This window comes from Silene latifolia, chromosome 2 (genome assembly GCF_048544455.1).
Source record: "Silene latifolia isolate original U9 population chromosome 2, ASM4854445v1, whole genome shotgun sequence".
NCBI classification, from domain to species: Eukaryota; Viridiplantae; Streptophyta; class Magnoliopsida; order Caryophyllales; family Caryophyllaceae; genus Silene; species Silene latifolia.
In genome coordinates, this window is record NC_133527.1 from 117,878,793 (window position 1) to 117,950,881 (window position 72,089).

The following is a 72,089-nucleotide window of genomic DNA, read 5'->3' on the forward strand; positions in this document are numbered from 1 at the left end:
GACGGTGGTGATCATTTGACCCCTAGGTCATACCTAAAGGGCAATACACTTAATTGATTATTTAATTAATCGTATAATGTTACGAGTTAATTAAATTTCTTGAAAAATTGACGGACAATTTTGGTAGTAAAATTTACGTATCAAATTGAAATATGATTAAATGAGATACGGTCTGAGTAATCGAATTGTATCATTACTCGGATGAAATTATTGTTTAAAGAAACGATTGGATTTGAATGAATTATTATAAATACAATCTGTTGTGATTTATAAATGGTAAAAATATTTTGGCACAAGTAATTATGAAATTACTAAGTCAATTTTTGTATATGACGTATTTTTGATAATACGTTGAATTTTTAATATATTAAAAATTACATAACAAATATATGTGACATGTGACATGTAACATGTAGACAATTGACAAAAATAATATGGACTCCATATTATGTAAATGCCGAAATAATGGAGGGGATTAGGCTTAAATTGTGTTTATATTTTAAATAAGAAAGCATAATGATTATAAAGTAATCTAGCCATGCAAGCCTATGAACATTGTTAAGAGCAACAATTTCATGCATTGGCTCTTTCCTTTCCTCCACTCCCACCGGTTTTTGGGAAGAAAAACACTTGAGATTTTTCTCATTTTTTGCCTAATATTCACTAAGAGGTAGTGGATGTTCATTCATTCTTTTACTCATCAAAATATAAGATTTCTAGAGAGACAAAACTCTCTCTTCTTCTTCTCTCCCATTTAGCCGAAATTATTAAGTGTATATAATAATTTTGGGTCATTTTTCTACTAGATTAATATTATACTAGTATTCATAATATTAATTAGATTAAGTGAAAGCCTTGGGTATAAAGCATAGGGAGAGATCTTACACTTAGATCTTTGTTCTTCCATTGGAAAAGCTCAAGAACAAGAAGAGAAAGGTGATCTCTCTTGTGCCCTAATAGCCGAAATATACAATGTAAGGACATGATTTCTCCTCTATTTATATTATTGTTTGCATGCATAAAATCCGTTTTAATTTTATGACAAATTAGTTTAGCATATATGAGTATGTTATTTATGTATATGAATCTACATTTCCTTCAATCGGTATCAAGAGCCACGGTTGTTTGCATGCAAATTGGTTAAAAGTTTTTCCGAGTTATATGAATAACAAAATAAAACTTGTAAAATTTGTGTTATTATGATATATCACGAAATTATTACATGCATGTTAATATTTCTGGTCCTAAAGTGTTTTAGGATTTTTGGTTAATTTTTCGGATTTTTATTGTTCATATTTAACAATAATGGCATTTAAATGTGATTTTATGAGTAAAAATGTCATTTTTGGTCTAAAATTAGCTATACTTCGAATTTTAAGTTGATTTTTGGATATGTTATCACATATATTATTTTGAGATAACCTGTAAATTTTCATAATTTTTGCACTTGTTATGCTCGAAAAATGAATTTTTCATTATTAAATTCGGATTTAAGAGAATAATAGGTTAATATGAGTTAAATTTCGAATCTGGTCATAGAAAATTTATATGTTGTCACATGCAATTTTACAAGGTGTGTGTAAAATAATTGGCTATAAAGAAGTCTTTTAGCATGATTTATGAATTTTTGAAGAAAAATGGCATAAATAGTGACATTATTAGTGAAAATTAATAAAATATAATCTATGACTTAGGAAAAACGTATAATGTTGCATTTTATTATATTTTTCCAGATCTAAAATTGAAAAGTTAGTGAAAATAATTTTTCCATGTTTTTATGATTATTTTATTATAAATCGATAAACCGCAACATTGTTTTTCCGGAAAAATTTCGAAATTTTTAACCTAAGATTTTGAACATTATGAGTGTCATGGAATTTTTCCAGAATGTTCATGAATTTAAATTTCAAATTTTGAATTTATTTGAAATTTTTGGATTTAATTGAAGTTTAATAGCTTATTTTTGTAATTTTGGTCCATTTATGAACAATTTTGTAAATAAAAGTTAATTATGGTCAAAATTATTAGTGAAGACTATATTTTGAGTCCTAAGAGGTTAGGATAATTAACTTATGCATAAATATGAGTTTATGTATTTTTGTGATTATAAAATGTTGAAATCACGCAAATCCGTAAAAACCGAGTAATATATGATATTGGCTAATTAAAGGCGATTTAGCATAAAAAATTGAGCATGTTCATACATATTATAATGCTGCATTTTTCTTTATGATTGTCATAATTTTAATTTATGTAATTTTGAATTATGTAATTTTACTTAGTATGGCCTTAGATTTTAATTGGTATTTCCCGAAATGTATGGGAATATCGATTCGGTTGTAATTTTTATTGTGATCTCGTATCACCGTTTTGTAATTTAATAGATTTATTTTATTTTAGTTACAAATGTATAATAGGAAATTATGTAATTTATTATGTAATTTTATTCATTCCGGAGTTCCTAAAGACGGATTTCTTCAAGAATGGCGATACATAAAGACGGTGTTACCTCGAGATGCGTGCCACAACCGAAGTTCAAGGGACCAATGGAGTTGGTTTCCGAATATGTAATAGATTAATAGTTTTTCTATTTTAGGAAAGGCCATACTAGGATTTATTTATCTTTATGCTTGCATTTTATTTTATGTCACATGCATCGCTAAATCGCCATAACTAAACATGCATTGTCTTTTATCGAGTTTATCGACCGTGTCAAATATAATTATCGTAGTTCACCGTTTTAGTTCACTTAAAACGTGATAGATAATAATTTGACATGACCTCTCGCTAAAACTATCAATTGAGACATAGCCTTACCAAATAGTAGAAACCATGAAAACCTATTTCGCGAGGGAGTGCGCTCGGCCCCACCGGGGTACAAACCTTGTTACGTAGGGGAAGTGGGTGATGAATGTTAATCCACCGAATTCATGTTGATGAGGGATGCATCGGCCCCACCGTGCCCAAGTTAATGTGGGTTTGGATCATGGACACATTTATTCGAAATTTGGATTGAACTCAACAAAAGTATTTGATAAGGGATGTATCGGCCCCACCGTGCCCTTGTCGATGTGTTTTGGGCTATAGATAATTGTTAATGTAATATTATCGACCAAGAGTTCTAAAAGTAGAATCGATTAAACGTTAATCCACCGAGTTATATTGATAAAGGATGTATCGGCCCCACCGTGCCTAAGTCGATATGAATTTGGGTCTTGGAATCATTTATTATAGTTGGGTAGAGGTCACTATATAAATGTTCATATCTTGTTAAATTTGCAAGTATGATTTAAAAAGACAAATGTTAATATTTCCTTTCCTCCATATTTGTAGTGCATTACAATGAATCCAAATAAATGCTACCGCACCAATTACTATTGAGTCATATCACCATGTTCTTGACGACGTATGCTCCAACAATAATTTCGATACAACTAGAGAACTTCATTTCGGGATAGGTTCGGATGGAAACCTAAATTTCATCACTTCTTCTAAACCACCCACTACTACTAGACCTCGTGTGAGTCCGTCTCAGGAAGACTACCTCATACGATCTATAGGGTCTTTGTCTCTGGAAGATAAAGATGCCAAAGCTAGTGGGAGCTCTAGCAATCAAGTTCTTGCTTCAAAGGGCAAGAGGTTCAGGAAGAAAGCAAAGAAAGACAAAAACTTCAAGCAAGTTAATGATGAGTGCCATTATTGCTATGGCATGGGACATTGGCTTAGGAATTGCCCTATGTATTTGCGAAATATAAGGGAAGGACTCATTACTCCAAAAGGTACAATTCCTAAAGAAATTTATGTTATTGATATAAATTATACTTCCACTACGACATGGGTACTAGATACCGGTTGTGGTTCTCACCTTTGTAATCATTTACAGGGTTTAAGAGATGTGGAGAAGCTTAGCAAGGGAGATGTGGATCTTCGACTTGGAAATGGAGCTCGGGTAGCGGCCGAATCCAAAGGAACTTATGTTCTAGCTTTGCCAAACGGTTTTGAGTTGTATTTGCATAATTGTTTTTATGTTCCTACGCTCTCTAAAAACATTATCTCAATCGCCATGCTAGACATGGACGGTTTTTGTTTTGTCATTAAGAACAATCGTTGCTCTATTTCTAGGAATGATTTGGTTATTGGCCAAGCTACTTCCATCAATGGCATTTACATTTTAGAGACCTCAAATCCGACAAATGATATCTATAACATTCAATCAAAGAAACTCAAAACAAGTGACCCAAGTGAAGCGTTCATTTGGCATTGTCGATTAGGTCACATAAACGAGAATCGCATCAAAAGATTAATTTCGACTAATGTGATTACACCATTTGATTATCAATCATATGGCACATGCGAATATTGCCTAATTGGCAAAATGACTCGTAATCCTTTTAGTGGTAAAGGGACACGAGCTAATGAGCTATTGGGACTCATACACACCGATGTGTGTGGACCATTGTCTATCACCGCTCGTGGTAATTATGACTACTTCATAACCTTCACCGATGACTTAAGTAGATATGGGTATATCTATTTAATGAAACATAAGAGTGAAGCATTTGAGAAATTCAAGGAATTCCAAAACGAAGTAGAGAACCAATTGAACAAAAGGATTAAGGCACTACGATCCGATCGTGGTGGTGAATACCTTAGCCTTGAATTTGATTCACACTTGAAAAGTCGTGGTATTATATCACAACTTTCTCCACCCGGAACACCTCAACTTAATGGTGTTGCCGAAAGGAGAAATCGAACCTTACTAGATATGGTTCGATCCATGATGAGTCAAACCGAGTTACCGAACTCGTTTTAGGGATTTGCGATACAAACCGCAATTCGATCTTTGAATAATAGTCCCACAAAGTCCACCGAAAAGACTCCATGTGAGATGTGGACGGGTAAGATCCCAAATATATCCTATATGAAGATTTGGGGATGTGATGCTTACGTCAAAACTAAGAACGACAACAAGCTAGCCCCAAGATCCGAAAAATGCATCTTTGTAGGTTATCCCTCGACCTCTCGAGGGTATTACTTCTACAAACCTCAAGATCATAAAGTGTTTGTGTCTTGCGAGGCTGTCTTCTTAGAAAGAGAATTTATTTCTAAGAGACATAGTGGGAGAAATTTTGAACTTGATGAAGTTCAAGAGCCACAAACCGAGATAGAGACGCAAGAAGATGTTCCTTCTTCGTCTAACGCGGTTGTACCTCCTCCACTAAGAAGGACGGGCCGAGTAATTCGCCATCCCGATCGATATGTGGGACTTATCGAAGAAGATGGAACACTCGATGTGTTACTTATGGAAAGTGACGAGCCCGCCACCTACAAGGCCGCAATCTCTAGTCCTAATTCCACCTTATGGCTTGAAGCCATGAAATCCGAAATGGATTCTATGCTTGAAAACCAAGTTTGGGACTTGGTAGATTTGCCTAAAGGGGCAAGACCCCTCCAATGCAAATGGATATTCAAGGTCAAAAATGGCATAGAAGGACATGACGATGTCTACAAAGCTAGGCTAGTGGCAAAAGGATTTACCCAAGTCCAAGGTCTCCATTATGATGAGACCTTCGCCCCCGTAGCCATGCTAAGATCCATACGGATTTTGTTAGCGATCGCCGCATTTCATGATTATGAAATATGGCAAATGGATGTCAAAACCGCTTTTCTAAATGGGCATTTAGAGGAGGAGGTGTACATGATACAACCCGAAGGTTTTGTTGATTCTAAAAATCCTAACAAAGTGTGCAAGCTTAAGAGATCCATTTATGGTCTTAAGCAAGCATCTAGAAGTTGGAATCATCGATTCAATCATGTTATAAAAGAAAATGGTTTCACTCGAAATGTTGAGGAACCATGTTTATACATGAAATTCAGTGGGAGCAATGTTGTGTTCCTAATCTTGTATGTCGATGACATACTACTCATTGGAAATGATATTCCAATGTTGTCTTCTGTTAAGAAGTGGTTAGGTAACCACTTCCAAATGAAGGATTTACGAGAGGCACAACGCATATTAGGTATCCGGATCTATAGAGATAGACCCAAGAGGATATTGGCACTAAGTCAAGAGTCTTATGTTGATAAGATTCTTCGACGATTCAGCATGGACAAATCCAAAAGGGGTTTGGTATCAATGGTAACCGGAACAATATTGAGCCAGACTCAATGTCCCTCCGAACCCCATGATGTTGAACGCATGAAGTTGATCCCTTACGCTTCCGCTGTTGGATCAATCATGTATGCCATGATATGCACACGTCCTGATGTCTCGTATGCCTTGAGTATGACGATTAGATATCAAGGAAATCCAGGTGAGAGTCACTGGATTGTTGTCAAGAATATCCTTAAGTACTTAAGAAGAACTAAGGACTCTATCCTTGTGTTTGGAGGAGACACTGAGTTGCGTGTTACAGGATACACGGACTCAAGTTTTCAAACAGATAGAGATGACATGAAATCACAAGTGGTTTTGTTTTCATGCTCAATGGTGGTGCCGTAAGTGGAGAAGCTTCAAGGAAGTCAGAATCATGGATTCGACAACGGAGGCTGAGTACATAGCAGCATCAGAGGCTGCCAAGGAAGCTATGTGGATCAAGCAATTCACGGAAGGTCTAAAAGTAGTACCTACCGCCGATGATCCCATCACTCTCTATTGTGATAATAGTGGGACGATCTTCCAAGCTAAGGAGCCGAAGTCTAGTAATAGATCTAGACATGTACTTAGAAAATATCATGTAATAAGAGATTTCATTGAAAGAAAGGAAATTGCGATTTGTAAGGTTGGGACGGATGACAACATAGCCGATCCGCTCACCAAGCCTTTATCGCAGGCTAAGCATGATGGGCATGTTACGTCCATGGGACTTAAACGTGTACTAAATTTCTGTTAGATTTTGAAATGAAATAAAAGTGTTGTTTTTGTTCATGTTCATAATCACATTTGTCTTTTATCTTTAATTATATACTTTGTTACATCCATACGGGTTGTAGAGACAATTGAACCCCGTTAAAGTGAACACGGATTAACATAGTATTTGCCCATAGTCACTTGTATGAGGTGACGTCTCGAAGTGACTAGAGTGTGAGGCGATTGATGGCAAGTTCAAGTGCCATAGAGTCATGTGAGATGACTAGTCGATCACATAGGCAGACTGTTAAGAACATTTTATCGGGCCTAATGACCGCTTATAGAGTTCTGGCAAATTTATATAGCCTGGTCGTGGCGAGAGCTACTATAGTATTCAAATGAGTCGATTCTTTTGACTAAAGACTATTCGCCTAAGATGGCACAGTTTCAGATTAACTTTGATTTGTGTTACTACGACCTTCGTAAATGGGGTCAAATGGGCATATTTTGGGTTATGATGGCTGTGGCTAGTCGAAGGGAATGAGTGCGATAGGAATTGTCCACCCCTAGTCAGGGTTATAACAATATCTCAGGGCCACTCGAGGAGTAATGAACTGGAAATGCGTGGCCACGCTCGGAAGGTATCCAGAGTGGATAAATCCGGTCAATCAGTTATTCTCCAGATCGAGGAAACCACTCTCGATATGATCACTTGCAAGTACGACCTGAAAGACACCTTGCATTGAGTGGGAGATAGTAATAGGACAAGAGAATTGGTGACGCACACTTGTCGAGGACAAGTGGGAGATTGTTGGAAAATGTGTCCTCAACAATAGTGCGATCACGTGATTTAAATATCGTTATTAAATCTCATTTTAAAGAATACAATTGGGAAGTAATATTGTTACTGTCAACTGGTCAACATATATCGGTAATGATTGGTGACTAGAGTTTGACATTATCTTGTCGTGTGACGGTGGTGATCGATTGACCCCTAGGTCATACCTAAAGGGCAATACACTTAATTGATTATTTAATTAATCGTATAATGTTACGAGTTAATTAAATTTCTTGAAAAATTGACGGACAATTTTGGTAGTAAAATTTACGTATCAAATTGAAATATGATTAAATGAGATACGGTCTGAGTAATCGAATTGTATCATTACTCGGATGAAATTATTGTTTAAAGAAACGATTGGATTTGAATGAATTATTATAAATACAATCTGTTGTGATTTATAAATGGTAAAAATATTTTGGCACAAGTAATTATGAAATTACTAAGTCAATTTTTGTATATGACGTATTTTTGATAATACGTTGAATTTTTAATATATTAAAAATTACATAACAAATATATGTGACATGTGACATGTAACATGTAGACAATTGACAAAAATAATATGGACTCCATATTATGTAAATGCCGAAATAATGGAGGGGATTAGGCTTAAATTGTGCTTATATTTTAAATAAGAAAGCATAATGATTATAAAGTAATCTAGCCATGCAAGCCTATGAACATTGTTAAGAGCAACAATTTCATGCATTGGCTCTTTCCTTTCCTCCACTCCCACCGGTTTTTGGGAAGAAAAACACGTGAGATTTTTCTCATTTTTTGCCTAATATTCACTAAGAGGTAGTGGATGTTCATTCATTCTTTTACTCATCAAAATATAAGATTTCTAGAGAGACAAAACTCTCTCTTCTTCTTCTCTCCCATTTAGCCGAAATTATTAAGTGTATATAATAATTTTGGGTCATTTTTCTACTAGATTAATATTATACTAGTATTCATAATATTAATTAGATTAAGTGAAAGCCTTGGGTATAAAGCATAGGGAGAGATCTTACACTTAGATCTTTGTTCTTCCATTGGAAAAGCTCAAGAACAAGAAGAGAAAGGTGATCTCTCTTGTGCCCTAATAGCCGAAATATACAATGTAAGGACATGATTTCTCCTCTATTTATATTATTGTTTGCATGCATAAAATCCGTTTTAATTTTATGACAAATTAGTTTAGCATATATGAGTATGTTATTTATGTATATGAATCTACATTTCCTTCAGGCAGGCCCCTCCAGGGTGGACCCACTCCTCAACGTGATGGCGTTTAGGGTCTCCTTTTGGTCGGTTTGAGTCGGTAAGTGTCCCGGAGCTCGAGAGGTACTCTTACTAGCCAATTGAGCAATTTGGCTCTCTAGTAGCTTCATCCCGGCCTCTCTTGCTTGGGACTCCTTCAAAAACAAGTTCTTGAACTCGAAAAATCGAACTATGGGATTGTTGTTGTTCTGCGCGGCACATAAGGAGGTTTTTGATATTGTTGTTGCTTTTTCTTTGAGGGGGCACATAGGGTTCTTCTGCGGGAGGTGGAGTTGGATTTAGGACATTCTGGCTACTCCACCTCGGGTTGGGATGAACATTAGGCTCATAGTAGGTGTTCGTCGCCTATAATGTTGAAAGGCGACCTGAGACTCAAAGGGACTAGGACAATTCTTGAAACGTGTCCCTCGGCTCCGCACCTTTCACGAGACGAAAGGACCGTCGACACAAAGATTTACTTGGTAAATACCCCTCTTTGAAGCTCCTTCTAGTTCATACTTGTCAAATCTCGCAGTGAGAGCTTCAAGTGCAAAGAACAGAGGAAGATTCAGCGACTCTCCTCCGGTTCCCTCCGGAATTCCCATACTCGGCCTTGTGGGTGGCTAGATCGTCGATGATCTTCCACCCCTTGGTCTCTCTCGGGTTCTCAAAAATCGGCCATTGGTCGTGTAGCATCCAAAATAGCCCTCGATCGTCATACACCCATTATAGAAATGATTGCACAAGCTCCATTTTTCGAAACCATGGTGCGGTATGGTTCGCACCAGCTTCTTAAATCGGACCCATGCCTCGTGGAAGTTCTCATCCGGCCCTTGTTTGAAACTCGTGATTTGAGCTCTAATAGCAATCGTCTTTGAAGCAGAAAAGTACTTCTTGTAGAATGCCAATGCCAAGGAATTCCAGTCGGTGATCCCATGAGCAGCTCGATCCAGATCTCTATACCACTCCCTTGCAGCATCACGAAGGGAGAAGATAAACATGGTCTCCTTGATCTGGTCTTCGGTCACGCCGGCTGGTGGGGGTATGGAATAGCAGTAGTCAATAAACGTCTCCATATGCTTAGCTGCATCTTCATTTGCAGCTCCCCCGAACTGGTTTCTCTCAACCATATTAATGTATGAAGGCTTTGGTTCGAACTTCCTGGCATCTCCTGGTAATTCGAACCCCTTATATAAATTTGCAGCTGTCGGCTTAGAATGACTAGCTATACTCGCTTCCTCAGCCATGACTGGAATTTCTGGAGAAGTAACTGTCTCGGCTGAAGAGGTGGAAACGGGTGAAGACTGTGGGTCTTCCTCGAACAGCTCGTTCTCGTGATAGCTTGACAGAGTACTCAGCTCTTCCTCTGTCGGTAATACCCTTTGTGATCGTCTCAACTCGCGCAAAGATTTCTCTATCTCAGGATTGAATGGTACTAGTTCACCACCCTGTGACCTGCGCATAAGAAGAAACTACAAAAAGAGTATAAGAAAAGTTTAAGGAACAGAAGTCCCTTAAACTAAGAAAGACTAAAAATAAAACAACTAAAAATTAAAACTATTGCCTCCCCGGCAATGGCGCCAAAATTTGATACCCGTCGTTGTGAGTACCAAAAATAAGATTTATAACTTCCTATTAAGACTAACCTAGGCTAGTGGTAACAGGGTCGAACCACAAGGAGGCAGACGTAATTTCTAGCTGTCTAATTCTAGTCTAAAGTAACGAGTTTGGGGGTTGAGTTGAATTGGTCTATAGCTAAGAATAAATAAAGACAGTAAACTAAAAAGACAGATTAAACAGATAAAGAAGGGGCACTAGGATGGTCGGTTCATTACAGCTTCGGCGGCAGCATACTAAGTCGGTCTGAATCAAACACAGGTGAGGCGGGAAAACAAGAGGTCCTCTCGGTCCACTCTTAACAGATAGCATCTTTCGATCTCGCTATAAGTCCCTAATATCACTAATACTGACTCTCGTCCTGAAAAGTGACTAACGGTCTAAACTATTCCTATCTTTCGATCTCAGCACAGTTTAGTCATTTTAATTGATGGTCTAACAGTTGTCCCTATCTTTCGATCTAATGGGTCAGTCATAAATTAAGCATCTAACTGGTCGCATGCATTCGATTCGTTAAATACATCATTAAAATAAATTAAAACGAAAGGTAACCTCACGTGGTCAGTCGATCGACCAGGTATGGCGGTCGATCGACTGACACGCGAATTCAGTCCAATTTAATACTACGCCGCCTACGCCATAGTTCGCCTACATCCTAGCACAATTGATTTAGCTACTCATGGCTATGGCTAAAATAACAATAATATTGAAGGTAAAGACTACTGAATTCATGCTAAAAGTAGTAAAACAAACAATTAACATAAACGATAATTGGCTTGGGTTCTAACTAACAATTCTATAACTAATAACGCAATAAAGATGAACTGGAAGTAGAATGGAAGGAATACCGAAAATTGCAGAAGAGTAGTAACGGAATGATTAGAAGTATGAATGAAAATCCAATGCAACTAATATTCCAAAACTCTAACTATGATATTCTAAAAACTGAATGTGAAACTTTAGATAAAAACTGGATACTAAACTGATGTTTCTAGGTTACGTTATATAGCAACTAACGTAACCTTATTTCCTAAACCTAACATAACTTTGGGCTTCAAGATTCACGGTCTTTTAATTCTCGTCTGGAATAGCAATTTGGTCGATCGACTGCTAGGACTGGTCGATCGACTGATCTTCAGTAAACAGTAGCTTCTGGAACCCGCAGGTTGGTCGATCGACTGATGGCAGAGGTCGATCGACTGCTTGAGCTGCTACTTGACTTCTATAAACTCGTGGACTTGTCTTTTGGGCCTTGAATTGCGCACCAAGCTCGTTCCTCGGGTGAATACTTCACGTCATATGCAATGCAGGATACTCGGGGTGGATTTAGCTCGATTTCCGCTGGATTCTTCACATTTCTGCAATAATGTACAAAAATACGGAAGTAGACGGAAATAGGGAGAAATGTAGCATAAACTACATGAATGAGCTCTGAAATGCGTGTAAAATGGGATGTAAAACATCATATAAAAGACACGCATCACTACACATGCTTAGTCTAATCCGATTTCGTGCCTCTCGACTTATAGAATGAATTAACAAACTTAATCTACGATTATGGTCAATAACCAAAGATTAAACGTTGAGGTGCAAACATGTGATAGAAACAATTAGACAATATTATATAGACCGGGTCCTAGAGAAACTCTCGTTTATGACTAAGGAATTTAGCTACTCATATTAAAATGTAAACTATAAACTATGTTGAATAAAATGCTAAACATGATTGTAGAAATGATATAAACTAAATGATAAAACATAAAATATGAGATTAAACTATGTGGTAAAATTGAAATACTAGCGATGAAATTATGAAAACGTAAATAGAAATGTAAACTAAAAAAACAAGAATAAGAATTACCGAAATAAGGAACTAGAACTTGAATTGCAAAGAGGAGTAAAGAGAACCAAATGCTTGAATAACTAACCAAATGTTTAACAATCAAATGCTTAACAATATTGAAACTAAAGATGAAAACTATTGAGAGAATTTTGCTTAAGGCTAATATAGTGTATGAAAGACATAATGAAAAGATATCCCTAACGACGGATTAAGGCCCCTATTTATAAGAAAATAGGGGCATAACGTAAAATTCCAAGAGGGGGTCAACCCCGATCGGGGCCGTGGTTATCCGGCTATTTTGGCTTAATTCCTCGATTAAATGTTGAGGGAATCCAATGTTCGTGATAAATGTCCCTTAATTCACCCGGTTAAATGCTTAATCTATCAACTTAAGAGCTTCCAAAGAGTATCCTAAGCTTAATCTTTTCCACATGAATTTGGACTTCTCATTGGGCTCTTTGTAGGATCAGTTTGCATTGTCTCATACACTCTTGCTTGGGCAAGGAAACACACCTTCCATTGTCATACTTGGTCCATCTTGTTTTCACTTAGCTTAGTGAACTTGGTGCTTGCTAATGTGATAGGAAAAAGCTTCTAAATGCTTAGATTCCTACAAAATGTAACAAATACAAACAATACACCTAGAACACAAGATTAGCTCACAAATATACTAATTAAAGTCTGATATACAATAAAAACCGAGCTAAAATGGGGGCTAAAAGTATATATAAAATGAACACATCAACGGTATTGTCCACCAGGATGTCAACTTGTGGCAGAGGAAAGCCGTATTTTGGACTTGCTTTGTTCAGGTCCCTGAAGTCGACGCAAACCCGAGTTCTCCCATATTTCTTGGGTACAGGGACTATGTTGGCCACCCAGACAGAGTATTCAGAAACTTTGATGAATCCGGCTTTGAATGGTTTGTCTACCTCTTCCTTAATTTTCAGGGCGCATACGGCGCAGCTTTTGTTTCACGGGTTTAGCTGCGGGTTTAATGGGTATCTTGTACTCTGCAATCTCTCTGTCGATCCCAGGCATGTCTTTGTAGGACCAAGCGAATACGTCCTTGTATTTGTGTAGAAGGTCGATGAACTGTTGTCTCTCCGAGGGGTCAAGGGTGGTCCCTATCCTAAGTTCTTGAGGTGTGTTGTCGGTCCCTACGTTGATGGGTTTGGTCTCCTCAATGATAGAGGTCCTATCTTCTCGTTTGGCAAGTTCATTGGCTAGGTAAGGTGGGTAGTCACTCAAGTCAAATTCCTCATATTCGTTCAGAATTGCATTGCAGTTAAATTGAGACGAGCCATAAGCAAACTTAGCGTTCAATAAGTCGACTTGAGCGAAGAGCTCGGATAGGACAGACATCTCATGGGCAGTCAGAGGCGACACAGCAGAAGAGGTGGCCCCTTGAGCAAGCTCCAGGTTGCTATCTTCTGCGAGACTGGGGATGACCCTAGTTGACTCAGTCTCTGAGGCAGCCACAAGTTTGTGATAAAATAGTGGAAAGGGGACTTTGACTGGGACATCAGGAGTGCTAGAAGCTAAGACAGACTCAGAATCAGACTCCTTCTCATCTTCACTCCCCTATTTGAACATAGGGCCTTCTCCAGTAGTGATCTTGAGCATGCGGCCTTGTCGATCGGTCCACTTGACAGTTTTCCTCCAGCCTTAGGTAACTTTCTCTGGGTCAGCATCAGAGATTAAGGCAGTGAGATCGAACTGGTTCTCCTTTAGAGCAATGTTGATGATGTCCTCATAGCCGAGGTGCTTAATGTTGTCTTCTCCAAAGAGGAGACTCGCGGCTTGCCCGTTCAGGCACGAGGTCGACTCAGATTTGGTTGACGCAGCTTTGGTGTTGTCGGGGATGAAGTAGCAGTCTTGAAAGAATTCAACACCCGGGTGTTTGACCTTTGATACGGGGTCGTAGATTGGCTTCAGAAAGCCGTTGTAGAGCTCAAACCTTCCCTCGACGATGAAGTATCCATTGAGAGTCAAATGGTAGGGACGGAGGATGACTCCGTGCTTTTTGCACTTCCGTACTATGAGATTCATTTCCTGTATGTCTTCATCGGTTGGTTCATAACATATATAGCCCTAAGGGGATTTTTGGGACTTGGCCTATTTCATAGGAGGCAAGGTGTTTTTCAGCGGATTGAGAGGTAGGCCCGGGAATAACTCTGGCGCATCAAAATGCAGTTGACTGCGAGGTTCAAGAACGGGTCACAATCAAAGGGTGTTGATTCATCGGTTAGGGCATTCACAGCTTGGAATCTCCACATTTGACTGTCGTCCTCTTCAATAACTTGAGAGGCTATTCCCTTCTTCATGATAGCCTTAATCGGGGATGCGGGAATTGTGATTGTTTTCCCGTTGAAAGGGAACCTGATTTTCTGATGAAGGGTTGAGGTGACGGCCTTGGTGGCGTGAATCCAGGGGAGTCCCAGAAGCATGTTGAAAGAGGCGTCGATATCGACGACCTGAAAACTGGCTTGTCTTTCCAGGGGACCAGTAGCAATGGTCAGGGTGATGAGTCCCGCAACCTTACGACGAGTGCCATCATAGGCGCGTATTCCTTGATTAGTCGGGACCAAGTCGGCTTCCTTGATAACCAGTTTATGAGCCGTCTTGAGGGGAATGACATTGACCACAGATCGTCATCCACTAGAACCATAGGCACATTCTTCTTGAGGCATTGTACAGTGATATATAGAGTCAGGTTATGATTGGCTCTGAATGGAGGGATATCTTCGTCAGAGAAGATGACCGGGCTGCTCAGGTCGGGGACATCCCTTGTCATGTGCGCTACCACTTCTTCAGGGGAGGAGGTAGAGGGAACCGTCAACTTTTCCAAGGCTTGTAACAAAGCCTACCGATGTTCGAATGATGTAGCGATTAGTTGCCAAATTGAAATTTCGACCTTCGCCTTTTGCAGCTGTATAAGGATCGAGTTTTCGGGAACCTTGGGTTGAGTGTCTATGTCTGGGACGACCTGGTCATTTGTTGTTGGATTGGTAGTCGTATTGTTCGGATTTTGGTAGGGGCGTGCGGACCGGGTGAGGTGACCGATCTCTTTTGCTTGTTTGCCCTTTCCCGGAACAATGTAGACATCCTTTGAGTCGTCTCTCCAGATATCGTTGATTTCGGGATCGCGAGGGTACCTCGGAGGGGTATTCCTTGGCGGATAGTTTTTGTAGGGAAAGTTCTTGTGGGGGTAGTTTTTGTGGGGTTGATTATTATGGAGTGCATGCCAGAATGGTCGCGGGAGCAATGCTTTCTGGTAATGGGAGTTTTGGGTGCTTGGAGGACCCTCCCTTGGACGTGGCGTTGGTGTTGGTGGGTTGAAAATCAAACGGTAGTAGGCGTCCTCAAATCGGATATCCTTTCTGAGAGACTGGTTATGGCTTCTTCAACCTGTTGGAACATGGTGAGCATGGTTGCGGCGCTAAACATGAACATCCCGTCCGGGGTGTCCTTTTCCAAGGCATTCACCTCGTCATCAATAGGTAGGATTAGGTGTGAGCAATCCAAAGTTGGCTCATCATTAGATACAGCATGGATTCCCAAGGGGTTTGTCTTGTTATTTGATTTTTTTGGTGGAGGTAAAGGTAATTCCCCTTTCTCAATCATATCTTGAATGGTGTGTTTCAGTTTAAAGCAGGCTTCCGTGTCATGACCTTTGCCCTGGTGGTATTGGCAGTAGGCATTGGGATTCCAGAAACGGGTTTTCTTAGCCTCTGACGGGTCAGGAGTGGGGCTAATCGGCTGTAGTTTTCCTTGGTCTATGAGTCTTTTCAGGGCACTGGCATAGGTTGTTCCCAAGTTTGTGAATACCCTTTGAGGACGTTCAGTTTTCTTTGTGGTTGTTTCGAGGAGGTTGACCTCGTTGATTTTGTTTGTTTGACCATAAGGACGAGATCCGGTTGATGTAGATCCTTGATAGCCTCTACCGGTGGTTTTGGCTAGAACGCCCTTGCGGAGGTCGTCTTCAATGCGGGTTCCGAGGATTTGTACTGTTTTGATGTTCTTATATCTCAGCAGGTTGGCATAAACTGGACGGAGGTTGTTGACAAACTTCTCTACCAGAGTTGATTCACTTGGCTTACTGACCAATTGAGTGCTTACCCTCCTCCAACGGGTTAGGAATTCTGTGAACCCTTCCTTATCATTCTGAGTCAGGACTTCGAGAGTGCGGGTGTTGGGTCGACGTACTGTTTGGCAAATTCAACGACGACTTCGTCCCAAGTGGTAATGCTCTTGGGGTCGAGAGAATAGTGCCATTGGCGGGGAATTGGTTCCAGGGATGATGGAAAGATCCGGGTAAAGAGTTCTTGCTTGACCCCTTTGATAGACATGTAATCCTTGAGCGGGTCCTCCACTCCCTTAAACTTGGATGCATTAGTCAGGGTAAAGTTTTCGGGCAATTGATCTCCAACGGGTTCAAATCTTCGATTGTTCTCAAGGTGGATGTTGTTACCACGGGCTAGGAGCTGTTCCTCCAAGAGCTTGAACCTTTTCTCAGTTTCGGTCAAAGGCGAAGTGTTGTGTTCTACGGTTTCCTTGTTTTCCAAGGTGTCGATAAGGGTCTCGACAAGGTCCAGGGTGACCTTAAGAGCGGTGAGTAGGCTGGCTAGCTGAGCAGTCATGAGATCTCTGTTGTCAGCGTTGTTGTTGGACGAAGCTGAAGACGGGGCCATGGCTCTGAGGCAAAAAATGGCTCACGTTACATCCCAATCCGACACGGTTTAACGACTAAACGCAGATAACACAAAAGACGGAAAGACGCTTTGGATTTAATAAGACGATGGCAACCGTGTGTGGCGCCTCGGTGCTGACTTGATTTATGACGTGATGATGTTGACCGAGCTTTGACCCGCGATCAACGTAAGGGCATGACGCCGTTGAACGAGTCTCGAGGTGAGACAACTCATAAGTAAAGACCCATAAGTACGTTTACTTTAACTCGATAGACACGATGCGGAATTGGAATGGTGGACTGAAAGTTTAGAAATTAGAGATTTTCAAAAGATTCATTTGTCGCTTTATGGACGGCTCCCGAAGAATAGGGATATTCAGAAGGTCGATCAGTTGAAAAAGGTGTCTTAAGTTTGTTTTCAAAAGACGGTTTGAGAGTTGCGGCGGCTCTGAAAACAATGTGCTGTTTCCAAAGACGGCTTTTGAAATTCAAAATCGTGTGTTTTGAAAATCGGGTTTTGAAAGGTTTGAAAAGGCTGTGGTCCCGGGGACGGTGTATGGTCCTCGGGATTTGAAAAGCCTCGAAAAAGGGTGTGTGTCATTTTCAGGTTTTGAAAGAGCCATTGTCTCGGCGCGAGACGGGTTCAAATCCGTTTCTTGACACGGCGATTATAATGGCGTAAAAAGGTGTTTTTTGAAATTGTTGTGAAAACCGGATTTGAAAATCGTCGTTACGACGGCCTAAAAAGGCGTGCTTTTTGAAATGGTTGTAAAAAAAACCGGGTTTGAAAATCGTCATTACGACGGCCTAGGAAGACGTGCTTTTTGAAATGGTTGTAGAAAACTGGGTTTGAAAATCATCATTACGACGGCCTAAAAAGGCGTGCTTTTTGAAATGGTTGTAAAAAATGGGTTTGAAAATCGTCATTACGATGGCCTAAAATGGCCTGCTTTTTGAAATGGTTGTAGAAAACCGGATTTGAAAATCGTCATTACGATGGCCTGAAAGGCGTGCTTTTTGAAATGGTTGTAAAAAACCGGGTTTAAAAATCGTCATTACGACGGCCTAAAAAGGCGTGCAACGGTCGGCGAAAGACCGAGGTTTGAAATGGCCATTATAACAGCGCAAAAGGGTGTTTTTGAAAGTTTTGAAATGGCACGGAAGGACTTATGATCACATAGCACATAAGCACTCGCAGTTCATTATATTATGCATAATGCTGACACAGGTTTTGGCTTAAAAGGGAGGGTTACACACCAAGCGATCCAACCCCGATTTTCGAGAGGGATACCAATCCAAACAAAATGTGTAAGGAGGGTGCCCTAGCCTCGTGCACGAAGGAAATGAAAGCTCTTTGATGAAACAGAAATGTGTAATGTCAACGGCATGCTTGACTCAATCGGGATGAGAAATGCGAGGATGAGAAAACTCACGTCGACGAGACGAGCCAATTTGTCGATAAAGGTTAGATTGTGGGCCCAGACAAGGAATCCGAATTATAACCGTAATATCAATTAATGCATTTCAACCAAGACCTCGTTCGAGTCTCACCGTCTAGGGATGAGAAAGACATAAGTGTCCTAGTTTTCCCCAGCGGAGTCGCCAATCTGTGGACAAGGGCCACCTGCGACGCCCAGAAGATCTGTGGACGTAGCAGTAGTCTAAAAGCCACGCTCTATGGCATTAAAAAATGCTTTCGACCAGATCGCTTTAGATCGGTCGATTTCGTCTCGGCAACGGTCTCGAAACGATGCAAAAGATGTTCGGAGTCGCCACCAAGCATTTGTGGGATGCTTGGAACCCGTTCGAATCCACTTTATACCTAGGTCAACCAAGGCAAAAAGTGGTGTTTGACATAGGTACTAAAGATAAGGAGTCGTCCCTCTTTAGCATCCTATCTCTAGAATGACTCTCATATGCCCTGGATAAGGTCGTCCACTATCCAAAGTTTCTGAGTAAGAGGTGAAGGTACGTATTGGGAAGCCCTTTAATCGGACACCCAACCCCGCCCGCGGTAGCGGCCTCTACTGATCGATCTTGGTTGGTTAAATGCAAAAGTTGATATAATGGGTAAATGCATGAATGTGCATCCACAAGTTTAAACCTAACATGTGAGCTTTCTATGTCGGTTGTTTTATCCAAATATCAAGTAATTGATGTCAGATTGGATTTACAGTTGATTTGCATGCAAGACGGAAATTAAACATCCATTTACCGAGTTAGGTTTATGGTGCATAACGTGATCCATTTGTCTTAGAAAGGCGTTTTTCAAATACAAAGTAAAAGGGCAGGCTCGTCATCTGATCCGTCTTGTATTCGGGTTAACCGAAGTCGGGATCGTTCTAGACAAGTGCTAGAAAAGAAGCAGGACCTGCATCAGGCAGCCTATTGAGGCGCGAGCCATCAGGCGATGCAAGGAGACATGTCCTGATTTGAAAACTGGAAAACAGTTGGCCTGTTTAGGCGCGAGACAGCAGACGATCCAAGGGGATGTCTTCTGACTGTTGAAAACGTTTGTAAGGGGGTGTTTGAACCCGTCTTTGTTTGAAAAGGTCGTTTAGACCAATTTTGTGTTAATGTGAGGAACAGGACTTGAATAATCATCATTGTATTGACGATATTCGATGTCGGGTTCGGTTTTGCAAGCTTGACATGAATAGTTTTGAAAAATGTTGATTATGAAATAATTGTATTAAGTTCATTTGTTTGTAATTAGTCAATGTTTATCATCGTACTCGGATTTAAGCCGACATGGTATGTGGAACCAAGGATGACTATGCATGTATGACTAACATGTTTGTTTTTTAAATGTAATTAGCCAAATATTATCACCATAACACGGATTAAACCGTCATAGTATAAGGAACCAAGGGTGAAAATGTTTTATGGCTAAAAAGTTTATCATAAAAATGATTTGAAACGGTAAAAACCGGTTGTAAAATGAAATGAAAAATGGAAAGAATGAACTCAAACACGTTTAAGTTATGACCTGGACACCCTCATTGAGGCGCGAGGTACCTAGTGGTGACTAGGGCCTTCTGTTTCCGGTCAAAACTCGGTTTTGGCTCATTCGATCCGTATTTTGGACCATGTTATGCATGTTTTAGCATGTTAAGGTCATAAAAACAGATAAAAAAACATGGAAGAAGAGGATTATTACAACCTCATGCTTACATGCTAGGTTTGAGATGAGAAATCGATGGAAGTGTAACAACTTGTCAGGTCAGAAAACTCGGTTAAAAAACCGTTTTAGCAATGTAAAGAGTGTTTTGTTTAGTTTAGTGATTGTGTAGTTGGTCGAGATGGTCACTCAAGTGGTTTAGTGCACGATGACGGTACCAAACAATGTGTATGGCTTATATTTTCGATCGGTAGGTCGAAAATACGTGTCGGTTTGTGACTTAAGTAGTTGAGTCTAGAATTTTAAGGGAGAAATGAGGGGGCGGACACTCGCGTACCTTCAAATGGTGGCATTTGAAGGGTATTTATAGGATATTGAGTGGTTGTGTGCTTGTTGAGAGACGTGGCCGTATGGGCTACTCGAAGAGGCGCGAGCCATTTCGCGGGTCTTCGAGCTGTCTTGTCACTATCACGCATTTGAAATCATGATTTGTTCTATCCTAGGTTTTGGGTGGCATGATTGTTGTACTTAACCATTCAATTATACCAGGTATACTTAACATGGAAGCTTTGTGATGTTTGTTTTTTGTGTTTGACTCGGTTTGACTCGTTGTTGGAGTCGGGATTTGAATTTTGAGTCGGTTTTTGGTCCAGTGTCGATTTTGACTCTTGTTAGTGTCATTGCGACCCCGTCGTCGTGCATAAAACACTCCAGGTACTTTTGAAAATGTTTTTGTTTTCGAAATTGTTTTGAGTTTTTCGACGTATAGTTATACAAAACTGTCGATTAAACGTATCGATTCCTAAGCATATTGGAGTCCAATAATCATCGGGTGTTTGTTGGGGACTCAACAGATACTGGGTATCTACACATTCATTTGCATAATCATATAATTTCTTATAAAAGCATGACATAGATGAACATTTGTATTATTGGAGCTAACCTAAGTGTTTTCAAAATGTCTGTGGTGAACCATATGATGATTTCCCCTCATATGGGGAGCAGTGGTTTGACAGGTTAGCTTTGCATATACACAGAGGCTTGGGAGCGGTCTTCACCTTTGTTGTTTTGTTTTTTAGCTTTTGACTCTTTTTAGACTCCACCTTTTATTTCAATTTGGTTGTATTTATTGATATTGTATTTGAATCCCTTAACTTGTAACTTAATTATCTAACTACAACTTATCTATTTAAATCGTTGTCTTAAATTACTCTTTACTCGTTTGTTCGCACTACAAACTTGGGAAACCAAGTCTTGTGGCACTTTTATGGGTTGGGGTTGCCTTGAGGAAGGATCCCGACTTATGGGGGTGTTACATCTTCCGTTTTCATGGGCATTACGGGAGTCATTCCAGACAGAGAGTGCTAAAGGAAACGAGCCTTTATCTTTAGTTTTCTTGTCATTTTCTGCTTTGTTAATTTGACATAGCTAAAGTTAATTCAAACGGTTTCCAAATTTCCACAAAAATTTGGTGCCAAATGCTAATTGTCGGCTTGTTCAAAACTTTTACCGGTTTCTAAGCCTCTCAAATCGGTCACGAACCCATGACGTGCTTTTTTATAAAGCTCTGTAGGCATAGAATGCCGCCCCATATGCGCGGGTGAACGCACGCGGGTGGCGTTGTTCCATAGTTATAAGCACAACGCTCGCTAGCTTACTCGCTAAACTCAACGTAAGCATCGACTTCAACTTGTTCATTCATTAAAATGAATGCCACAATCAGTCGGGAGTAACTCGAGGTTCTCACAGCCATATTACATTAAAACACGCATAAGTAAGAACAATGTAAGCATATTCCAATATAAGCAAGTCAATTAGATATCATAACACAAGAGTTAAACAACAACCAATACATGTGAAGTTAACGATCAACCATGGGTATACAAGATATTCATATGAGATAATTCAACCAAACAATGCATACCTCAATTGACTTTTAGTTCATAACAAAGAGCAATAACAAATGAGACAAACAGGACTCTGAATCATCCATACAAATATAGACTCAACTCTCATGGTAAATGACATGTACAAAGCGTACGAGACTAAACAAGATAAGACTTAATCCTCTCGGTAGGGCTACAATTATTCTACGGCCCTAGTCTAAGACTGGATCCAAACAATCGGGATATTACGTTTCCCAATTTGACAAGCGATACCTAATCAACATCCTAGACTTATAAGCAATCCTAAATATGCATAATGAGTAACCTCGAACCAGCAACAAGGCACACATACCCGTAACCAACGGTCCTAAGACAGGTGGAGAACGCAAGTCAAGCTAGTGATCTATGTACAATGACACCACCTCGCATGAGTACAACATTTGACGGTCTAGTCGATCAACGCTAAGCATCGACCTCCAAGCAACGTCGTCAGACTCACATTACCATATGCAATGATACACATGGGATGTACTCACAAAAATTATATATCAAGTCCAACAAGAAGTGAGAGCACACAAGACATGAGATATGGTTTCAATCAAAACAAACATGCATTCGATGACTACTAAAGGTAAACATGTCATACTTGAGACAAACTTCCAGAAATCGTCACTTAACATGTAAGTGGAACATAAACAAAGTGTTCCATTGATAAAAATAGAGAGGGGGTGTTAATACCACACACAAGCATTAGAACAAAGGTCTAGAGCATAATCAACGAGACAACGCAAGAAAAGGGGCAACAGACCAACGCAACTGTGCTTCACTTCAAGAGAAAGCATGGTCAAATGAGAATGGCGTTGTGAGCTGCGCATTGTCCCTCCTTCTCTGGAGGTGAATAGCACGGCCATATGATAATGGCATGGTGATATGCGCATTTTCCCTCCTTCTCTAGAGGTGAATCGCATTGTAGGCAAGAACTGCATCTGCATGGTCTAATGTGTTGTGCATCCAGTTTTCATAAAATGGTCATATTTCCCTCTGTTGTGTGTCTAAGTATAAGGTAGACTATGAAAGACTAATAGAGAGCTTGCACAAATGTGTCATACTTGGAAATGTGATCACTTATTTTAGGGGCATTTTCAAACGGTCATATCTACAGTTGTAGAGCTTATATGAAGGTGATTCAACTTGGAGGTGAAATTTTATTGTCTTAGCTTTCCAACGCATGGTCACAAGCTTGATTCCGATACGTAACGAAAAAATGGCAGTTGTTTGAAAATATGTGCGCAAAGCTGAACTCGCTGAGAAGGTCACGCGCTAATTAGTTTCCTAATTCCACACTTTCCTAGATGATGATTATTATTATTATTATTATTATTATTATTATTATTATTATTTAAGATCCTTCCATTACCTAATATAAATACTACCTTCTCCCATCACTTTTTATTCTATTGTTCACAACTACTACACACAAATATTTAGAGAGATAAAGGGAGATTGTGAGACAACTTTGCGAGAAGACTTTTTCATCTTACCTTAGATCTAAAGATTTTGAAGGATTTGTGGAGGAGCCTTATTAATTTCTTATTGCTTGAATATTTGGAGATTTGCTAAAAGGTAGAAAACTACTCAATCTTATGCTATTTTATTATTGTTGTAAGACAGATTGTATGTTGAGTTGAATTGGTGATAAGATGAATTATGTTGTCTTAAGACGATCTTTATTATTGCCTTGCTGAGTTTAATTGCTGGATAATCTGTCTTATGCCAAGTTCTTATTTTATGATAATTTGGTTATCTTACCATGACTGTTACTATTGTTGGCTATTGTTGGAGTTAGGAGATTTTATTTGTCAGGAGATGAGATGAGTATTGTATAGGTCAGGCACGGGGATGTGGAAGGGCCGTGGGCCTGAGGAGGGATTGTGTGTGTCTTGGTGTGGACTGTGTGTCCAGGAGTATCCAGACTGTGTGTCTGAGGCGGGACTGTGTGTCCATTAGACTTTGTCTCCTGGAGTATGACTGTGTGTCTAGAAGTGGTTGTGTGTCATGGTGTGATGTGGACCGAATGGTGATGTGGAATTTATTTGTATAACAGTGTTATTGCAGGTTGCTTTATTCTTATTCATTGTTTAGTTTTCTACTCAACCTCGTGGTTGATAGTGTATTCGTGAACACCTGTGATGAACCAAATATTGGGGAGCAGATTGATTTCAGGTTAGCTTGCGTGAAGTGCTGGATGCTTAAAGGGGGACCTTGGGACGAGAATATCACTTGAGTCTAGAGATCGCCTTAATTTATTCAGACGCCATTTATTTTATTTCCACTGCAGTTGTTCTAAACGTACTTTGTAATATTTTAATTATCTCGTTGGAATTTTGTAATAAAACCTTTTGAGGCACTTTAATTTATATAGTCTTAAATTACTTGGTAATTGTTTTGTCTTTATACTTACTACCTCAGGCAACTGAGATGGTAACACCTTTATTTATTTGGGAATGTCTTGCTAAAGGCTCTTAAATAAATGGGGGTGTTACAGGGCGTGTGACTTACCATTAAAACAACAAGAAGACAAACTATCACCTCCAACTAGAATTACATCATTCTCATGTCTAGAACTCAAGTTATAACCATTTAAAATTGACCCTTTTATAGACGAATTCCAAACTTGTTATTCCTTTTCCAATTTTCGTTCTAACTTTAATGTAACTTGATTACACATGTTAATGCCTATTCAAACTCACTAAATGTCATACCCAAGAATGATTCACAAGCCTCATAAATGCATTAGACATGATCAAACATGGAACGATTACAAGATTGGTCAACAATACAAAACCACAACTTTACCCAAAATTGCTCCAACTTCAATGTCGGTCACAACATCATCAAGCAAACATGAAACCTCATGAATAAGTATAAGACTAACATACTTGGGACATATGAAACATGAAACGAGCATAAGCATTCGCAATCTTGGGTCGTAGAGCAAATTCTCAATCACATTCAATGTCTCATATCGTCTCGCTTATGTTTTTTCTGTAGACAGGGCAAAGGTCATTTGGTTCGGTTTTGAATCGCGTTAAATTAATTGGAATTTATTCGAGCTGACCTGATTTTCTGTTTCAGTTTAATTTCGATCTCAACTGGCCTTATTCCAATTAGCTACTTTAATCGGTTTATGTTATTTTCGAGTACGAATCAATGGAGTCCATATCAGTTCATCGGGTAATAATTTTCTTTAGCTGAGGTAAAAGAAAAGAAAAAAAAAATTGGCTCAATATTGGTTATATTTTTCAATTTGAATGCAATAAATTAAAAGTATCATAAATAAATAAATAAATAATCAACGAAAAAACTCTTGAAGTATTCTTAATGAGAATAAATATTTTTAATAAAGGGGCTTCAATTATTATATATTCAGGCTCGAGTATCTTTCGAATATTTTGAAGTGTTATTTAATTTCAATTCAGTTCGAATGTATAAGGTTTCGGGTACTATTCAAATTACCCATATCAAGTGTTGATCGATTATCAATTCATATATTTTCAATCATTTTTTCGAATTCGGGTTTGGTTTATTTCTTTATTAGCACATCATCTATTTGAGATTCAATAGCACATCATCTACTTAAGAATAATAGAATCTTGTATTAACGTTTCGGTTCGAAAGAAAACTTAATCTTAAAGTAGTGTCCACCTAGGATTATAATTTTATCATGAAAATAATAAAGAAAGTAAAGAGTAAAGAAAATTTACCTACACCCCAGCCTTATCACAATTCATGGATTATACAACCAGTTGTATATATTGTACGGTATAGAATCTGGGCTATGTGATAAAGTACTCAAGCTTTATGTTAAATAATGAGCTTTATTAGAAAGTATTGAATTCATCCATTTACCCATTAAAAACATGAACTTTGAATTAGCTCAGAAAAAATACATATAAGCTCGGATTCTTATACCTTGGTTGTACAATGCTTATGTGGTACAACTGGATGTATAATCCTATTTGTGGCCTTATCAACCCCACCCCTACCTTTACAATAACCACAACTAAAGAAGCATTAGCTACAAACACCACCAACCACCCCAACAAACCCACCAACACCATCTAATTGTCGGCTGCTACACCGGCCCACCAACGCCACTGCAACGCACCAGAACCATGCCCCACAAACCCACCGCCCTTGAAACACCATTATCAACGACAAACCCCAATTAGCTTTTTCCCCAAATTGATTTCGGGATTTACGGCTTGTGGAATTGTAGGTAATTATTTGATGGAGATGACACTAACCTTCACTACAACGACGATGAGCATAAAGGAGGTCACGATGGTCGTGACCTCCACGGTGGCTCGAGGAGGAATAGTCAGTGACGGCGAGAATTGGTGCTTGAGTGATGGCAATGGACCAGCGGTGTTTCCATGAATTATAGTGAGGTTACAATGAATTTAGGAATGATAAAATAGCTTGTTGCCATAGGTTTGACTAATTAGTGTAGTGGGAGGAGATCAGGTAATGTTGTCATGAATTGATTAGAACTTAGAAAGAGACGGAGCCCTGCTTTCACCATTTTCATTGATCGGTTAATGGTGGTCGTCACTGTTTATGCGTAAGGTGGAGAGATGGAAGAGGAAGTGTATGGTGATGAGAGGCGTAGATGGTTTAACCTGCGTAGCAGTTGTTGGGTGGGTGGATGTTGGTGGCCTTGTGCTTTGGGTAGTGGGTGTGGTGGTGGTCTGGTGATTAGGGTGGGGTTGTAGCGGTTGTAATGGTGGGGTGAGAGGATGAAGATGAAAGATTAAAAGGTAGGAGAAATGGCGATGGATGATGGGTGGCCTTGGTTTAGTTTTAGGTTTGGGATTTATCAAAGCCGAGGCGACACCATAATTACAAATAAGTTTCATTTCAAACCAAAACAATAAACTTGTTATTTTTAAACATTATTTAAAAAAAAAAAAAGATTCAGATCAATATTTACACATTATGTTAAAATGCTGACGCGTCAAAAAGAGGCGAACATGAGAACATTGTTGACACGCAAAATGGGACAAGTGATCTGCCTTAGACAGTCTCGTGATTTTAATCAGCAAAATTTGCGATCACAAACTTTAATATACATACTCACTTTTAGGCAATAAACCAGAGGAAGTTCTGCAACTGTTGGGTGAGACCAATACATCAGTCTATAAAAGCATGGTAAAACTATATCCTGAGTTGGGAGTGATTCCCATTCAATGTCATGGATCCCATTCTCCTAAATCCTCCAAAAACAATCAAGAAACACACTCGTGTTTCAAATAAGTTTAGACCAATATCAACGCAATAAACAGACTGACCAGATCCTTTACAAATGAGGCCAGATTTACCAGCAATGAGAATGTCACTCTGAATTACAGCCTTTTTACCAAAGTTCTAAGATCTGATAACTAACTTACACTATAAAGACGATCCCTTCAAATTCAACTGTGTAATAAATACCTGATAATTGTGTTGAGATAGCGTTAGAACATACAGATGCTATCGCCTAGCGTAAGATGAACTGCCATGACTGCCAAGGCTGGATTCGTTTCGTTGGAAACATTTGAGTGGCCTAACCTGGAAATTTCACGATATCAATGATTATAATCGAGCCACAAAAAATACGAATAAGAATGAAACAGGAAGTACAATTAGACATGTCAAGTTTAATATGGAAATAGTATTTTCAGTACACTCCATCCATAGTGTTAACCCATAGATTTTGTCGAGGTACATGCTCCAGCAGCCTAATCCTGCTAATTGCAATCAGTATAGCTTAAAATGCGGTCAAACGTGGTCAAATTGATCTTCAAAACATTTACAAAGTAATCGCATTTCAGTATGACGTCGTTGATTTTATACCATAATTTCATCGTATTTACGGTGTCCCCATGGACTGCGATGTATAAATGATGTCAACTTTGACCGACAACCATTACAACTTTTTAAAAATGATATTACGAATTTTTTTTTTTTAAATTAAGCAAACATGGTAAACTTTTCATTGTACCTCTACATTTATTTTGAGCTATTAATGGTTAAACTTGACGTCGACTGCGCACCAAAATCAATAAGGATAATAAATTCAATATTTCAAAAAGGGCTGCTAAACATGTCAGGATGTCACAGAAAGATTATTTGTATGTACAATAGTAGTTCTTATCATTAAGAAAATGTCATTTCTATTTCCACAGAGCCAAAGATTCATTATTCCTTGTAACTAACATTAATAATAATAGAATAAAGCAAAATTGACCGTTTGGCCGTTTACTAATGTGGTTGCTAAAGTCATTCTATGCAATTGTCGACGCGATTTTCATTTTTGGTCGTTTGGTGCAGCATCTCTATGTTCCTAACATAAGGGTAAAATGTGTACATTCAACTCTTCTTAGCCCCACAATTTGCAAAGTTCTTGAGGTAATGGGTTAAAGTTGTTGTATGCAAATTAACGTTTCCTTACGGTTACTAAGGGGTAATACCAATGTAAGAAAAGTCAAGGAGAAAAAATATGCCCGCTAATCAGCACGAGTGTCATCTTATAGGAAATTCATATTTGGCCCTCCGCAACTTAAGCTGGCAATAAACATGAAATGGACGGGTTTAACCATATCCATAACCATATTTATTCATCAATAATAACCTTTATCTATTTAACCGTGTCCATATGCATAGGGTGAAACCGTGAAGCGGGTGGAATGGATATCCGGTGGATATTTACAGCCTTAATAAATTATTATTCATCATTATTTTACGAGATTAACAAATCATAAGACTTCAACAAAGTCTAAATTTAGTTACTAAACCAAATATAAACCATCAAGTTTCAAATTGCTGGGCTAAATTTCTTTATCAAAATTATTTAGGGTAAATATAGAAAAAGTGAAGCAAGTGAGGTCGAAAATGTAAGAAAGAATGAGAGAACGAAAAATGGATAATATGAGTATGTTTTTTTATTTAAATCTGGCAGTGAATATATAAAATCAATTTTATATAATAAAAAAAAAAGTTAAAATCCATCTTAATTTAATGTGGATTCCGGAGGGTGATAAATGAGTGATTGCAACGTGTGGGGTATGGGTGCGGAAGCGTCTTGGTTCATGTTTTGTGTTTGTTCGTGATTAATCGACATTTTCGGCGATTTGAACAGATGAATATTTTTTTTTTGAGTTTTTGTGTGAAATTTGGAGATATTTATCAAGTTAGACCTATAACTTGATAATGGTTGGAATTCTCGTAACGCGACAAGGAAGTTCCCCTTAAACGTTGGAGCGCGTCCGCGGCTTAAGTCGAGATTCGAAACGCGTCGATCTCAATTTTGTCTCTACACTCGTGTATGCCACACTAATGCTTTGACAGTTTTAGAGAAAAGCTTCTCGAAAACAATTTTTAATTTCTTCAACAATGTCTAAAAATGAAATACAACCTTGGTTTATATAGCCTAGGATATACTTGGGCTCCAAGGAAGCATTAATTGGTCTAACCTAGATTCTACCACAATCACCTAAATAAATTTTAGGGTTATTTAATGTGAATAATCCAATCTATGCCTCATCTTCTCATATTAATCCACCTACGTTTTAACTCATATTAATCTGACTTATACACTCATTTTTCTCATAATACACTGGGTAACCGACTACTTGTTTGTCGGGTCACACTTAAAAAAAAAAAAAAAAAAAAAACATTAAAGCAACAATTACACGGACTTCATCCTTTTCAATCTTCATTCTCTCTCTTTCTTTATCTTCTTTCATCTTCCTTTGCTAATCTCTTTTACTGGATCTTTAAGTTTCCAATCAATTTCCGATCTAAAAATATTGTAGTTTCTCCCACTTCAACAAATTTCTCTATCCATCATCCTTTATATCACAAAATTTTAGAAGAAAAGAGATGTGAATCAAGAACATGAAAGTAGAAAGCAAAGCAAAAATGATGAAAGACCACCGGCAACTACAACTTTGTTCAATGAAATGACACCATTTGAGGTATAGCAGTATGGGTGATAGAGAGAGTGAGTTCATCAGCGACGACGGCGGACCCCTCAACGGCGGTAGGAGTGACGGCAACAGTGGGAGTAGTTGTAGCGGCGACGGGTGATTTAGTTACGGAGGATGATGGAGAGGCAGCGGATGAGGATGAAGGGGACTGAGCGACGGCATCACGGCGACAACAGCGAGGATGGCGAAAAAGACAGCGATTAGTAGCCTGGAATTGTTGTTAAGATTAAGAAAATTAACATCCAAAGATCTGGTCTATGTTGAAAAGCATTGAGTACAACACGGAAACGATGATGCGGTGGTCGTGAGCAGTAAGATGGAGGATGTTAGGGTTTTTAGGAATATGATTTTCTGGTATATGTTTTAATTTGGGAAAAGTTGAAGGTAGAAGATGAATAAGTCAGTAGAACAAAAACATAAATATATGACCTCAACAGGTTGTAATAGGTAATAATTAGTCTAAGTTCAATGAAAGATAAATGAGTGTATACGTTAGATTAATATGGGTTAAAACATAAGTTGGATTAATATAAGAAGAATAGGTATAGGTTGGATTATTCATATAAAATAACCCTAAATTTTATGGAGAAAAGAATTGACAACGTAAATTACAAAGTTTGACAAATAATAAATCGAAGCCTTGAATTTACGTCCAAGGATCGTGCACGGATGCTCCAACCGTGGGCTGATGCTGCGTTCCTCCTCGTTTAGCGTGCTTGAATTATATTGTCAACCCGTAATTTATTAGTTATTATATTTTATTTCGGGATTATTTTAATCTAATTTTACTCGTGATTCCCGTCATTTTTATTAAAAATTTTGCCCCCCTCTACACGTATCAACACTCTCCTTCTTCAAAAAGAATCGTCCTGATTCGTGTGCCTTGAAGTGTCGAGAGGAGATGCTGGTTCGTGTCCGCCCAATTCCCACAACGACTTGTAGCGAGCCCGGGTCAAATACCTTGGACATTTGCTGCTGGTTCCAAACACATATTTGTATTTCTTGATATATTGTTGCGGTGTTGAACGCAACATTACCATAGCCCCGAATTATTTTCTGCCACATATGGTCAGCCACCGAATCTGATTTTGGAATGATATCGTGACAAGGGTTAAAACTAATCGTTCCATTTTCTATATACTCACGAGTATAGCCGTGTGGATTGAAGGTATCATCCATTTCGATCGTCGAACATACAGCGTGATGTTCTGGATCGAATAGGCTCACGAGTTCAAAATTGACTCCATGATTCTCCTGGGCTGTCCATTGCGTTTTCGACGTTGCATCCTTGCAATTGATAGTGGCATCGAATATAGGAGGCACATCGAGATTGACAGCAAGATTATCCTCCTTTGTAAAGTCATTGTCGAAGAGCGATATAACTTCATCATCGTAAACATCAAAAACAGGTGGTAAACTAGGATCAAACACCTTTTTCTTCCCCATAGGATCGTCTTGGTTTAAGGAGATCAAGAGCCGAAGCTCTGATACCATTTGCAACGTGTGTGGTATGGGTGCGGAAGCGTCTTGGTTCATGTTTTGTGTTTGTTCGTGATTAATCGACATTTTCGGCGATTTGAACGGATGAACATTTTTTTTTAGTTTTTGTGTGAAATTTGGAGATATTTATCAAGTTAGACCTATAACTTGATAATGGTTGAATCCTCGTAACGCGACAAGGAAGTTCCCCTTAAACGTTGGAGCGCGTCCGCGGCTTAAGTCGAGATTCGAAACGCGTCGATCTCAATTTTGTCTCGTCTCTACACTCGTGTATGCCACACTAATGCTTTGACAGTTTTAGAGGAAAGCTTCTCGAAAACAATTTTTAATTTCTTCAACAATGTCTAAAAATGAAATACAACCTTGGTTTATATAGCCTAGGATATACTTGGGCTCCAAGGAAGCATTAATTGGTCTAACCTAGATTCTACCACAATCACCTAATTAAATTTTATGGAGAAAAGAATTGACAACGTAAATTACAAAGTTATACAAATAATAAATCGAAGCCTTGAATTTACGTCCAAGGATCGTGCACGGATGCTCCAACCGTGGGCTGATGCTGCGTTCCTCCTCGTTTAGCGTGCTTGAATTATAGTCAACCCGTAATTTATTAGTTATTATATTTTATTTCGGGATTATTTTAATCTAATTTTATTCGTGATTCCCGTCATTTTTATTAAAATTTTTGCCCCCCCTCTACACGTATCAGTGATGATTTTTATCCCACTCTGTATTCACCCAAATCTATCTCCCACACCTAAATTTGCCCAAAATTCATCATCGACGTCATTTAATTTAGGATGGATAAACTGGGTAAGGGTGAAATTGTCATCATTTGGGCAACCCTTAAAAGGAGATAGGGGCAGCTTCCTAAGGCCAAAAGCGGTTCCATCATAAAGTCAATTAGCAATAAAGGGGTAAAACTTTAGTTTATAAAGTTAATTAGTTTCTCCTCTTTTATCAAAGTCGACATCCACATCAAAAACTCAAATTAGAAGGAGTCTTTTAACTTACATAAGTTTGAAGGAGGTTTTACCCTAAATCCGAATAGCAATAGATGACTATGAGTTTGTGTTTGTCAACATACAAAGCGGAAAATAATATTGAAATAAATAAAAAATGAAAAAAAAATATCTGAGTGCAGGAAACATTTTATAGAAGGAAAGAGAGGCTGAAACCTTAATCCACCGCTTCTTTCGTCCCAGGCGATTGTGTATATGATCAAGCCTCAAAATAATTTGTCTGAAAGTTGGCCTTTTCACTGGGTCCCCATTCCAGCACTCTTCAATCAATCTTATTCCAAAAACTATGTAAACTCATTTTTTTCGAAAGATGAACAAAAATCTACAACTGAGCATTAAAAATAGAACATCATTGCCTAGAGATCAGTTTCATCTCATTGAACTTTGAAAGTAAAATCAATCAGATGAATTTCTATAATTCTCCTGGGTTTTTTATGAAATTAGAAAGGGAGTATCAAAAGCTCCAGAAACACAAGTCATCTAAAAATTCTCCGGGTTGTTTTATAATGATAAAGATATCTATTTTATACTTGTACAATGTACTTACTCTCTTAATCCGTGCGTATATGATTTCCCTGAAGCCTTAAAAGGAGGACGCTTATGCTGACTATATGCCCTTTGAGCTTCTTTTCCTTCCTTCGAGGAAAATGCTGGACAGCCTTCAATCATCTATTATCAAACACAATCAAAAATCATTATTGTTGTTTTAGTGCACTATGTCAAAGACCTTTTAAAGAACTGAAAATAAACGGAAGTGCACTGCAGACTGGAGTACTGCATTCAGTTATAACTTTTCATGCCCTATAAGGCTATAATTAGAGACACAATCAATATGTTTTGGGGTCACTTTGATTTCAATTATTATGTTTATAAATTATCTTCTATAAAAGAATATTATAAATTTAAAAATTTTGGACATATTTTATATACATTGAAATATTAATCACAACATATCTAAAAATGTCGATCAGAAAATCATTTATTTTGATTTATTTATTTTTTCTTGATATACTAGATGTCTAGATATATGAGAGGTATAAAGTAGGTGAGGGTAAAGCTTGATAAAGAACAAAAAAGGGGTAGGTTTTGCAAGTAAGTTGTGCTAATAACAATACGAGTAATATTTTTGCTTGCCTCCACCAACACATGGTCTTATGTTTCCTCCTAAATAGTTTTGATGCCCAGCCTCGCCTAGACTACCTATATTTACCGTTTAATATTTATTCTGTATGAAATAGAATTGCATTGACTTGCCTAACTCATATATTTACAATTTATGATACATTTTCGTATGACATTTCTTTAAATATGATTAGAAAAATTATCAACCGAATTATGAGACATATTCACTACTCCCGCTATTATTAATATGACTTTCACTACACCTGTTGTTACTAATTACTACCGTTTCAACTTTCGCTACAACCACAAGTACTACACTACTACATACTATTAATATTGTTACTTTCACTATTCTCGCTGCTACTACTGCTAATTTCACTATTACCGTTGCTATTACAATTACTTTCACCACTCCCGCTACTATTATTGTTACATTTACTAAGCTCATTGATGATTAATACTCCCTCCGACCCAGACGAAAGGTAACATGGTGAAAAATGGGTTATTTAAGAAAAGAGGTAAAAGGAGGGGCAAATATGGAAAGATTGGTGAGTGGGCCACATGTGTAGTGGGTATAATTAAATGGGTTTAGGTGAGTTAAATAAGGAGTTGGTGGGTGGGCCACATGATGGCATTTGTGTAAATATGAGGAGGATATGAGGAGGGTATAAGGATTATATTGTCCAAAAACATGCCATTTTACCTTTGGTCTGGGTCGGAGGGAGTAATATATTTGATACTCTCACTATTATTGTAACTATTTTCACTACTAACACCCAGTTACTTTTACTAAATTTGACACATGTATTTAAATAAATATATTACATATCTACATCCATTAAATCAATTGGTTACTTAACTTATTCAAACTTATACGTTACAAAAATAATTATCCTTTAATCGATTAGCTATCTAGTTGTTTATACCTAATTTAAGGTGAATTATTAAAGTGTAATTATTTTTCTCAAGTTACCTACTTTCCTAAATTTAACTAACTACTCCCTTTGTCTCGCTCATTTGTTTACCTAATCCATTTTAGGGTATCTCATTCATTTGTTTACCTTTCTATATTAGGAAGGTTTTATGGGTAATTTGATGATACGCATCCATAATGGTCCACTTGTCATCCACTAACAACCACCACAAATGGTCCCCTCCTCTTTCCTTGGTCTTTGTGCCAAAACCAAAGGTAAACAAATGACCGGGACGGAAGGAGTAATATTTAGGGCAATAAATATTAATGAAAGTCATGTGTCAAAAAGATAGGGTGACAAATGTCCTTCACTAAAGGCCCTGGTTTCCAGTTTATATAGTTAGTATAAAATGCTCCCTCTAACTTTTTTGAATTGATCCATATGCTTTTGCACAAATATAAAGGAGTGTAAATGGGTGAGTGAGTGGTAGGTCTCACCATCACAAGTCACAACAATGAATTATAGCCACACAAATTATGTTCAAACTAGAAATGGAGCAATTCCATGAATATAACAAAAATAGAAAAGTGGCGATTCCCAAGATTTAGAGGGAGTAAGATATAAGATATGATCGAAAATTTCAGATATATTATTATTGACTCCTATTTCATTGGTTTATTCCTTAAATGACAGCAGCTGAAAACAGGAAGCTATTAGACAGCACAGTTATTGCAGACCTTGAGCTCTCCCAAAATTAAACTAAGAACACTGAAGGTTATAGTATAGCGCATACCTTCTCATTCAGAACATACGATATCACTCATAAACAGCACAAATAATTTACCGGCATTGACTATATCAAATAACAAGGTCATTTAGAAAACAATTACTTGCAATATTCACTAAAACAGAAGACAGAAACTTCACCTCTTGAAAAATAAGAGCAAAAGAAAATACATCAACTTTTGTATTGTAATCTTCATTCCTATATAGCTCGGGTGCGATATATCTGCCTGTTCAAGAAGAGGAAAAAGCAGATATACAATTATCTACTTATTACGAGAATACGAGTAACTATTAAGCTACATGAGAAGGTAATCAATAAGAAATGGAACAAAAAGAGATACAGATCTGAAATTAACTTTGCAAAATTAAAAGATGTGGCATATGATTAACACTTACATGAGGAATCATCATACAAAACAGGTCGATTTTCTTCAGCTCCTTGAGAAACTTTCAGCAGCTTGCTGACTCCAAAATCTGCCACTTTGAGGTGCCCCGAATCATCACGTAATATATTTCTGCCATCTTGTGAATAGGCGAAATAAGAAATTTGGAATTTTGCTTCAGAGGCAAGTTAAGAGCATTAATGAAATTTTCTAATTATGGTAGAAAACTTACGAAGGTTCTAGATCACAATGAATCACTGGATGTGGTTTGATCTCATGCAAATAGCTCATCCCCCTACAAGAAAAAACATCAACTTATTATCTGTCCTCTAGGGCTCGTGATCATGGATACATCTCATATCTTCAAGATAAGCAGCAGTAAATTGTTTTGTTAGAAGGAACTGGCACTTAATATATAAAACACACATATAAGATGAACAACAAGCAGTAACTACACAAGATTAAACAGCTCTTCAAAGTTGTACCAACATCGAATGTTCGCAATCCCAAACCATATTGTTTTCATGCCTGTTGCAGTCTATCTACAAATCAATGTAACAGGCCCTTCTCAGACTCTCAAGTATACAGGTCATATCAAGAGTTGCAGATAGCATCAATCTGTTTTGACTTTACACTATGTACGATAATTTCAATTAGGTTTCAGATGAACTAAGTTAGTTTTAACCAACATAAGCCTACTTTTTCCAACACCATTATAACTTTGCATGTTCTTAATAAGTCTTCGCGTATGAAGCAATGGAACAACTTTGAATTTCTGTTTATATTGAGCAACTTCTCTATGAGAACATATTTCCGGAGCAAAGTTTCAAATAGCTAATAGGGAACTCTATAAGTTTAGGAAGAGTTCAAAAGAATATAACAAATGAAATGCTTTTCATACTTTTAGTCTATTTGAAAAAGCTCTTGAGTTGCCAAATGACACCTAGTTTCACACATAACTTGTCTACAGGAATTTTCTCATGATCTGAACTACCTTACAAGTTACAACCCAAAACATCGCAGCCTCCTCATCACTCGTGAATCTGATGAGAAAAACTAAGATGAAATGGCGAGGCATCGTTCTGCGGTATATAGGGATACCATGTTACTGGAAAAAGCGGAATGTGAAGATGAACCAGTTCAGATTGAATATCTAGGCCAGGTTACAGAAATTGATGCATGAATGTTTTCTTAGATAAACACTTAATTTATAACTTTTAACTAACATTTAACAGCAGTTATAGCACCATGGATACAATTAAAGACTCCATGCAAAATTAATTGATCTAGACAAGATTAACCTTGCAATATCAAGAGCATATCTCACTGCTGTTCTTGGTTTTAGTCCATCTTTGTCTAGAAGATACTCACAAAGATCCCCCTGCAGCAGACAAACAAAGACGTAAATAAATTTCATCGTTGTTTCAAACAGAGGCACCCCAAAAGTGGTTAACAACCTCATAATTGCTCCACCAAAAAGTGGGCAGAGATCATGTCAATAGGTGGTCCGATATCATGTCAAAAGACTGACATTATGCTGGACTAATTTTTTAAAGAGGTACTGACAGATGATCTGGCTATACAGTATTAGCAATGACATTGCAGCAGAAGGAATTTACAGAACTCTGTGAAGCTTATAGCACTTGTCTCCTAGGTTTCTTTTGCTTGGACACTAAAAATGACCCTTGCATTAAGGCAGCATATATTCCTCTCACCCTGCCATTTGTGGGAGTCATTATCCTTGCATAAAGGGTGCAAAGAGGTTCTTTCAGGATGACCCATACGGAAATTGTGTCGATACTTGCATTGCATGACTGCTACTTCACAGTTTACAAAAATAATCTACCAAGTTTAGTGAGTATTAAGGGCTACCGCAAATGGCGGGGAAGGAGGGTCAAATATACGCTACCTTATCTTTGTGTCGTTCACATGGAGAGGATGCTACTGAATGTCCAAAAATAAATAAATAAAACAAATAATTGTGTCTAGAATTGCATCAAGTCTTGCTACTTTACATTAAAAATAAGCGCAACCAATTTAATGAGTCATTTTGGTTCATTAAAATCATAAAAACCAAAGAACAATGAATCTCAGTTCCATTGGATATGGAAACTTTAACCCGATAAACAAGTTCAAGTAGCATGTAATAATTGATTCACAAGGAGAAGGACATGCCAAACAATCATGATATTCCTCTCAAACTTTCGACATGATTAAAGGCACTCAACACTCAGTGGAATGAGGACATTTGCCGTACAGACAGACAATCACAAACGGAGATTATTCTCCCTACAGAAAAAGCACCAGAAAGAGAAGCATGGAATTTCTCTTGGCACAAATAAAGAAGCAGGCAGACAATGATAAAAACAGTATATGCTATTACTATGATACTCTAGAATACTTTTGCAAATGGCACATATTTTGAGCAAGCCGTGATTGGAAAAAAAAAATCTTCAAAAGGAAGGAGTATGTTTCTAAGTGGTCAACATTACAATAAAGACGGTAGAAGACACAGAAGACAATTGCCCTTTGAAACTGAACCATAAAATAAAACGACACAACACGGAAACGTAATGGAGATGTATGATCAAAGCAAGTTCTATCAATTTTTCCTCGATTGTCTGAAGGAACTAACCTTTGGCAACAATTCTGTAACAATCATCATTGGTGTACTCTGAGTCACAGCACCCAAAAACTGAACTACATTTGGATGCCGGATTCTTTGAAGCAAAGCAAGCTCGTCCCTGAAAGCTCTCCTGTAGTAAGTCAAGCTCTCCGTAAGTTCGTGGAAGATAAGAGCAGAGGGGAATATACCATTAAAAAATGATTTTATAAATTTTCATTACTGATATGTTTATTATTAATTAAACAATTATTTTCATTCACTCACAGCTTCTCTTCATCTGTGAATACTTCATCCCCAAGCTTTTTGACAGCAACTTCAATCCCTCTCCATGATGCTTTAAGAAAGGTTCCCTATAGCCCAAGTCATCAAAGCCAAAAAACACAATATGAAAAACGTTTAGATAACAACGAGCGCTGCTACAGATGTGTAGCACAGGTACGTATCCAAGCGTAGTACAAGTAGTGACTTAAATTTTAGAGATATCGGACACAAGGATTAAAATCGCCAAAGTAATTTTAGAGATATCGGACACAATGTGGCGGAAGGGAAACTCGTGCAACTCTTGAGGCACAAAGCGCACTGATTTTGCCAAATATATTTGTATTTTCAAAATAAAATTGTATTCAAAAGTTCCTTTTTTCAATTTTAAGGAGGATAACATGTGAAGGAGTAAATGTTAGGAATGATGTGGCAATAGAAGAACTAAAAGAAAAATAATATGGAAATTGTATAATAATGCACTTCACTAGCTGTGGCTTATCTATAGGGAGAACTAAGGTGTGTTTGATAGTGCATCACTGAGCACTCTTCTTTAACCTACAGGCATCACTCTCAAATTTGGGAAGAGTAGATCAAGCACCAGAAATGATGTTTTAGCTCACTCACTAGATTCAGATGGGTTTCGTCATTTAATGCCCTCGCCATGGTCCATAGATGATTTACATGCTCATACTAACCTCCGGTTTACAGTTGAAGTTATCACAAACACTAAAATGTAGTTTGCATAGAAGGTCTGTTTAGCAATGACAGAACAATGGTCCATAGATGATTTACATGTTCATATTACCCTCCAATTTACAGTTGACGTTATCGCGCACACTAAAATGTAGTTTGCATAGGTGGTCTGTTTGGCAATGACAGAGATGATAATAATTGTGCGCTAGTAGAATCTTGTTGAATCTTCACCGAAAGGAAAAGGAGGTATTGTGATTGAGAAAGACAAAATCTAATGGATAGGGGAAACTGGGAAAGCAATTGAACAGGTGAAATTTGAAAGGAAAGAAGAGAGAAAGAATCGAAAGCCGTTAACTCTAGAATTCTAACTTTTAAAGTTGAGCTATTCAAAATTTCAAACCTGAAAAGAAAAATGGTTTAAGTCACGTTGTTAGGTTATCTCTGAAGTGAAGTCTGAATATAGAGGTTATAAGAGTGAGAAAACTTTTCACAGTTTAAGGGAAGGTGATGATTTAATGAATTTAAAAAATCCTGTTTTGATGTTACAGCTATATTAGCCACAGCCTTTTACATTAGATTCATCATATCCTGATAAGAAGATTTTGCGACTTTTGCCTCATCCAGGGCCAAAACCACATTTCTACACCATAAATAATAATATATAAGAGAGTAGAGGCAAGCGCCAAAAAGAGAATAGCAAACGTTTTTATAAGATAAATAGAGTGCCTTGGTCTCCAACAAAATAAATCTAAAGAAATAAGTAGGTTGATTATATGGCACCTTGGTGATGTTAACGCTGTTGCTAAAATCAATTTCTTGTGGATCAATCTCGTATTCTGGGACATCACGGGCATTTTTGACATGCATGGGAGCCATCTTTAATGTAAGCCACAGGAAAGGGGGTATAAAAGAGGTCAGAACAGTTACGGGTTTAAACAACATGAAAATAAATATGATTACATAGAACATAGAATTTTAGTAAGATGCCATACCGGGAGTTCTGCACCATGGTCCTCCAGAAGCTTGACCACCTCATGGTTCTTGTAATAAATCGCATCTGCAAGTGGCTGTTGATGCAATCATATTATGTAATCATTAAAACCCAGTGCTACGAGTAATAATTGAGCTTTCGCATACAGCTTGTCATAGAATATCAAGGAGCAAAGCCTGATAACTGACAGCCCAAAGCATCCTAATAATAATCTTGGTGCTAATACGTCGTAACCAGGTTTTGATTTTAAGCATTTAGCAATACAAGACAACAACTGAAAGTCTTAAACATTATCTCCATAAAAACTGAAAAATTGTTGCCCACGTTGCGCAGGGAAAGCATTGAAATGAAAGGAGAGAGAGCAGCAATGAAGGTATGACTATTTTCTTCCCGAAGCTTTACGAAATTGAAATGATTTTAATTTAGCTTGGAGGGAGTAACTAGATCCAAAATAGCCTCTAAAAATTCCAATCACAAAAGTTTTCCACATAATTTCACCTACTACGTAAGACAAAAACTTATTTATTGTCATTTGATATTTTGATATGATCAGCATGATACTCCCCTATACAATTTTACGACTACACTAGTTTTGATCCCCCGTGAATCCCGGCAATCCTTGATAAAACCCCTTTGAAAACAATGAATCACAATATTATTTCTACTTTCCAGATTGACTCACATCGTAAGTCCTACCTACAACGAGAATGATCCAACACGTTCATCCATAGTTATACACTTATACCGCACTTCCCTAATGACTTTAAGATTTATGCTAGCTCACATCCTATATTCATTAGTTAGAATATTAAGAAGTTAAAATCACACTATCAATGATCAAATCGCTTACCAAATTATGCTGGCCCCAACATTAGTTTAACTTATTTATGCATAAAAATGATTTTTGCATACTCATTACCAGAATTTAAAAATAAAAAGTTTAATATGCCAACCTTAGCATAATTATTTAGTCATTTTTTTTCCGTTTTTCATTCTCTCACTCACTGGTTCTTACTGTGTCTTTCTTACTTGCATCATCTATTCTCTATCTATCCTAACTCCTAAGGGAGGCTTAGTTGAAATGTTTCAGGAGATGGAAAGGGAATGAAACCTTCCCACTCCCACAGATATCGACTTCAACTTCACCACATAAATATGGATGTGGACGAATGATAAGGATGGGATATGGATGAATCAAATATAAATGATTATAGACATGGATACGACTTTGCCATATCCCTACTTCTCGTTTTCCCTTCATCCACACAAGCCCTCATACCAATCATACTACATTACAATATTACCCCTATTATCTCCGGGTCATCCACAAATGATGGATAAATAGGGTTGGATTGAGTTCCCTAACTGTGGAAAATACATAGATTTCCAGATAACCCATAATAAACATCGCATTGACAAAACACATTCACTCTACCAAGTCACTTTGTTGTATTTGATTACTCCCTCTATGTCGGTCATTTGTTTACCCATTTATGGGTTTCTCAATCATTTGTTTACCTTTCTATATTGGGACTATTTTTTGAAGGGGATCATCCATATAACCTATTGTCCACTTGTCACTCAATAACAACACCCACAAATCGTCTCATTCCCTTTCCTTGGTCTTTGTGCCAAAACCAAAGGTAAACAATAGGTAAACAAATGACTGGGACGGAGAGAGTATATTAGAGAACTAAAATACAAAATGATACTACTACGCATTAAGGGCATCAACAATAGAGGTTTGTCAACAAAGCTTTATGTACTTTTTAGAGGTTTGTTGACAAACCTCTCTATTGTTGGGAATGGGGTTTGAGGTTCATAGATGAGAATGGTTACAATTTTGTATACATGTTTTTGGTTGTGAGTAATAGTGGACCCCATGTAGTACACTTTTATGAGGTTTATCTATATTTAAGAGGTTTGTCTATTGAGGTTTGTTGTTAGAAAAGTTTGTGTGTTGAGTGATGTGGCATTAAACAAACCTCTCGTTTGAGGTTTGTCTATTGCTAATGCCCTTATTAATTAAGATTGCCAACATAGGAAACTGCGTTTTAAGATGAGAAAATGAAAAGGTTATACCGTACTACCCCAATGATCCTTAGGGTTAACATCAGCCTTGAACTGAATCAACAACTTGACAACATCCCTATAACCCTGGCACGCCGCAACATGCAACGCCGTGCGCTGATCAATATCCCTAAAATTAACATCAGCACCACACTCCTCCACCAGCTCCATTATCGCCTCGACATCGCCTTCGTGCGCTGCGTACATCAGTTTTACACTCGCAGGAATCTCCAACTCGTCTACCTCCTCCTCCGCCGCCGCCGTCTCCGCCGAGCCTCCGTCTGATGACACGTCAGCAAACTCGATAACCTCCAGAACCGGCACCTCCCGGTTCACCACGAAGTGGCTGTCCTCGCTTTCCGCAACAGTTGCAGATGAACCGGAGTAGTAAAAGCCGGGAGTGATGGGGGAGTCGAGAGGGAGGTAGGAGGATTGCCGGCTGAACCGGAATCGAACCGAACCGGGTGTGTCCATGTTTCTCGGGGTTTAATGGGGTTTGGTGAAGGTACTATGTACGCGCCGAAATGTACGGGGGAGAGGATGTGGTAGATACAAAAAGAAGGGAGTTCAAGGATGGGATTTTGGGCTTTTCCTGGAAAAAAAGCAACTGGTTGTTCGGATCTGACTGTGTGACCATTTTGGGACTTCGGGTTTGACTTCTACTACATTGAGAAAAGTAAAATAGTTATCTGGTCAAACGCCGACCACAATTTTAAAGTTGACTGGTGAGACACCTGTCAATCTGTCATATACGTCCGTCTTGAGGTGGCAAATGGGTGACTAGGATCTGGTATAATTGGGTTAGTTTAGGTCGGGTTATTTTGGGTATGTCATACATATTGGATTGGGTCGGGTCAAATTATTTCGGGTTTTGGGTCAATTTCGAATGACTTGTTGTCAGGTCACTTGCGGGTATTGGTCATTTTGAGTCGGGGCGTTTTCGGGTTAATTTCTAAGACACTATAGTAGTACTATTTTGTTTAAACAATACTATTTTGCAAATTTAACTATTTAGTAGGGTAGTTGTAACCAATGCAGCTTTATTTTGATGTGTATAACATTAATACTTCCTCCATTCAACTCTACTCTACCACTTTGATTTTTGTTCACTATCACAAATGAACATTTAATTGTAATTCTCTCAATACATAAATTGAAATTATATTCATGTGTGATCTTGTTTGGTTCGTCTTTACGAATATATTAAAAATTAGTTTTGTGACCCGTGAAATTCACGAGTTCGGTTTAAGGATCGTTCATGCATTTTCCCCTTTAGTTTTTTGATGATTTTTCCATTTTTCATTCGTGGTCTATCTCTATAATTATTTTAGCCGTTCATATTTTAGGTATGTTTTACTGAGCAAGAAAATGAGTCGTTTCTATGAATCGATAATAAAAATAAAGTTGACACATGAGACCCTCCATCATATCTCATACTAATATACTCATCTGTATCTGTATGTCTTTATAAAAGAGGTTTTTTTCGAGCGATTCTAAGCTGTCAACATCATCAAAAATCATTTAGGAAAGTATCATAAATAATATTTTTTTGATATAAAAAATAAAGTAGAAAATCTTTTAATTATTATAATATATATTTCCTAAATTATATTCAAGTGATTTTTCTAATTTTTATATAAAAACTTTTTACATTTCATTTGAAGAAAAAAGTATCCTTAAAAAATTATGAAAATAGTATAATTAGATTCGTGGTAAAAAAAAATGCTATCGTTAGAGTATAGATTTCATATTATTTGCACATATTTAATATGTGCAAATAATATGAAATCTATACTCTAATGATAGCATTTTCTACGACGAATCTAGTTATACTATTTTCAGAATTTTTTTAAAGATACGTTTTTATTCAAATGAAATGTAAAAAGTTTTTATATAAAAAATAGAAAATCACTTGAATATAATTTAGGAAATATATATTATAATAATTAAAAGATTTTTTACTTTATTTTTTATATCAAAAACTATTATTTATGATACTTTCCTAAATTGATTTTTGATAAAAAAAAATTTTTGGTGTGAAGAAGCAGTTACAAGAACTCATAGAGCAAAAAAAGAAACTAAACTAAACTACCAACAGAAACAAAAACTACGAATAAAACGGAACTACTCTCGGCCATGAGACACCTCCAATATCATTCTCCATCAACCGGAACAGGGGATCCTGAACATCTTCATAGTCAAAAGTAATCGGTGGCTTGATTCGATTTAACTCCCTCATTCGCTAACCAATCTGCACACATATTAGCCTCCCTGTAAATATGTTGCATCTCAACTCTCCATGGATTATCTCGAACAAAAGCTTGACATATTTGGATCATATGCGAATGGGTTGTTGTGAACTCAAAGGACGCATCCATAAGCGTACGAACAACCTTCGAATCAGTTTGAATAATTAAGTGTGTGACCTGCAGCTCCAAAGCCATGATTAATCCTCGTCGCAAAGCCATAATTTCAGCTCGAGTCACTGTTGCTAATCCAAGTCTTTCCGCGAATGCTTTTAGTAACTTTCCGGCTGAATCACGCACCAAACCACCCGCCCCGCGAATGTTTTAATTATTCAGTTTAATGATATTGATTTTTGATGATGTGGACAGCTTAGAATCGCTCGAAAAAAGCCTCTTTTATTAATATATATAGATATAGATTATAATAATATTTCCTATATTAAAATGGGTTATAATGTTTTAATTATTCAGTTTAATGAGAATGAGAATATAAAAATAAGTTAGGTATGATTTCATTACAATGAGACCAACTCACTGAATATTACTCAAACAATTAAGCAGACAACAGTTGAAGAAATCCAAGTATAGCAAAGAGCTCATGGTTCAACTACCATCTTAGCTCTGGGAACTGCCAACACACTCATAATAAAATACTACAAAAATATTTTCCGAAAAGACTCATAGGCCATAATGGCTTATGTAGTCTTAATACCAAATTTATTTGTATTTTATTATCACGAATTTTTATTTGAGACAGAATTATCTGTCTTCAATCTTTATTTTGTTTAAATAGGTACTTAAAATAAAAGACTTACAAACAGAGTTCATACATCAATTAAGGGGGAGTAGGAGGTCTGACTCCAAAAAACAATTCGTTATTAAATCGAGTTGGATGTCGAACTAGGTGCGAAAAAGATGATATATTTCTTAGTATGTTATATGTCAAACATTGAAAAATAATGTAGATGTGGTGAACATACTACGTATAAATAGTAGAAAATGTGGGTCATCCTATTATAAATAGTAGAATTGTCCCATATCGAAAGACTAACATAAGGTGTGCTGATTCTATTATTATAAATAGTAGAATTGTCCCACATCGAAAGATTAACATAATCTGGGGTGATCCTATGATTATAAATATGAGTCATCCTTGGAGCTTAAATATCAACCCAAAATCTTTTGAGTCTCTTAAGTATTGTCTTAGATACCTCTTATAAGAGTTTGTATTATTACCTCCACAATAGTGAAATTTATTTGTATTATACTTTTGATTTTGGTGGTTTCACAATTATATAATTATATATAGTTATATCATCTCCTTTTCTATTCAAATTTAGTAGTTTAGCATCAGTAAGTTATTTATTTTAAAAACGGTAAGCTGGATTTTTAAATAACGAGCATACATCAGTAGTATACTTATTATATAACAGACTTTAAAAGTAACGTTACATAACGATAATTTTTCAAGTTTTAACATTTTTTTTCATCTAGAGAGTCCAACCCTTAAAAACTACTTAATATTTATAAGAAAAAAATGTTAATCTTATACGTAAGAAAAACTTTGGACTTTAGATAAGATTAGTTTATTAGTAATAAGATAAAATTGCACAAATGTTACCTATATACGTGCGAAAAACTTTAGACTCTAGATAAAATTAGTTTGTTAGTATTTGCTCATTATTAATCGGATTGGATGTTGAACGTACGAATATTAAAATATAGTATTTGCTCATATTATTAAATATAACTACTATTAGATATAATGAGTAGCAATTTTCCGTATTTCGGGATTTGGATTGGATGTCGAGCTAAGTGTGAAAAATATGGTGTATTTCTTAGTATGTTATTTGTCTCACATTGAAAAATAATGAAGGTATGTGAATATACTACGTATAAATAGTAGAATTGTCTCACATTGAAAGATTGGCATAAGGTAGGGTGATCTTATGATTATAAATAGAAGTCATCCTTGAAACTTGGGAATCATCCTAATATCTTTTTGTAGATATCCAGTATCTGCTGAGACTCCAACAAACACCCGATGATTATCGGACTACAACATGTTTTGGAATCGCGGCGTTTGATCGACAGTTTGTGTACAACTTTACGTCGGAAAACTTAAAACGATTTCGAAAATAAAGCATTTCAAAACATTTCAAAAATATCTGGAGTGTTTAATGCACGACGACGGGGTCGCAATGACACTAACTAGAGTCAAAACCGACACCGGGCCAAAAACCGACTCAAAAATTTAAATCCCGACTCCAACAACGAGTCAAACCGAGTCAACCACAAAAAACCAAACATTTCAAATCTTCTACCTTAAGTTTTCCCGGATTCATGTTGGTCAAGTACCAAACATGTGACTACAAAACCTAGGATAGAACAAATCATGATTGCGTTTGTTGTGAAAGTGACAACACAACTCGAAAAACCGCGACGTGGCTCGCGCTTCTTTGAGCAGCCCAGGTGCCACGTCGCTCAAAACTCACACAACCACTCATTTCTCTATAAATACCCCTCAAATGCCACCCATTTGAGACTTACGCGAGTGTCCGCCCCCTCTTTTCTCCCTTAAAATTCTCGACTCGACTTCTTAAGTCACAACCCGACGCGTATTTACGACCTACCGATCGTAAACACGAGCCTTACACATTGCTTGGTACCGTCATTGTGCATTAAATCACTTGACCGACCACTTCGACCACTACACCATCACTAAACTTTTAAAACACTCTTTTTACTTACCAAAACGGTTTTAAACCGAGTTTTTTCCGATCAAACGAGTTGTTACACTTACGTCGGTTACTCGCCATAACCAAACATGTAAATATGAGGGTGTAAAAATCCTCTTTTATTATGTTTTCATTTGTTTCATGACTATAACATGTTAAAACATGCATAACATGAACCAAAACATGGAATAAACGAGGCAAAACTGATTTTTGGTCTGAGGAAAAAGCCCCTTAGGTCGCCAACTGGCCCGCGCCTAAATGGGGTGCTCAGACCAGAGATCAACCGTGTTTGTTCTCGTCATTTCCTTTTAATCCATCTTCATATTTGTAATCGGTTTTCACCATTTCAAATATTTTCGAACCCTTTTTATTTTACTTTACTTGTTTTAACCATAAAACATTTTTCACCCTTGGTTCCTCATACCATGACGGTTAAATCCGTGTTTCGGTGATAATATTTGGTTAATGACATTTAAAAGGTATTTTAAAGCCTTTTATTTCATTTTCTTACATTTTCAAACAAACATATTAGTCCCCAACACAAAGTCATCCTTGGTTCTACATACCATGCCGGATTTTAACCCGGGTACGATGATGAGTATCGACTAATTACATTCAAATGGACTTAAGACAATTAGTCCATAATCATTTTCAAAACTATTCATGTCAAGTTTGTCAAATCGAACCCGACACCGAATATTGTCCAAATAATGACGATTATTCGAGTCTAGTTTTTCAAATCAACAAATGCGGTCTAAACGACCCCTTCAAATCAAACCGGGTTCAAATACCCATTTTCAACACGTTTTATAACGTTTTCTAAAAGGTCAGAACACGACACATAAACCGTGGGCTAACCCGCGCCTAAACAGACTCTCTATTTCTCATTTTCAAAACCAGAGGGAGGCCCCTTACACCGTCGGCTGGCTCGCGCCTCATATAGCCGTCTGGTACATGGCCTGTTCCCTTCCAGCATTAGTCTAGGACGATCCTGACTCCGGTTAACCCGGATATAGGAAGGATCAGATGACTATTCAAAACCATATTTGCAAAATGTCTTACTAAGACAAATGGATCATGTTATGCACCCTAAACCTAATACGGTAAATGGATGTTTAATTTCCGTCTTGCATGCAAATCAATCATTAATCCAACTCAACATCTTATACTTGATACTTGGGTTAAATCAACCGACTTAGAAAGCTCTCACATGTTAGGTTTAAATTATTGGATGCGCATTCATGCATTTAAACCGTTTTATCAACTTTTGCATTCAACCAACCAAGATCGATCAGTAGAGGCCGCTAAACGCGAGCGGGATTGGGTGTCTGATTAAAGGGCTTCCCAATACGTACCTTCACCTCTTACTCAGAAACTTTGGATAGTGGACGACCTTATCCAGGGCGTACGAGAGTCATTCTAGAGATAGGATGCTAAAGAGGGACGATTTACTTATCTTTAGTACCTATGTCAAACGCTGCTTTGTGCTTCGATTTGACCGAGGTATAAAGTGGATTTCGAATGGGTTCCAGGCATCCCACAAATGCTTGGTGGCGACTCCGAACATCTCCATTCGTTTCGAGACCCTTACCGAGACGAAACCGACCGATCTAAAACGATCCGATCGAAAGCATTTTTACGCCGTCGAGCGTGGATTTCAAAGAGACCGCTGTGCGTCCACAGATCGAAGTGGGCTCGCAGGTGGGCCGTGTCCACAGATTGGCGACTCCACTGAGGAAAACTAGGACACTTACGTCTTTGTGATCCTTAGATGGTGAGACTCGAACGAGGTCTTGGTTGGAATGCATTAATTGATATTGCGGTCACGGTCGGGTTCCTTGTCCGGGCCCACAACCTAACCCTTTTCGAACAATTGGCTCGTCTCGTCGGCATCAGTTTTCTCATCCCCGCGTTTCGAATCTCGATTGAGTCAAGCATACCATTAACGTAACACATTTTTGTTTCGTCAAAGAGCTTTCATCACTTTCGAGCACGAGGCTAGGGCACCCTCCTTACACATTTTGTTTGGATTGGTATCCCTCTCGCAAATCGGGGTTTGATTGCTTGGTGTGTAACCCACCCTTTTAAGCCAAAATCCGTGTCAACATAATGCATAATATAATGAAACTGTGAGTGCTTATGTGCTACTTGATCATAAGTCCTTCCGTATCATTTTAAAAATCACCCTTTCGCGCCGTTATAATGGCCATTTCAAACCCCGGTCTTTCGCCGACCGTTGCGCGCCTTTCTAGGCCGTCGTAATGACGATTTTCAAATCCGGTTTTGTATAACCATTTCAACACGCCTTTCTAGGCCGTCGTAATGACGATTTTCAAACCCGGTTTTGTATAACCATTTCAACACGCCTTTCTAGGCGTCGTAATGACGATTTTCAAACCCGGTTTTGTATAACCATTTCAACACGTCTTTCTAGGCCGTCGTAATGACGATTTTCAAACCCGGTTTTGTATAACCATTTCAAATCACCTTTTTACGCCGTTATAATCGCCGCGTCTAGACACAGATTTTAATTCGTTTCGCGCCGACAATGGCTCTTTCAAAACCCGAGAAAAGCACACACCCTCTTCTCGAGACACTTTCGAGATCCCGAGGACCATACACTGTCCCCGAGACCTCTTCAAACATTTTCAAACTCGATTTTCAAAACATACAATTTTGAATTTCAAAAACCATCTTGGGGAACAATGCACTGTTTTTCGAGCCGATTCAAACTCAAACCGTCTTTTGCAAATAAACTTAAGACAACCCTTTTCAACTGATCGACTTTCGGAGATTTCTATCTTCGGAAGCAGTCCGTTTAAGCGACAAATGAATCTTTTTGAAAATTTCTATTTTCGAAAACTTCAGTCCACCATTCCAATTCCGCCTCGTGTCTATCGAGTCAAAGCAAACGTACTTATGGGTCTTTACTTATGAGTCGTCTCACCACGAGACCCGTCCAACGGCATCACGCCGTCATGTTGGACTCGTGTCAAAAGTTCGGTCAAACACCGTCACGTCATAAATCGAGTCAGCACCGAGGGACCACACACGGTCACCCCGTCTTGTTGAGTCTGATCTTTGTCTCGTCCTTTGCGTTGTCTGCGTTCAGTCTTGAAACCGTGTCGGATTGAGTTGTAATGTGAGCCGTTTTTCTGCCTCAGAGCCATGGTCACGTCTTCAGCTTCGTCCAACAATAATGACAACAACAGAGATGTCACAACTGATCAACTAGCCAGCCTGCTTACCGCTCTTAAGGTCACCCTGGATCGCGTCGAGACCCATATCGACGCCCTGGAGAACAAGGAAACTGGGGAATATAATACCCCACCTCTGACTGAAACTGAGAAGAGGCTGAAACTCTTGGAAGAACAGCTCCTAGCCAGGGGTAACAATATCCATCTTGAGAACAACCGAATGTTCGAACCTGTTGGCGACCAGTTACCTGACAACTTCACCCTAACCGATGTGCCTAAGTTCAAGGGAGTGGAGGACCCACTCAACCATATCCGTGCTTTCAAGGACTACATGGCCATTAAGGGGGTCAAACAGGAGCTTTTGACCCGGATATTCCCATCCTCTTTGGAGCCAATTCCTCGCCAATGGTACTACTCCCTTGATCCGAAAAACCTTACTACTTGGGATGAGATTGCAGTTGAGTTTGCCAAACAGTATGCCGACAATGTCGAGATCCAGGCCAATACCCGTACTCTCGAAGTGCTAACCCAGAACGACAAGGAAGGGTTCACTGAGTTCCTAACCCGTTGGAGGAGGGTGAGTACTCAATTGGTCAGTAAGCCAAGTGAATCAACTTTGGTGGAAAAGTTTGTCAACAATCTCCGCCCAGTTTATGCCAACCTACTAAGGTATCAGAATATCAAGACTTTTCAAGATCTGCATATTCTGGGGACGCGTATTGAGGACGACCTCCGAAAGGGTGTCTTAGCCAAGACTACTGGCAGAGGTTACCAGGGATCCACCTCAACCGGATCTCGCCCTTACGGTCAGACGAACAAGATTGATGAGGTCAACCTCGTCGAACCATCTGCTAAGAAAACTAAACGCCCCCAGAGAGTGTTCACCAACATAGGGTCAACTTATGCAAGTGCCCTGAAAAGGCTCATGAACCAAGGAAAGTTACAACCGATTGGACCCACCCCGGATCCGACCGATGCCAAGAAGTCTCGGTTCTTGAACCCCAACGCCTACTGTCAGTATCATCGAGGGAAGGGCACGATACCGAAACTTGCTTCAAGCTCAAGCACCTTATTCAAGACATGATTGAGAAGGGAGATTTGCCATTACCCCCACCAACTAAGCCGAATAACAAGACGAATCCTTTGGGAATCCACGCCATCTCTGACGATGGGCCGACCCTAGACTCCTCTCACCTCATCCTGCCAATTGACGACGAGGTGAATGCTTTGGAAAAGGATCCCTCAGACGGAGTGTTTGTGTTTAGTGTTACCACTATGCTCACTATGTTTCAACAAGTTGAGGAGGCCATATCCAGCCTCTCTGAGAGAATCACCCGACTCGACGACGCCTACCGTCGACTCATCTTCAATCCACCAACACCGCGCCCAAGGGAGAATTTCTCGAGCATTCAAAACTACCCACCCCGGGATGGATTGCTCCCGCGACCATTCTGGCATAGACCTCACGAAAATCACTCTCAAAATAATCACCCTCAAAATAACTACCCTCAAAATAACTACCCCCACAAAAATCACCCCCACAAAAACCATCCTCACAAAAATATTCCCCACAAGAACTACCCACCGAGGAATACCCCTCCAAGGTATCCTCGAGACTCCGAAATTAACGGCATATGGAGAGATGATGTTGAGGATGTCTATATCATCCCAGGGAAGGAGAAACGGGCGAAAGAAATCGGACATCTCACCCGGTCCGGACATCCTTATCAGAATCCGAACAATCCAACGGTCGTTCCAACAACGAATGACCAAATCGTCCCAGAGGTGGACACTTAACCAAAGGCCCCTGAGAACTCAATTCTGAAACAGCTCCAGAAAGCGAAAGCCGAAATCTCAATTTGGCAACTGATCGCAACATCTTTTGAGCATCGATAGGCCTTGCTGCAGGCCTTGGGAAAATTAACCGTGCCCTCCACCTCTTCCCCAGAAAAAATAGTGGCGCACATGACGAGGGATGCCCCTGATCTGAATAACCCGGTCGTCTTCTCCGACGAGGACATCCCTCCGTTCGGAGCCAATCATAACCTGGCCCTGTATATCACCGTACAATGCCTCCAGAAAAATATACCCATGGTCCTCGTGGATGACGGTTCCGCGGTGAATGTCATTCCTCTTAAGACTTCCCACAGGCTGGGTATAAAGGAAGCTGACTTGGTCCTAACGAATCAAGGAGTATGCGCCTACGACGGTACTCGTCGCAAGGTCGCCGGGCTTATCACTTTGACCGTCGCAACCGGAGCACTGGAAAGACAAACCAGTTTTCAAATGGTCGACATCGATGCATCCTTCAACATGCTCTTGGGACGTCCCTGGATTCACGCCGTCAAGGCGGTCACCTCAACTCTCCACCAGAAGATCAGGGTCCCCTTCAACGGGAAAACGATCACGATTCCCGCTTCCCCGATCAAGGCAGTCATGAGAAAGGGGATAGCCTCCCAAGCCATTGAGGAGGATGACAACGAAATGTGGGGTTTCCAAGCCGTGAACGCCATAACCGATGAATCGGCGCCCTCTGATTGCGACCCGTTCACCAACCTCACGGTCAACCGTGTTATGATGCGTCCGGGTTACTTCCTGGGTTTGCCGCTCAATCCACTAAAGGACCCATTGCCTCCCTTGAAACAGGCTAAGGTCCCCAACATTCCCTTTGGGTTGGGATACGAACCCACCGACGAAGATATCCAGGAGACTCCTAGTCCGAAAACGCAAGAAGCACGGGGTTATCCTCCGTCCCTATCATCTGACTCTCAACGGATACTTTGTCCCCGAGGGAGAGTCCGAGCCCTACCATGGCTTTCCGGAGCCAATCTATGACTCTGTGGTGAAGGCTCGGTACCCGGGGGTGGAAGTCTTCCAGGACTGCTACTTTATCCCCGACAACATCGAAGCTGCATCAACTGAGTCCAAACCGTCACCATGCCTTGACGGACAAGCTGTCACACTCCTCTTTGGGGAAGATAACGTCAAACACCTCGACTATGAGGACATCATCAACATCGCCCTGATGGACAATCAATTTGATCCAACCGCCTTGATCTCCGATACTGACTCGGAGAAAGTCACCCAAGGCTGGAGGAAGACCGTCAAGTGGACCGATTGCCAAGGCCGCATTCTCAAGATAACAACTGGAGAAGGCCCTATGTTCAAGGAGGGAAGTGAAGAAGGATCTGATTCAGAGTCAGAGTCAGAGTCAGAGTCAGAGTCTGTCGTAGCTCCTAACGCTCCTGATGTCCCAGTCAAGGTCCCCTTCCCACTGTTTTATCACAAAGTCGTGGCTGATTCAGAGGCCGAGTCTACTAGGGTCACCCCCATTCCCATGAATGGTGACAACCTGGAGCCTGTTCCAGGGGCCACTTCCTCTGTTGTGTCGCCTCTGACTGACCACGAGATGTCTGTTCTTTTCGAGCTTTTTGCTTGTGTCAACTTAATGAACGCTAAGTTTGCTTATGACTCGTCTCATTTTAACTGCAATGCCATTCTGAATGACTACGAGGAATTTGACTTGAGTGACTACCCACCTCACCTAGCCAAAGAACTTGACAAACGGGAAACCAGAACCCCCATCATTGAGGAAACCGAACCTATTAACGTAGGAACCGACAATACACCTCAAGAACTTAGGATAGGGACAACCCTGGACCCCTCGGAAAGACAATAGTTCATTGACCTCCTCCACGAATATAAAGACGTGTTCGCCTGGTCTTACAGAGATATGCCTGAGATTGACAGAGAAATCACAGAGCACCGGATACCCATTAAACCCGGGGCTAAACCTGTGAAACAGAAGCTACGCTGGATGCGTCCTGAGTAGGCCCTAAAAATCAAGGAAGAAGTGGACAAACAGTTCAAGGTTGGGTTCATCAAAGTGTCTGAATACTCTGACTGGGTGGCCAACATTGTGCCCGTACCAAAGAAAGAAGGAAGAATTCAGGTTTGCGTCGACTTCAGGGATCTGAACAAGGCAAGTCCAAAAGACGACTTCCCTTTGCCACATGTTGACATTCTGGTGGACAATACTGCCGAACATGCTCTCCTATCATTCATGGACGGGTATGTTGGGTACAACCAGATTAAGATGGCTGATGAAGACATGCACAAGACTGCGTTCACTACATAGTGGGGTACATATTGCTACACGGTCATGCCTTTCGGCCTCATCAACGCCGGGGCAACCTATCAAAGAACCGCTACTACTCTCCTACATGACATGATGCGCAAGGAGGTAGAGGTGTATGTCGATGACATGATTATCAAATCAAAAGAACAGGACGGCCACATCAATGCCCTCCAAAAATTCTTCGCTCGTCTGCGGAAATACAACATGAGACTAAATCCTCAGAAGTGTGCATTCGGGGTCACCTTCGGAAAACTCTTGGGACATGTCGTCAGCAAAAGAGGAATTGAGATTGATCCAACCAAAATCAAAGCCCTTCAACAAATGCCTCAGCCTAGGAACGAGAAGGAGATTCGGGGATTTCTCGGTCAGGTCCAATACATCAGCCGGTTCATTGCCAAGCTCACTATGATTTGTGAACCGATATTCAAAAAGCTTCGTGCCTCTGATCACACCGATTGGGGCGACGACTGTCATAAGGCCTTCGACAGGATAAAGGAAATCATATCCAAACCTCCTGTCCTGATGCCACCTCAACCGGGGATTCTTTTATCCCTATACCTGACTGTTACCAACACGGCCATGAGAGCAATGCTAACACAAACAGTTGGCAACGAAGAACGAGCCATCTACTACATCAGCAAAAAGTTCATTAAGTACGAGACGAGGTATACCCAACTGGAAAAGATATGCCTTGCCCTAGTATGGTCAACAAAAAAGCTGCGGCATTACATGCTCAGCTACACGGTCCACATCTACTCCAAGATGGACCCGGTCAAATACATCTTCGAAAAACCCGTACTAAACGGAAGACTGTCTAGGTGGACACTCATGCTGTCCAAGTTTGACCTCAAGTTTGTACCCCTCAAGGTTATCAAGGGAAGAGCAGTTGCCGACTTCCTAGCAGAAAATCCCGTCAACGAGGATCCTACGACCGACACATGGTCACTTTCTGACAAAGACATCCTTTGTGCCGATTCTGACGCATGAGACCTATACTTCGATGGTGCATCTAATCTGAGAGGCTTCGGGGTAGGAATCCTTCTAATATCACCAGAGGGAGAACATGTTCCGATCTCGGTCAAGCTAGACTTTGCCGTCACCAATAATGCCGCCGAATATGAAGCATGTCTCATCGGCCTACAAGCAGCCATCACACTTGGCATCAAGAGATTGAGGGTCCACGGCGATTCCTCACTCATCATAAATCAGGTATCCGGATCATGGAAAATCCGATCTGACAGCTTAGCTCCTTATCGAGCGAAGATCAATCAAGAGGCCGAATTCTTCGACCAAGTCGACTACTTCCACTTGCCACGAGAGGAAAATCAATTTGCTGATGCCCCGGCAAAACTTCCCACGCTCGTCAACGTACCTGACGACATGACATCAATGCCCCTATGTGTCAAGAGAAGAAGCGAGCCAGCCCACATTTGTGCCATTATCAACGACGGGGAAAGCCATGATAAACCTTGGTACCAAGCCATCCTCAATTACAAAACCAAAAACGAATTCCCTCCCAACTCTGATCAAAGAGGACGAAGAGCCATCCGTTTACTTGCATCACAATTCGTGATAAACCAAAATCAACTCTACAAAAGAACACCCCAAGGAATTCTTCTCCTTTGCATCGACCATCACAAAGCCAAAAAGGTCATAGGAGAGGTTCACGACGGAGAATGTGGCCCTCACATGAGTGCAATGATGCTTACACGGAAAATCATGCGGCTAGGTTACTACTGGACCACCATGGAAGTCGATTGCCGTAACTACGTCAAACATTGCCACAATTGCCAAATCTTCGCCAACATATAACACATACCACCATCCCTTTTGTACACCATGACATCACCCTGGCCTTTCTCAACCTGGGGCATCGACATCATTGGGAAAGTCAATCCGATAGGCACCAAGGGGCATTGCTTCGTCCTCGTCGCCATCGACTACTTCACCAAATGGGTGGAAGCGCAGTCATATGCAGTCTTGACCGCCAAATAAGTGGCCAAGTTCATTCAAAACAACATCATCTGCCGATATGGGGTACCCCATGAAATCATCAGCGATCAAGGCTCTCACTTCCGGGCGGAAACTCAAGCTTTGCTGGACAAATACAAAATCAAGCGACATCGATCATCCCCCTACCATCCCCAAACCAACGGAGCGGTGGAGGCAGCGAACAAAACTCTTGTCACCATTATCAAGAAAATGCAAGACAACTACCGCGATTGGCCGAGCAAACTCCCATTCGCACTCTGGGGATACCGAACCTCCATTCGAACACCGAAAGGCGCCACACCCTTCTACCTAGCATACGGTATGGAGGCGGTTTAACCGGTAGAGTTAGAGGTCCCTTCTCTACGCATCCTACTGGAGAGTCAAATCCCTAAGGCGGAATGGACCCGTCGAAGGTACGAACAACTTACTCTTATAGACGAACGGCGACTCAACGCCTTGCACAACGTCCAGTTATACCAACGACGTATACAACGGGCATTCAACAAGAAGGTCAAACCCAAAAACATCCAGGAGGGCGACTTGGTACTCAAGTCAGTTCGAGCACCATTACCCGTCGATCCGAGGGGAAAATTCAAACCTAACTGGGCCGGGCCATACCTGGTCAAGAAAATACTTTCGGGAGGCGCAGTGAGACCGAGTGACCTAGATGGGGAGGACTTTACAAACCCGACCAACCTAAACCAACTCAAGAAATACTACCCTTGAACCATAACAGCCAATGACCTAGCCTAATTTTACAACTAGCAACGACCTCAACCCTTTTCAAGTCAAATTCCTCAACGTGTTCTGATTTGAAATTGCATGTTTTATTGAGTCTAAGTTGCGGCACCTTGCCCGTTTCGAATGTCCTTTGATCTGTCAAAGGCAACGTCCATTTGCACTAAAACAAAACAACCCCCTGAACTACGAGCATGGTTTGATTTCACCTCTTCGGGTGGATACGTAGGCAGTCCCTCTTATGCATGAGGGATACATGTTGGAAATCTATATCTCATTACTTAACATATTCTTATATGTTTCAAATTTATTTAGTCATAAAATAAATTACTAATCTTATGCATGCAAACTAAAATAAAAGGAGATAAGAAAATCAATTTCTCACCAAATAAATTTCGGTCAAATGGGCACCAACAAGATCTCCTTCTTGTTAGTTCTTGAGCTTTCCAATATTGGATGAACATACATGACCTCAAAATAGAAGCCCTCCAATTAGTAGCACCCAAAACTATCCCTCAATCCCACAAACTAATATGTACTAGATATTTGTAATGTGGTTTACCTTAAAATTGATTACTAATACTCATATATTACATTAATAATTTTAGTAATCTATTGAACAAATTTGAATCAAAACTCATCTTTTGATGAAGATTAAAGAGAGAGAAGAGAGGAAAAAATACATGAACTTTTTGCATGTAATATTTTAATGAATGATAGTAAAATTGATGGAATAAAAATTCTCTACCAATGCTCAAAAATCGGTTGGAGGAGTCCACTAAGACCAATGCATGGTCTTTGCTTTTTACTTTTGTTTTTATTAAGTAAAATAGGTGTAAGACTACCCTACATGTAGGTAATCATAGTGTTTTATTTATCCATTAAACAAAACACCCACTCACCCATACTACCTCCAATATTTCGGTTTCTATAGTGTAATATGGAGTCCATTTTATTTTTGTAAATTGCACAATTGTATGTCATGTGACATGTGACATGTCTTATGTCATGTTTTAATTTAAAATGCATATTTAACAAATTAAATATCATTTACAAATTAAATAAATCATATTTAACAAATTGACTAGTAATTTAAAATTACTTTCTCATAAAATGGTCATTTAATTACTAGTTAGTATAATTCACAATATCTTGTAATTATAACTAACTTATCATTCTCATCTCGCGTGTTTCGCAAACACCGATTATTATTAGTAATATAACTTCTTAAATTACTAAATAAAATCTCATTTAATCACATTATAATAAGATGTCATTTTCTCTCTCTTATAATAATTTGTTCAATTTTAAGGAATTAATTAATCTGTATCGGCATACAATTAATTAACCTTTTCAATTAAGGGAATCGTCCTTTAGGTGTGACCTCAAGGGATCAACTGATCACCACCGTCGCACGACAAGAATGTCAAACTCTAGCCACCAATCATTACGATATGTGTGGACCAGTTGACTATATATGTAATGTATCATCCCTTTCGTATTCTTGGTATGAGATTTAATAATGATATTTAAATCATGTGATCGCACTATTGTTGAGGACACATTTCCCAACAATACAAACACAAAACCCAATTCAAATTCACAAAACATTTCGAACTACGATCATGGTTTGATTTCACCTCTCCAGGTGAATACGTAGACAGTCCTTTCTTACACAAGAAGGATACAACCATTCCCACAATCAAAAAATACAACCATCCCCACATACAAAAAATCCCTATAAAAAAAAAGGAGAAAAAGGAAAACCATTCCCTTTCCCACAAAAATACAAAAATGAGCCTTTCTCTCTTTCCACAAAATACCACTTTCCCAAGTGCAATTGTTTAGGACGATTCAAATTGAATTGCCATCACCAAATGGATGGAAGAAACAAGTGTTCACAATTTTCGACACGAGCAATCCTCTTATTTAATTAATAATGGGAGGGATTACATTTGAGCAACAAATAGAGCTCGACGAGTCTACAACTTGTCGAAGCTAAGGTGTCAACTAAAACACCTCACATAATAAAACTAGCACGAAACACACAATAACTAGCTAGTACAACATAATAAAAACTCACAACAATAATACAACATAATAATAAAGCGGGTAATGGAGGTCTTCACTCTTCCATTCTACCCTTGCCTTTTCCCTCGGGGTACATCTTCCCCTTGTTCTTCTTGTTGGCCCGCCTAGCATGGATTTCCTCCTCGGAACGGATCCTCAACGGATCTAAGACGGCAACGGCCTCCGGTTTAGCACAAGACCCCATATTTGACCCAAGACGAGCCAATGCATGGCCCACCATATTCTTGGGGCCGGAACTCCTCCTCTTCGGTGGTCTCATCACATCGGGGGTAGCTCCATCAACATACTCCTCAAAGAAGGCACGGTTGGCCTTGCCAACCTCTCGATACTTCAAGTCAACAACCTCGTCCTTACGAAATTTGGATCTCTCTTCCAAGGACGGAGCACGTGACCACTTGACATAAGCGGGAGTCACCCATGTCGTGGCGGCGGGATTTTGCGCCTCCCAAAGCGGCCGAGTGGCCCACCATCTTTCGAAGAACTCCACAAGCTCGGAGTTCCGGAAAATATTCTCTTAGACAAGAGTATCTTGAGCGGGCACCTTTTGTTGACGCCCCATTTGCCTCATGAGCCTTTCGGGATAAATGAAGGAAGCAACCTTCAAACCCACCACCATCAAAGAACGAGGACTAGCACCCGAAGTGGGCAACCCCGTGAAGGACCTCAAGTGCCATAACGGCACCACCCAACGGATATGAGAACCACCCTCCTCCGCCAATCTGGCTACCCAATAGGCCTCGGTGGAAGCGAAACTATCCGGGTACAACTTCTTCCTCATGGTAAGGTGACGGAAGGAATAAGAAGAAGAATCAACCGGAGGCTCTACATACCTTAGCCTCTCCAATAGCCACACTTGAAGGATCCTTGGGGATCCTAAAGAGGGAGCTTCTCCACAAGAGCCTTCCTTGTCCAAAGCTTGGATAATCTCTCCAAGCACCAACCATGATGGATCTCTACCATGCTCCATTTGCTCAATCACATGAATAAGGGTCATGCTACCATGGCATCTTGGCCCCTCCTTCTTCAAGACATCAACAAAGAGGTACACATGGACAAGGCAAAATGCAAGAGCCCTTCTCCTAACCACCTTCGAGATATTAACATCTAATCGGTTTGAAAAGATGTTGATAAGAGCCAACATATCCACACCATGTGGAGCAAGAAGAAAGTTAATTTGGCTTGTTGACAAGCCCAATATAGAACGGAATTTCTCCTTATAGTACAACCGAGTCGGAGAAAGCACCGGAACACAACCCGGCCACCCACCAATGGCTCCTACTTCTTCGGCAAGAGGACAAATTTCACCTTTCGGGAAAACGAAAACATGGCGTTTCGAATCCCAAAACCGAGAGCATGCTTCAAGAAATGAAGGTTGCACCTTGACTTGACGAAGCACCAACAATTGACCAACTCCCATGCAAGCGAGTTGATACTTTTCGGGAGGCGACAAATCCCGGCACCATCGTCGCAATGCGTTCTCGAAAGCATCCATGAAATATTTTTGTGGAAGAAGAAGAGGTTTTGTAGAGATGATTTTCTGTTTCGGATGATGAAACAATGAAGCGCAAACGTTCCTATTTATACAAAATGATCAGCGCATTTTTCAGAAAAAGGGGAGAGCCGGCTTCCATCGCCAGGCTGCTCGCGCCTCTTTGGACCTTCCCCAGGATTCCCGCTGTTGACTTGTCTCTTTCAACTTGTGATTTCTCCTAACACCTCAAACCTCCCGCCAGGAAGCTCGCGCCTCTTCGGGATGATTCGGGACATTTTGTGTTTCCTCACACTCACATTTCCTTGTTTTCACGTTTTACGAAATCCGACACGGTTTCCATGACGCAGCTTTAAACATACGGATTTTTTCTTTCTTTTTTTAAGGGCGGAAGGGCTAGTCGCCCCGATCCGCGATGGATCGTTTCCATGTCAGTCGAAATTCCGAAAATTTTTCGCTTTTTTCGCAATTTTCCATCAAAAATCAAAATCGAGAATTGATAACACGACATCAATTTTCATCAAAATTCAAGCACTCACAAATTCGAGTCTTGACCTCAAAAATCAAACATCAAATATACTCGCAAAAATTCTTTTCTAAAATTCTTTCCTGACGGTTTGAGTTTGATTTTTTCGAGAGTCAATTTCAATAATTTCGATGCAATTTAATTCACAACACGAGTTAATTGCTCAAATTTTCAAATCAATTCCTTTTGAATTCCGAACGTGACGATTTGTCACGGAATTTTCAAAATTCATTTCAAAATTTCAATTTTAACTTCAAGTCATCTTGGTTAATTTTGGTTTTCAATCAAATGCTTTTACGTGTTTACGTTTATGCCTATGTGCTATCTGTTGCTTGTTTTCTACACTAACGACGCAGGAACTAGTGCAAAGCAAAAGGAGAATCAACAGCCGATAGCGCTCCTCCGAAACACAACACAAAAAAGCCAAAAAATCACAAAATAAACCACAATCCAAAAACACATATATACAAACAGCCTCACGCAAAATACATCGACACGCGTTCGATACGAACAACTTACCGTAAAAACAGGGTTCAGTACAGACATCTATCATACAGACACTGGCCTAAAAAAACCGTCTATCATACAGACACTGGCCTAAAACAACCGTCTATCATACATACACTGGCCTAAGACAACGAACTGGGGCTATCTGCCACCTACCGAACTAAGCACTCCCTACCCTTCCGATCAGAAAAGAAAGGGAGCAACATAGGGAGCAGAGGAGCAACAACGGAAGCAGAGGTGATTACCATTATGGTAATACCCCATTCCTGCTCCACGACAAAAATGAAGACAGTGTCTTGCAGACTTCGGATGATGAGAAGGCCAAGAACCATGATGCAATGCACCACTCCGGTGCTGACCCCCAATCATCAGCCATCCTGTCTATGAGCCACAACGAAAAGGACAAACCGGCCACGTCAGCCGCCTCTCCTCCTCTACGGAAGCATCCTCCACCACCGCCTCAAGTCCGGCAGCCTCTATGGTCGTCACTCCCCCTCCAGGATCGACTTCCTCCTCCAAGGCCTCAACAACAGACCCCATAGGTCCCAAACGATACCCTGTCATCAAAACAACAAACAAAAATGTCACCAAATTTCAAAGATTACGACGGCATGAAATGGATAAATCCAAACAAAAACAACAACCTGCAATACAAAACAAGGGCAATCCCGCCCAAAATCCAACCAAACAAAACCATTCACAACAAACAAACAAAAACGACTCGCCCATCTTTTCAAGCAAAAGGCGAGTCAAAACCAAAGAAAAACGACATTTCAAGACCCCTACAGGGTCCGCCAACAACCCAAAATACATTCCCGACACAATGGGGTATTTTTCTACGGCTCAAAAAGGCAATTCATACGCTAATTTGAGCCCAAACCGGTCAAAATTAAAAAACGACCGCAAAAAGGCAGGCGTAATTTTATCACGCCTCAAGGTGACCTAAATTACCAATGAGGTCCATTTCAAGGCAAACTGACTCAATTCAAGCCCAAACAGACGCTTATTTTGTCAGACGTAAGACCGTCACAAAAGGCAAAAATCCAATTTTGCCCACAATATCCAACGAAGGTCCATAAATGGCGAATACGGGTTTTCCCAACTACAATACAACCTAGTGGGACCCACGATCCAAGCAAATAAACTTGGAATTGCAAAGTGACGCGGTTTCTCACCTCACTCACGTTTTTCGAGCATAGGGAGCGGGAACGGGGACCAAAATGCAAACTAAAAGCACACCTATACTCCTAAACAGGTTTCTAACCTAATGCAAGCATCAATTTCACTCGAAATGGGCTCAATCAAAAACGCCCAATTCGATTTTTTTTAGGGTAAAATTCGCCCTAATTCAATCAAGCTAAAGATCAACAAGTTTAAATGGATTCAAGAGGAAATGCTTACCTTGAGATGACATTGTTGATAATGGCACGAGTGGAAGCTAGTGAAGGTCCTTCAATGGCGATTTTCGCAGGTTTTGTGTCGAAAATGAAGAAGGCGGAATGATGAATGAGATGCAGTCCAACCTCGCGTCTTTTTACAAAAAAAGGGAAGCCCCTTTGGTTCGCCAGGTGGCTCGCGCCTCAATCAGGTGCCCACTTGCTTTTTTCAGCGAATTTTGGGCTTTAGCCCAATTTCCACATAACAAACTTCGAATTTTCATTCGACGATATTAAAGATCGTCATTTTCTCAAAAACAAAAACAAATAGTGAAAATTTAAACTCGCTATTTTCAAGCAAACGGCGACCAAAACCGCCAATTTCAAAAATAATAGTGAAATCAAATTCACTATTTCCCTCCAATTTCAGAAATAATAGCGAAAATTCAAAAACCGCTATTTCTCCAAATTTTAAGCGACGGCAATTAAAACCGTCATGCTCAAAATAATAGTTGGAAATTGAATTCCACTATTCTCATCAAATGTCAACGGCGGCACATAAACAGTCACTTCAATCAATAGTGAAGATTCCAAATTCGCTATTTCCATCAAATGTCAACGGCGGCACATAAACCGTCACTTCAATTAATAGTGAAGATTCCAAATTCACTACCGGCAGGGGGCTTCCTCGCGAAACCCGCTCATTCAAAAAACAGTGATAATGAAAATCCAAATTCACTGTTTCCACGGCGGCATCACGAGTTCGCTACTTTCAAGACAAGCCCTTTTGACGCGGCTATTCCCTTGATCCATTAACCGACTACAATGGCTGGCGAGCCTTTGTCCCCAACCTTTCAAGGACAGATCCCGAAAATGCCTCGGGTACATTTCCTTACCTTGGTTGGCGAGCCTTTGTCCGCAACCTTTCAAGGACAGATCCCGAAAATGCCTCGGGTACATTTCCTTACCTTGGCTGGCGAGCCTTTGTCCGCAACCGTCCAAGGACAGATCCCGAAGATGCCTCGGGTACATTTCCTTACCATGGATGGCGAGCCTTTGTCCGCAACCGTCCAAGGACACATCCCAAATATGCCTCGGGTACATTTCCTTACAATGGCTGGCGAGCCTTTGTCCGCAACCGTCCAAGGACAGATCCCAAAGATGCCTCGGGTACATTTCCTTACCATGGCTGGCGAGCCTTTGTCCGCAACCGTCCAAGGACACATCCCCAAGATGCCTCGGGTACATTTCCTTACCATGGCTGGCGAGCCTTTGTCCGCAACCGTCTAAGGACACATCCCGAAGATGCCTCGAGTATATTTCCTTACCTTGGCTGGCGAGCCTTTGTCCGCAAGCACTCAAGGACAGATCCCGAAGATGCCTCGGGTACATTTCCTTACCATTGGCTGGCGAGCCTTTGTCCGCAACCGTCCAAAGACACATCCCGAAGATGCCTCGGGTACATTTCCTTACCATTGGCTGGCGAGCCTTTGCCCGCAACCCTTCAAGGACAGATCCCGAAGATGCCTCGGGTACATTTCCTTACCATTGGCTGGCGAGCCTTTGTCCGCAACACTTCAAGGACAAATACCGAAAATGCCTCGGGTACATTTCCTTACAATAGCTGGCGAGCCTTTGTCCGCAACCGTCCAAGGACAGATCCCGAAGATGCCTCGGGTACATTTCCTTGCCAATGGCTGGCGAGCCTTTATCCGCAAACATGCGAAGACATATCCGAAGATGCCTCAGGTATGACTTCTTCTTATGGCTGGCGAGCCTTTGTACGTAGTCTAACGGACTTTAAACGACCCACACGGATAGTCGACAGACTCTAAACTGTTCCCGACGGCAGGTCCTTGACTCGTACCCTCGAGTCGCCTTGGCGTCGCCCTTCCCGACGGCAGGTCCTTGGCCCGAATCCTTTCGAGCCGCCTCGACATCGCTTGGGTCTCCAGGTTGTAATCTTCGATTGACCTGGGGGCTCTACTTTGACTTTTGCCCTGTCCAAGCCTCAGTCAAAGTGAGAGCTCTGTAAATACCCAGTATCTGCTGAGACTCCAACAAACACTCGATGATTATCGGACTACAACATGTTTTGAAATCGCGGTGTTTGATCGACAGTTTGTGTACAACTTTGCGTCGGAAAACTTAAAAAGATTTCGAAAATAAAGCATTTCAAAACATTTCAAAAATACCTGGAGTGTTTAATGCATGACGACGGGGTCGCAATGACACTAACTAGAGTCAAAACCGACACCGGACGAAAAACCGACTCAAAAATTCAAATCCCGACTCCAACAACGAGTCAAACCGAGTCAACCACAAAAACCCAAACATTTCAAATCTTCTACCTTAAGTTTTCCCGGATTCATGTTGGTCAAGTACCAAACATGTGACTACAAAACCTAAGATAGAACAAATCATGATTGCGTTTATTGTGAAAGTGACAACACAACTCGAAAAACCGCGACGTGGCTCGCGCCTCTTTGAGCAGCCCAGGTGGCCACGTCGCTTAAAACTCACACAACCACTCATTTCCCTATAAATACCCCTCAAATGCCACCCATTTGAGACTTACGCGAGTGTCCGCCCCCTCTTTTCTCCCATAAAATTCTCGACTCGACTTCTTAAGTCACAACCCGACGCGTATTTACGACCTACCGATCGTAAACACGAGCCTTACACGTTGTTTGGTACCGTCATTGTGCATTAAATCACTTGACTGACCACTTCGACCACTACACCATCACTAAACTTTTAAAACACTCTTTTTACTTACCAAAACGGTTTTAAACCGAGTTTTTTCCGATCAAACGAGTTGTTACACTTACGTCGATCACTCGCCATAACCAAACATGTAAATATGAGGGTGTAAAAATCCTGTTTTATTATGTTTTCATTTGTTTCATGACTATAACATGCTAAAACATGCAGAACATGAACCAAAACATGGAATAAACGAGCCAAAACTGATTTTTGGTCTGAGGCAGAAGCCCCTTAGGTCGCCAACTGGCTCGCGCCTAAATGGGGTGCTCAGACCAGAGATCAACCGTGTTTGTTCTCGTCATTTCCTTTTAATTCATCTTCATATTTGTAATCGGTTTTCACCATTTCAAGTATTTTCGAACCCTTTTTATTTTATTTCACTTGTTTTAACCATAAAACATTTTTCACCCTTGGTTCCTCATACCATGACGGTTAAATCCGTGTTTCGGTGATAATATTTGGTTAATGACATTTAAAAGGTATTTTAAAGCCTTTTATTTTATTTTCTTACATTTTCAAACAAACATATTAGTCCCCAACACAAAGTCATCCTTGGTTCTACATACCATGCCGGATTTTAACCCGGGTACGATGATGAGTATCGACTAATTACATTCAAATGGACTTAAGACAATTAGTCCATAATCATTTTCAAAACTATTCATGTCAAGTTTGTCAAATCGAACCCGACACCGAATATTGTCCAAATAATGACGATTATTTGAGTCTAGTTCTTCAAATCAACAAATGCGGTCTAAACGACCCCTTCAAATCAAACTGGGTTCAAATACCCATTTTCAACACGTTTTATAACGTTTTCTAAAAGGTCAGAACACGGCACATAAATCGTGGGCTAACCCGTGCCTAAACAGGCTCTCCATTTCTCATTTTCAAAACCAGAGGGAGGCCCCTTACACCGCCGGCTGGCTCGCGCCTCATATAGCCGTCTGGTACAGGGCCTGTTCCCTTCCAGCATTAGTCTAGGACGATCCCGACTCCGGTTAACCCGGATATAGGACGGATCAGATGACTATTCAAAACCATATTTGCAAAATGCCTTACTAAGACAAATGGATCATGTTATGCACCCTAAACCTAATACGGTAAATGGATGTTTAATTTCTGTCTTGCATGCAAATCAATCATTAATCCAACTCGACATCTTATACTTTATACTTGGGTTAAATCAACCGATTTAGAAAGCTCTCACATGTTAGGTTTAAATTATTGGATGCGCATTCATGCATTTAAACCGTTTTATCAACTTTTGCATTCAACCAACCAAGATTGATCAGTAGAGGCCGCTAAACGCGGGCGGGATTGGGTGTCTGATTAAAGGGTTTCCCAATACGTACCTTCACCTCTTACTCAGAAACTTTGGATAGTGGACGACCTTATCCAGGGCGTACGAGAGTCATTCTAGAGATAGGATGCTAAAGAGGGACGATTTCCTTATCTTTAGTACCTATGTCAAACGCTTCTTTGTGCTTCGATTTGACCGAGGTATAAAGTGGATTTCGAATGGGTTCCAGGCATCCCACAAATGCTTGGTGGCGACTCCGAACATCTCCAATCGTTTCGAGACCCTTACCGAGACGAAACCGACCGATCTAAAACGATCCGGTCGAAAGCATTTTTACGCCGCCGAGCGTGGCTTTCAAAGAGACCGCTGTGCGTCCACAGATCGAAGTGGGCTCGCAGGTGGGCTGTGTCCACACTTTTGAGTCACTTAACTATTGTGAAAGAGAGCTCTTAAGAGTTTCTATTATTAACGATTAAAATTAAAATTTAACAAACTATAATTTTGTTGTCACTAAATTATATGTTTGCTTATAGTGGCTAAAAACATAGATGAGTTTATCTTTTACGCCTTTACGGTGGAATGGTAGCGATAAGATGATCATAGGAGTATACATTACATGTGTTTTGTGAAAGAAAGAACATACAAATGAACTTTGTGTATCAGTAATTAGAAGATTAATTATTATTAGGTAACACGGTCTTATTAAGTGAACAAAAAAATTTGAAATGACTAATTTAAAAGCATGACATGTCTAAGAAAATTGTCCATATTTGAAGGGTAGGTATATGTTTCAAACAAAATATATACTCCCTCCGTCCCAGTCAATAGTTTATATTTGCTTTATTCACCTCACAAAATACAACAAATGTAAACTCTTCATTAATTTCACACCCGTCTTTATACTAATCACAAGGGCTATAAAAGCGTCCGGTTCCCTTACACTTATGATGATTAGTACTTAATAAATTTTGCTAGAATTCGAGATAACAAAGCTTTATACTAATCAAGTACGTATCAAGAGACCATAAGGGATTCAGATATTTCATTTTTTTAGAATTATGTGACACTCGGATTTGAACTTCGAAACACCTATTCGATAATGTTCTATAACTTAGTTTTAAAATAATCAAGGTCATTAACCTGTACGAAGTACGGGCTTTCAATCTAGTATTTTATGAAAGTAAAAGATTGGGCTTTTAAAGAGGATGTTGAATTTGAATTTATGGCAAATTAATGAAAGAATTAAAAGTTAGAAAAGATGGAAAGACACACAAAGCATTTGTGTAGGGTTCTAATTATTGCAATGTTATGATAGTAAAATTGAAAGGATTGGGTGTGGTTTATTCAATAGGAGATAACCTATTGTGAAAGTGTAAGAGTTAAGCTCTAACTTTCATTAATTTATTGGCGTAAATTTTTTTCCAACTTTTTGTAGTAGCTTGATATTCAGTTATTTACTATTTTACGTCATTCTTTAGTATTGTTTTTTTTATTGTAACCTATTATTTTGTTATTCTCATTCTCATTACTTTTGTAACCAAATGATATCATTTTTGTTCAACGTCAAATTTGATATTTTGGTTAGTCAACTTTATTAAAATGATGATACTCCGTATTAATTAAAAAAATAAGAAGTAGTATTAAACATAGTTTATATACCTCTTTTTTTAGTTTGGAAATAATGATGATATTTAAGACTTAAAATATTCTTCACTCATTTTTTCTTAACTATTGTAACGTTTAATCAAATAAAAATAATTTAAATAAGGCGGGTAAATAGATATAACATCCATTCTCACATTGAAAATTAAAAGTAGGGTTTTTCTCTCTTGTACCCCTGAACTTTTCACTTTTCTAAGTTTTGTACCCTCGCGTATAACAGATTACTAATTGTACCCTTAAACTCATTTAGTTGTTCCCAACCGTGCCCAATCTACACTATTCCGTCAAATGTTGACGTTAAGTGCCAACATGGCACGCATGGGATTTCCAACATGGCTTTTCCTTTTTTCCTCTAAACTTTTCACTCCATTTTTTTTTCAATATTTTCCCTCCATAACTTCTCCATTACTCCCCTATATAATACATTCATCCCTCAATCTTTATTTCATTAATCCATAAATATTCTTCACCTTCTTTTTTTTGTACCTTATTTTATTTTAATTATTCATCTCACCATTTTAATGTCTTCTTCATCTAACAATTGGAGAAGGAAGAAGACAGTACATGTTTAATGCTTTATTTATCAAGAACTAGCTACCTTTATGAAGTTTATCTTGATGTTTAATGTTTTGTTTTTCATCTTTGTTGTACTAGTTCTGGTTATTAAAATGTACAAAAAACTTAAAATTTAATGGAAAAGAATGGTTTGTTGTTCCATTAAAAAGATGTACTGTTTTATTCAATTGAAGGTTGCATCACTTAACCAAAATAAGGCAATGTTTACAAAAGATGCAGTGCTACCAAATATAGAAGAAGAAGACCACATAATTAAAATGCTGAGATGGATAATTAAAAGAAAATAAGGTACAAAAAAGGAGGGTGAAGAATATTGGATTAATGAAATAAAGATTGAGGAATGAATGTATTATATAAGGGAAGTAATGGAGAAGTTATGGAGGGAAAAGATTGAAAAAAATGGATGGAAAGTTTAGAGGAAATAAGAGGAAAAAAGGAAAAGCCATGTTGGAAATTCCATGTGTGCCATGTTGGCACTAACGCCAACATTTGACGGAATATGTTAGATTGGGCACGGTTGGGAACAACTAATTGACCTTAGGGGTACAATTAGTAATCTGTGATACGCGAGGGTACAACTTAGAAAAGTGAAAAATTCGGAGGTACAAGAGAGAAAAACCCTTAAAAGTAAAAAAGATATTCTACTCATTAGTATTATGTTGTTTTGGGATAAAATGTAAGTAATTATACTAAGAGAATTAATATAAACAGATTATTGCAAACTGATATAAACATAGTTTATATACCTTTTTTTCTTTAGTTTGAAATAACGATGATATTTAAGACTTAAAATATTCTTCACTCATTTTCTATTAACTATTGTAACGTTTAATCAAATAAAAATAATTTAAATAAGGTGGGTAAATAGATAAAACATCCATTCTCACATCTATAAAATATTATTAAAAGTCTAGCTTAAAAATGCCACGTTGACAATGCCACGTGGGATGAAAAAAAGCCACGTAAACAATAACAATATGGATATGACTTGGAAAACTAATATGACATGGATTATCAATTTATTATTATATTGCATTAATTTAATTCACTTATTTTCTTTAAAAATCCATCAATATTCCATTAGCTTTAAATTTAATTAACTCAAAAAAATATAATAAAAAAATACGCATTAACTATAAGTTAATAATTTCAAGATATTTCATATGGAGTAGTATTATATGTATTCGAAATAAAAAAACTGAATACATAAGAAATTAAGAACGAAGAAGAATAAATGAAATTGAAAACAATTTTTTTTTGTATTGTCACTAATTCACTACTTTTTTTTTTGAAAAGCACTAATTCACTATTGTTGTTACTATAACTTTGTTGTATATAGAAGATTTTTTACATAACTAATTAATCGACAAATGAGTATTAAAGATCATATAAAATATTTTCTTAGGAAAATATAAAATATATGGAAAAGAAAATATTTATTTAATTTAAGTAATTTACAAACAAATTCTGTAAATACTTAAGTGAAATTAAACACTAATAATAGAATTTTAAAAGGGTAGTAATACCGTGTATTTAGTTCATGAAATTATTTCACGTAAAAGATAAGGTTTTGGAAAATATATAAAATATATGGAAAAGAAAATAATTATTTAATTTAAGTAATTTACAAAGAAATTAAGTAAATACTTAAGTAAATTAAATACTATCTAGTTTTGAAACCCGTGAAAAATCACAGGTCCTATACAAATTTCCTTTTTTTGTTAATACTACTTGAATAAACACATGTTGATTTAGAAACATTACAGACGATAAAATAGGATGGAAATTATGAGATTGAACATAATAACACGGTAATATAAACAATAATAATAATAATAATAATAATAATAATAATAATAATAATAATAATAATAATAATAATAATAATAATAATAATAATAATAATAATAATAATAATAATAATAATAATAATAATAATATGAGATTAGTGGAGAATAGATGCACTGTATTTTTCGTTAAAATGTGGGTCTTTGTAAGAGATACAAAAAAAAATCTAATCATGAGTAACTCTTCTTCTCCTCCTCTATTAACAACCTAGTAAATTAATGGGATTTAGGCATTTAATAAAGAGTTTTTTTAATGTATATGCTGAACGGATGACGTTGCTCATGCTCTGATAATTCATGATTTATGCTAACTCGTAAATTCAGTAATAATTTGCATTCTCAATTCATCATACTCAAATTAAATAGTCTAATTAAATGTATATAGACATAAGTTGTTTAT

The 72,089-nt window shown here is 39.0% G+C and overlaps 1 protein-coding gene across 4 annotated transcripts; it reads right to left on the minus strand.

The window, feature by feature from the left end:
• Positions 1-27,379: 27,379 nt before the first annotated feature.
• On the minus strand, positions 27,380-43,151 carry LOC141642911 (serine/threonine-protein kinase 12-like). 4 transcript variants are annotated; one of them, XM_074451901.1, is made up of 12 exons: positions 42,510-43,151; positions 40,429-40,503; positions 40,217-40,312; positions 38,747-38,832; positions 38,492-38,612; positions 37,158-37,237; positions 36,089-36,151; positions 35,870-35,988; positions 35,615-35,700; positions 33,199-33,320; positions 32,808-32,922; positions 27,380-27,706 (listed from the first exon to the last, which is right to left on the minus strand). In XM_074451901.1, exons 1-12 carry the CDS (start codon positions 42,969-42,971, stop codon positions 27,629-27,631), a joined length of 1,503 nt encoding a protein of 500 aa, XP_074308002.1. In that variant the 5' UTR covers positions 42,972-43,151; the 3' UTR covers positions 27,380-27,628. The 4 variants fall into 4 exon arrangements, 3 of the variants coding, with proteins under 3 accessions (XP_074308002.1, XP_074308003.1, XP_074308004.1); XM_074451902.1 differs by lacking the exon at positions 40,217-40,312 and having other exon boundaries at positions 42,510-43,091; XM_074451903.1 differs by lacking the exons at positions 27,380-27,706; positions 32,808-32,922 and adding an exon at positions 32,931-32,979 and having other exon boundaries at positions 42,510-43,106.
• Between the last annotated feature and the right edge of the window lie 28,938 nt (positions 43,152-72,089).

What these genes read in the sequence shown, in the direction of transcription:
- LOC141642911 (XM_074451901.1), bottom strand. Translation starts at nt 42,971, where the DNA reads ATGGACACACCCGGTTCGGTTCGATTCCGGTTCAGCCGGCAATCCTCC. An exon ending in ACCATGGTGCAGAACTCCCG is followed by an intron (nt 40,313 to 40,428) that starts GTATGGCATCTT and finishes CTTACATTAAAG; the next exon opens with ATGGCTCCCATGCATGTCAA. An exon ending in TTACAGAATTGTTGCCAAAG is followed by an intron (nt 37,238 to 38,491) that starts GTTAGTTCCTTC and finishes TGTCTGCTGCAG; the next exon opens with GGGGATCTTTGTGAGTATCT.